Source organism: Oncorhynchus tshawytscha, unplaced genomic scaffold (assembly GCF_018296145.1).
Source record: "Oncorhynchus tshawytscha isolate Ot180627B unplaced genomic scaffold, Otsh_v2.0 Un_contig_3847_pilon_pilon, whole genome shotgun sequence".
Taxonomy (NCBI): Eukaryota; Metazoa; Chordata; class Actinopteri; order Salmoniformes; family Salmonidae; genus Oncorhynchus; species Oncorhynchus tshawytscha.
In genome coordinates this window covers 65,067-137,155 of record NW_024609697.1, presented here as the reverse complement: position 1 = coordinate 137,155, position 72,089 = coordinate 65,067, and the positions used below count along the sequence as shown (strand labels likewise).

The 72,089-nt window shown below is 45.0% G+C and overlaps 1 protein-coding gene across 1 annotated transcript; it reads left to right on the top strand.

The window, feature by feature from the left end:
- The first annotated feature begins 25,017 nt into the window (after window positions 1–25,017).
- LOC121845510 (D-glucuronyl C5-epimerase B-like) lies at window positions 25,018–57,464 on the top strand. Its single transcript, XM_042317016.1, has 5 exons — window positions 25,018–25,037; window positions 33,339–33,859; window positions 46,850–47,101; window positions 53,471–53,763; window positions 56,574–57,464. Exons 2-5 carry the CDS (start codon window positions 33,352–33,354, stop codon window positions 57,303–57,305), a joined length of 1,785 nt encoding a protein of 594 aa, XP_042172950.1. The 5' UTR covers window positions 25,018–25,037; window positions 33,339–33,351; the 3' UTR covers window positions 57,306–57,464.
- The last annotated feature ends 14,625 nt before the right edge of the window (window positions 57,465–72,089 follow it).

Here is a 72,089-nt window from a genome sequence, read left to right as displayed (position 1 = left end):
GCTAGGCGTCGTAGTGGTGTGTTGGTAAAGTTCTGAGTGTTTCTGCAGGCTAGGCGTCGTAGTGGTGCGTTGGTAAAGTTCTGAGTGTTTCTGCTAGGTGTCGTAGTGGTGCGTTGGTAAAGTTCTGAGTGTTTCTGCTAGGTGTGTTGGTAAAGTTCTGAGTGTTTCTGCTAGTTCTGAGTGTTTCTGCAGGCTAGGCGTCGTTGTGGAGTGTTTCTGCAGGCTAGGCGTCGTAGTGGTGCGTTGGTAAAGTTCTGAGTGTTTCTGCTAGGCGTCATAGTGGTGCGTTGGTAAAGTTCTGAGTGTTTCTGCTAGGTGTCGTAGTGGTGCGGTGGTAAAGTTCTGAGAATGTTTGCAGACTAGGTGTCGTAGTGGTGTGGTGGTAAAGTTCTGAGAATGTTTCTGCAGGTTAGGCGTCGTAGCAGCTTTGGCAACAACAACAAGCTTTGGGGTGATTATTGACTCCCAGATTTTCTACTTTTGATCTTCTTCCCCATTAATATTTATAAAGAGGTTTTTAGAAGTCCATATTTAGTTATTCATTTCATGTAATCCTCCGCCCTAAAAGCATTCTGCTGGAGTTTACTGAGCTTTAGAGGCGATATGCCAGAAAATCCAGACCCATGCAATTTCTGGCCTGCTTTCCAGTGGAGGTATTTGGGAGTGTTCTACTCACACCATTTCTGCAATGTATGTGGCATGTGAGAACTTGCCATATGTCATCTCTAATAACAACGTACCTCCTGCTTTATATAATCCCCGTCTGTGGCACTCAGAAAACCTGTGCCAGTCATTTTGAGTCATGGTCACGTGCTACAGTAAATGTGTGCATCTCACCTTTTTGGTGACGTCTATGGTCTTATCTTCCTCCTTTATAAACGTTGCTGATGTCTGTGCATCTGCAGTAGGTCTGTGCATCTGCAGTAGGTCTGTGCATCTGCAGTAAAGAATCAGTGAATCCCTACTTTCTGTAGCGCTCCTAATGTGAGGAGCAGCTGAGTAAATATCATCTCACCTCACCAAGGTCATTTTCCTCATCTCTGCCTCTCCTCATCTCTGCCTCCTCCTCTTTGCCTCTCCTCTTCTCCATTCTGTCTTATTGCCCTCTGACTAGCTAGCCCTGGTAACATTGTACTGCTCCCTTGCCAACCAGCCAGTTCAAACAAAGCCCTGTCAGTGATGACAGATTTGACTCTAATATCCTCAGCTCTCTCCCCTCCCCATCTGGAGGAGGTGTGGAAATGACCTGGCACAGCATCATGTCCAACCCCGTAGGCGCCTGTTTGTAATCTTTTTAAAAACATTTGTCACCAAGTGAAACCACACCGCTTTTGTCATTTTTCAAACGATAGGGTTTACTTTTTAATCATTTGTTCGTTTCACACCATTACCTGCCACCGCACTCCTTTTGAGATAAGAAAATATGATTTTCAGCTGAGAGCTTAGAAATCTGAAAAATTCAGACTGTTGCTTAAGGGTTCGGTGTGTGTCAAGGCAGGTGTTAGCTTTAATGCCAATGTTCTGAGAAGTGAGGGAGCTAAGACTGAGGCTATGTACACAAGGTGAAGTTTGAAGGGGTACATCTCTCAGGTTTTAAATTCCCCCCCAAGGCCTTTCTGTTCTCGCTCACTCAATCTACAGATACATTGAACCGTTTTACTAGCAAGCCTCCATGTGAATACTGACATGTTTGTAGAATTCCTAAGCATGGTGAGATTACGGGCCTTTCATATTGAACTTTGAATGAGCTTTTCTTATGAGCTTGGGTCTACTTAGTTTATTTTGAACTGTGGATAACCTCTCTGAAGTTCCAGGTTAATACCGGATACATGAGAAGTACTAAGTCAGACGGGCTATATATCACATTTTTATTAGTCACATGCGCCGAATACAGTCATTTATCTAAGGTGCTACTAATTATCCAAGTGGGTTAGTCTTATTGAATCAACATGTTTGCGAAGGCCATCACCCAACGGAAACCCTTGGTACCCGTCCCAGTTGTAAACTCTGTTTAAAGGGCCGTGCTCTGCTGCTGTCATCTCTGCTGCCTTGAACATTGTTGATCTAATCATTTCATCAGGCCCCTGACCTTCCAGTTCCCCCAGAGTGAAGAGACATGTCTGTCCTCCTCTCTCTGGCCGATGCCTCTCCGTCCTCCCTTTCACAGGCCAATATCTCTCCATCTCCTCCCTCCTCTCTCTGGCCGACGCCTCTCCCTCCTCCTCTCTCTGGCCCGACGCCTCTCCCTCCTCCTCTCTCTGGCCCGACGCCTCTCCCTCCTCCTCTCTCTGGCCCGACGCCTCTCCCTCCTCCTCTCTCTGGCCCGACGCCTCTCCCTCCCTCCTCCTCTCTCTGGCCCGACGCCTCTCCCTCCTCCTCTCTCTGGCCCGACGCCTCTCCCTCCTCCTCTCTCTGGCCCGACGCCTCTCCCTCCTCCTCTCTCTGGCCCGACGCCTCTCCCTCCTCCTCTCTCTGGCCCGACGCCTCTCCCTCCTCCTCTCTCTGGCCCGACGCCTCCTCCTCTCTCTGGCCCGACGCCTCTCTCCTCCTCTCTGGCCCGACGCCTCTCCCTCCTCCTCTCTCTGGCCCGACGCCTCTCCCTCCTCCTCTCTCTGGCCCGACGCCTCTCCCTCCTCCTCTCTCTGGCCCGACGCCTCTCCCTCCTCCTCTCTCTGGCCCGACGCCTCTCCCTCCTCCTCTCTCTGGCCCGACGCCTCTCCCTCCTCCTCTCTCTGGCCCGACGCCTCTCCCTCCTCCTCTCTCTGGCCCGACGCCTCTCTCTCTCTTTCTCTGGCCGACGCCTCTCTCCTCTTTCTCTCTCTCGACGCCTCTCTCTCTCCTCTCTCTCTCGACGCCTCTCCCTCCTCCTCTTTCTCTCTCGACGCCTCTCCCTCTCTTTCTCTCTCGACGCCTCTCTCTCTCAAGGTTACGAATATCCCTCCTTGCTTAGTTAGGAATGCAATAAAAGGACAGCTATTTGTGATATTCCTCCATGCCTTGGTAGAAGTAGTGTGTAGCCTACAGTAGTTGAGTCTGATCCTCCTGGGCCCTCAACACACCACGCTGTAGTTGACTCTGATATGGGCCCTCAACGCACCACGCTGTAGTTGACTCTGATCTGGGCCCTCGACGCACCACGCTGTAGTTGACTCTGATATGGGCTCCAACGCACCACGCTGTAGTTGACTCTGATATGGGCCCCACCACGCCTACACCACGCTGTTTGACTCTGATATGGGCCCCAACTCACCACTCTGTAGTTGACTCTGATATGGGCCCCAAGATGCCTCACCACTCTGTAGTTGACTCTATGGGCCCCAACTCACCACTCTGTAGTTGACTCTATGGGCCCCAACTCACCACTCTGTAGTTGAAGACTTGTATTAGGAGGTTACTGTCAGGGATCTATTGAAAGAGAATAATGACCCATGTCCTGAATCCCCTCCTGGTGTCCCACTTCCCTCTCTCTTCCTCTTCCAGTCTGTTTCACTCTCTTCCTCTGGCAGTCTGTTTCACTCTTTCTCCCACCACTTCCCTCTCTCTTCCTCTTCCTCTGGCAGTCTGTTTCACTCTTTCTCCCACCACTTCCCTCTCTCTTTCTCGACGCTCTTCTCTGGCAGTCTGTTTCTCTCTTTCTCCCACCACTTCCCTCTCTCTTCCTCTTCCTCTCGCAGTCTCTTTCACTCTTTCTCCCACCACTTCCCTCTCTCTTCCTCTTCCTCTGGCAGTCTGTTTCTCTCTTTCTCCCACGCACTTCCTCTCTCTTTCTCTCTTCCTCTTCCTCTTTCTCGAGTCTGTTTCACTCTTTCTCCCACCTCTTCCCTCTCTCTTCCTCTTCTCTCTTTCTCTGTTTCACTCTCTTCTCTCTTCCAGTCTGTTTCTCTCTCTTCCTCTGGCAGTCTGTTTCACTCTTTCTCCCACCACTTCCCTTCCTCTTCCTCTGGCTCTGTTTCGACTCTCTTCCTCTTTCTCAGTCTGTTTCACTCTTTTGATCTTCGGCAGTCTGTTTCACTCTCTTCCTCTTCCAGTCTGTTTCCCCACTCTCTTCCTCTTCTCAGTCTGTTTCTCTCTCTTCCTCTTCCAGTCTGTTTCACTCTCTTCCTCTGGCAGTCTGTTTCACTCTCCCTCTTCCAGTCTGTTTCACTCTCTATCCTCTGGCAGTCTGTTTCACTCTCTTCCTCTGGCACAGCTGTTTCACTCTCTTCCTCTGGCAGTCTGTTTCACTCTCTATGGGCCTCTGGCAGCTGTTTGACTCTCTTGGGCCCCTGGCAGCTGTTTCACTCTGATATGGGCCTCTGGCAGTCTGTTTCTCTCTGACCTCTGGCAGCTGTTTCTCTCTCTTCCTCTGGCAGTCTGATTCTCTCTCTTCCTCTGGCAGCTGTTTCTCTCTCTTCCTCTGGCCACTCTGTCTCTTGACTCTGATATGGGCCCCTGTTTCTCCCCAACCACCACAGTCTGTTTCTTGACCTCTGGCATGGGCCCCTTCCTCCACAGTCTAGTTGACTCTGATTCCCCTGGCAGTTGACTGTTTCACTCTTCCTCCTGGCACGTCTGTTTCAGTCTGACTCTGAGTCTGTTTCCCACTCTTCCTCTGGCAGTCTGTTTCTCTGATTCTCTCACCACTTCCCTCTCTCTTCCTCTTCCTCTGGCAGTCTGTTTCACTCTCTTCCTCTGGCAGTCTGTGTTTCTGACTCTGATTCTCCCACCACTTCCCTCTCTCTTCCTCTTCCTCTGGCAGTCTGTGTTTCACTCTTTCTTCCACCACTTCCCTCTGTCTCTCCTCTTCCTCTGGCAGTCTGTGTTTCACTCTTTCTCCCACCACCCTCTTCCTCTTCCTCTGGCAGTCTGTGTTTCCTCTGGCCCTGTTCTCCTCTTCCACTTGTTTCTCTCTTCCCCTTCCTCTGGCAGTCTGTTTGACTCTTTCCCACTCTGTAGTCTTCCTCTCTCTACTTCCTCTTCCTCTGGCAGTCTGTGTTTCATCTTTCTCCCACCACTTCCTCTGGCTCTGTTTCCTCTTTCCTCTGGCAGTCTGTTTCACTCTTTCTCCCACCACTTCCCTCTCTCTTCCTCTTCCTCTGGCAGTCTGTGTTTCACTCTTTCTCCCACCACTTCCCTCCCTTCTCTTCCTCTGGCAGTCTGTGTTTCGCTCTTTCTCCCACCACTTCCCTCTCTCTTCCTCTTCCTATGGCAGTCTGTTTCACTCTTTCTCCCACCACTTCCCTCTCTCTTCCTCTTCCTCTGGCAGTCTGTTTCACTCTTTCTCCCACCACTTCTCTCTCTCTTCCTCTTCCTCTGGCAGTCTGTGTTTCACTCTTTCTCCCACCACTTCCCTCTCTCTTCCTCTTCCTCTGGCAGTCTGTTTCACTCTCTTCCTCTGGCAGTCTGTTTCACTCTCTTCCTCTGGCAGTCTGTTTCACTCTCTTCCTCTGGCAGTCTGTTTCACTCTCTTCCTCTGGCAGTCTGTTTCACTCTCTTCCTCTGGCAGTCTGTTTCACTCTCTTCCTCTGGCAGTCTGTTTCACTCTCTTCCTCTGGCAGTCTGTTTCACTCTCTTCCTCTGGCAGTCTGTTTCACTCTCTTCCTCTGGCAGTCTGTTTCACTCTTTCTCTCACCACTTCCCTCTCTCTTCCTCTTCCTCTGGCAGTCTGTGTTTCACTCTTTCTCCCACCACTTCCCTCTCTCTTCCTCTTCCTCTGGCAGTCTGTTTCACTCTTTCTCCCACCACTTCCCTCTCTCTTCCTCTTCCTCTGGCAGTCTGTTTCACTCTCTTCTTCCTCCTCTGGCAGTCTGTTTCACTCTTTCTCCCACCACTTCCCTCTCTCTTCCTCTGGCAGTCTGTTTCACTCTTCCTCTTCCTCTGGCAGTCTGTTTCACTCTTCCTCTTCCTCTGGCAGTCTGTTTCACTCTTCCTCTTCCTCTGGCAGTCTGTTTCACTCTTCCTCTTCCTCTGGCAGTCTGTTTCACTCTTCCTCTTCCTCTGGCAGTCTGTTTCACTCTCTCCCACCACTTCCTCTTCCTCTGGCAGTCTGTTTCACTCTTCCTCTTCCTCTGGCAGTCTGTTTCACTCTTCCTCTTCCTCTGGCAGTCTGTTTCACTCTTCCTCTTCCTCTGGCAGTCTGTTTCACTCTTCCTCTTCCTCTGGCAGTCTGTTTCACTCTTCCTCTTCCTCTGGCAGTCTGTTTCACTCTTCCTCTTCCTCTGGCAGTCTGTTTCTCTCTTCCTCTTCCTCTGGCAGTCTGTTTCTCTCTCTTCCTCTGGCAGTCTGTTTCTCTCTCTTCCTCTGGCACCTGTTTCACTCTCTTCCTCTGGCAGTCTGTTTCACTCTTTCTCCCACCACTTCCCTCTCTTCCTCTTCCTCTGGCAGTCTCTGTTTCAGTCTTTTCCCACTCCCTCTTCCTCTGGCAGTCTGTTTCACTCTCTTCCTCTTCCTCTGTTTCACTCTTTCTCCCACCACTTCCCTCTCTCTTCCTCTTCCTCTGGCAGTCTGTTTCACTCTTTCTCCCACCACTTCCCTCTCCTCTGGCAGTCTGTTTCTTTCCTCTTCCAGTCTGTTTCACTCTCTTCCTCTGGCAGTCTGTTTCACTCTCTTCCTCTGGCAGTCTGTTTCACTCTCTTCCTCTGGCAGTCTGTTTCACTCTTTCTCCCACCACTTCCCTCTCTCTTCCTCTTCCTCTGGCAGTCTGTTTCACTCTTTCTCCTCCACTTCCAGTCTGGCAGTCTCTTCCTCTTTCCTCTGGCAGTCTGTTTCACTCTTTCCTCTGGCAGTCTGTTTCACTCTCTTCCTCTGGCAGTCTGTTTCACTCTTTCTCTGGCACCACTTTTCCTTCCTCTTCCTCTGGCAGTCTGTTTCACTCTTTCCTCTTCACAGTCTGTTTCACTCTCTTCCTCTGGCAGTCTGTTTCACTCTTTCTCTGGCACCACTTCCCTCTCTCTTCCTCTTCCTCTTCCAGTCTGTTTCACTCTCTTCCTCTGGCTCTCTGTTTCACTCTTTCTCCCACCACTCCCTTCTTCCTCTGGCAGTCTGTTTCACTCTCTTCCTCTGGCAGTCTGTTTCACTCTTTCCTCTGGCAGTCTGTGTTTTGCTCTTTCTCCCACCACTTCCCTCTCTCTTCCTCTTCCTCTGGCAGTCTGTTTTCACTCTTTCTCCCTGTTTCTTTCCTCTTCCTCTGGCAGTCTTTTTCCTCTCTTCCTCTGGCAGTCTGTGTTTCTTCCTCTGGCTCTTTCTCCCACCACTTCCCTCTCTCTTCCTCTTCCTCTGGCAGTCTGTGTTTCACTCTTTCTCCCACCACTTCCCTCTCTCTTCCTCTTCCTCTGGCAGTCTGTGTTTCACTCTTTCTCCCACCACTTCCCTCTCTCTCCTTTCCTCTGGCAGTCTGTGTTTCACTCTTTCTCCCACCACTTCCCTCTCTCTTCCTCTGGCAGTCTCTGTTTCACTCTTTCTCCCACCACTTCCCTCTCTCTTCCTCTTCCTCTGGCAGTCTCTGTTTCAGTCTGTTTCTCTTCTCTCTTCCTCTGGCAGTCTCTTTTCCTCTTTCCTCTGGCACTTCCTCTCTTCCTCTGGCAGTCTCTGTTTCACTCTTTCTCCCACCACTTCCCTCTCTCTTCCTCTGGCAGTCTCTGTTTCACTCTTTCTCTCACCACTTCTCTCTCTCTTCCTCTGGCAGTCTGTTTTCTCTCTCTTCCCTCTGGCAGTCTGTTTCACTCTTTCTCCCACCACTTCTCCCACCTCTTCCTCTCTCTTTTCCTCTTTCCTCTGGCAGTCTGTGTTTCACTCTTTCTCCCACCACTTCCCTCTCTCTTCCTCTTCCTCTGGCAGTCTGTGTTTCACTCTTTCTCCCACCACTTCCCTCTCTCTTCTCTCTTCTCTGGCAGTCTGTGTTTCACTCTTTCTCCCACCACTCTCTCTCTCTCTCTCTCTCTTCTGGCAGTCTCTGTTTCACTCTTTCTCCCACCACTTCCCTCTCTCTCTCTCTTCTTCTGGCAGTCTCTGTTTCTCTCTCGCTCTCTCGCTCTCGCTCTCGCTCTCGCTCTCTCTGAATCAGAACTGTTGGTATTGAAAAGCCAAGCCTTTGATTGAGGAATAATATCATGTGCCAGGATAAGATGGGCAAAGAATGATCCTCCTCCTGTTTTGGGAGCCCTTTCTTCCCTGCTTTTTTAATTGGTTGGCTCTGTCATATCAACAAGCCTTGGAAGAGATGGAGCGATATCACCCAAAAGCTTTTTCAAGCCCTCACTCTCTTTTCAAGTCCTTTTGATTTCCACAGGCTTTACCTGTTTAATATTCCAAACTAGTTGGTGGCCTTTTCAGAAAACCAACAAGGTGCTGAGGATGTGAGCCTTGTCTTTATGCGGAGGCAGCTGGTCTCAGCCTCTCAGACACCGGGGTCGCAATGCTTCTAGAAAGCTCTGTCGCTCTCCTCAGACAGCACCGTGGCCTCACACCCTACAGACGCTCACGTCATTGTCCTCCAGTCTCTTGTCTTGATAAGTGTCCCTAGAAGTGCCCCCCTCTTAGTGCAGGAGGAGGGGTGTCAGTGCAACAAGTTCCCCTAGTCTGACAGGAGGGACACATTTAGCTGAGACTCCGTCGGCCATTGACACTTCGTCTGGATTCAGAGCTGTGAGTGTTTGCAAACAGGTGTGTGTGTGTGTGTGTGGACAGTTTAGGACCTGTATCCTACTTGTTTATCTTCTATTTCAAGATATGTTTTCTGAGTTCATCCAGGATATGAACACTCAGTCTTCAGAGACGACACTCTGGGATGCTCTGCCCTCTAGGGCTGTTTATGCAGCTCTGTCAAACTGTGTCCAGTTTTTATTTACTCTCATCTCAGCCTGCCTGTGCTGCAGCCTGCCCTCCCTGCCTTCCTCTCCTGCTTGTTTGTTTGGCGCCTGAGAGGTACTTACAGAGAAGCTGCAGTCTGGGCTCCCCTGTCGCTCAGCGCTCACTCCCTGCCTCCCACTGCCTCCCTAGAGCCTGTTTTGGTTTTATCGCCTCTGCCTGCCACTTCTCACTGATCGGTCTTTTAACCCCACATTAGCGGGGTTGACATTTTGTGAGTAAATGAGGAAACAGTGAAGGATTCCTACTCTTCTGTCATCGTCTTCACAGTATGGTGGCGGGGGGGGGTTGTTGGTTTGTCTAAAATAGATCAATGACTTGTGATGCTGCCAGCGGGATATTGTGACAGGGACAGGATGTACTACTCACAGTAAGACACCAGCTGAGAAAGGGATGGAGGAGTAGAGAAGGACAGAGAAGCGGTAGAAAACGACTGCTTCGATCGGGGTGGAATCCACGGAGGAGACGGAGGACCATGGCAGAGCCACATTCGTGGGGAGAGAGGACCACCAAATGATATGCAAAGCCTGGGTAAAAACTCTGAAATATACTGACTATATCCCTGAGAGCTTGTGACAGCCCCAACGCATCTCTCAGCGTGTGACGCAGGGCCCCTGAAACCCTCTTTGTTCACTAAATCCACTGTGAAGATTCCGCTCATGTTTGGAGATTTGAGAATGGGGGGAGCAGGATATTAGGGGTGTGTAGTTCTGCAGTAGCCATCTCAGGATTTAGGGCCTAATTATCCCCATCAGCCAGGGTTATTGTGTTCGCGTGATACTCCCAGTGTGCTTCCAGAGACTGCTGAAGAGAATCCTGTCGGCTGTGATATAAATAGAAGCTGCGTTGCTCTATACAAACCAAATTGGAGACCTGAGTCTTAATAATGTCTCCGTTTCCCACCCATGTGTAGTTGTCTTGCATATTCTAATCTAAATATTGCTTTGTGATGTTGTATTTGCCGGCCCGCATGACGATGTTCTTGGTCCATCCTGATTTTACGAGCAGCATTTCTGACACTGTTATAAATCAGAAATGAGAGAGATTCCATTTCCCTTTCAAGTGTGCATCCATTATTTAACCTGCAATATTTTATGCAGAATGGAAATTAGCCTGGTAAGAGGCACTTTCTTTTCCATCTTCATCGGATGCCAGATTAAATATTGTGTAGTTCAGTGTTCCAGCTCTCTCTCTCTGTGCTCATTTAGAATTCAGCTTTGTTGCCTCAGCCTTTTGAAGTGTTGTCAGGGAAGCAGCTTGTGATCTTCATATACATTAGTGTTGAGTCTGACATGGTGTACAGACTCATGCCTTCCTAGTATTTGTTTACACAAACATACAGGCAGCCACACTGTATTATTCTAATGAATCAAGGAAATCTAAAGGCGTCCGCACGCGTCCCCCAGCCAAAACAGTTGGGGTGAGTTTCAATAGATGATGAGGACATTTTGGGACGTGTTTGTTTTCAACTTCGGTAAGGTTCGCGTTTGGTTGTTCACCTTGTTTTTCTGGAGACGACGACGTTGGTAGCTGAAGTCTACGCCCCTTCGTTGGTGATTGGTCAGCAGTAGGGATTCTTCACTGAAGTCTACGCCCCTTCGTTGGTGATTGGTCAGCAGTAGGGATTCTTCACTGAAGTCTACGCCCCTTCGTTGGTGATTGGTCAGCAGTAGGGATTCTTCACTAAAGTCTTTGTCATTCAATGAGAGATGACTCGTTTTCTTGCAACTTTTTAAAATTGAAATACCGCACCAAACATCTTAATGTACAGTTGCGTGACTAAGATTTCCTCGTCAAAAACATCAATTACAGAGTTCTTGTTGTCTTAGATGAATTCTGACTATTTTGAGGAAGTGTACTCGCTACAGCATCTCAGAATGGCCAAACGGTACCATTTCAGATATTTTTCTTCTTTTTCAGGAGGTCTTTTTAAGGGAGCATGCGAGCACACGTTCGGTGAGCCGCCAGCCGAACTTAAACATGCTGACACCTTAATTGCTTCAAGGTTTTTGCTCTGTCTTTTCTTCCATGATACAGGAAGCAGACCCTGGAATACTTTGCTTTGATTCGTTCTTTCAATGTTCCACAGTAAATGTCATAGATCTGTCTTCTTGCTGGATGTGTAATTTCTCAGCTGTTTTCCTTTTTGTGTTCGCTTTTCTATGAATATGACAGTCAAATCACTTGAAATGGGAAGGTTTGCAATGATGGGAGTGTCCATTCCTTCAGAGTATGTGATGGACTCCTGTCACTGAAGAGTCTACTGACGCTCTAAAACTTCTGTTTAGATCTTCAGCACAACCCACTCAGGGATCTATGTTCTGAATCAGAACTGAGCTGGCTGTGTGCATGCGTGTGCGCGTAATGTCTCAGGAAGCAGATATCTCTGTCATTTTGGTTCTTTGTTTCACTGACTCAGTTTTCCTGGACACTGCTCTGGGTATCAGATGGCCAATGATGCCTGCCACTATTAATGTCCATGGCTTGATTAGTTAATGATTAGCCAGCTATCAAGACCATGAGTGTTATGACTGCAGAGCAGATGGACCATCACAAGCCCACACACACCCTGAGTAGAAGTCCTGATGGATGCTCACTCAGAGCGCCAGGGAAGGACGAGTGTCCGGAATTTACAATGCAGTAACATCATACTTAGACCTGCAGTGTGAACAAGGCTTGAATGCTCAAATTAGTTATGGAATACTGATTGTCCAAAGCGGAAGTTAGAAGTTACCAAATAGGATTTGTATGTGTTCAGACAGCAGTCATTAGCTGACATGGCCAAGTTAGTTGTCACAGTAACGCCGGGTGTGTGTGCAGTGGTGCAGGCTATGAAGATGGCTTGAAATGTGGCTTGAAATATCAGATTCCATGTGCTTTTTTGGCTGTAGGTTCAGACTTGAGGTCGACCGATTTAATCAGAATGGACGATTTTAAATTAGGGCCGATTTTCAAGTTTCCATAACAATCGGAAATCGGTATTTTTGGACGCCGATTTAATTTATTTAAATTTGTTTTTATTTAAATGTATTGTTTTTTTATACCTTTTTATTTAACTAGGCAAGTCAGTTAAAGAACACATTCTTATTTTCAATGACGGCCTAGGAACGGTGGGTTAACTGCCTCGTTCAGGGGCAGAAGGACAGATTTTCACCTTGTCAGCACGAGGGAACCAATCTTGCAACCTTACAGTTAACTAGTCCAACGCAATAACGACCTGCCTCTCTCTTGTTGCACTCCACAAGGAGACTGCCTGTTACGCGAATGCAGTAAGCCAAGGTAAGTTGCTAGCTAGCATTAAACTTATCTCATAAATAACAATCAATCATAATCACTAGTTAACTACACATGGTTGATGATATTACTAGATATTATCTAGCGTGTCCTGCGTTGCATATAATCTGACTGAGCATCCAAGTATCTAAGTATCTGACTGAGCGGTGGTAGGCAGAAGCAGGCGCGTAAACATTCTTTCAAACAGCACTTTCGTGGGTTTTGCCAGAAGCTCTTTGTTGTGCGTCAAGCATTTCACTGTTTATGACTTCAAACCTATCAACTCACGAGATGAGGCTTTGTAACTGAAGTGAAATGGCTAGCTAGTTAGCGCGTGCTAATAGCGTTTCAAACTTCACTTGCTATGAGCCTTCGGGTGGTTGTTTCCCTTGTTCTGCATGGGTAATGCTGCTTCGATTGGTGGCTGTTGTTGCTGGTTCGAGCCCAGGGAGGAGCAAGGAGATAGACTGAAGCTATACTGTTACACTGGCAATACTAAAGTGCCTATAAGAACATCCAATAGTCAAAGGTTAATGAAATACAAATGGTATAGAGGGAAATAGTCCTATAATTCCTATAATAACTACAACCTAAATCATCTTACCTGGGAATATTGAAGACTCATGTTAAAAGGAACCACCAGCTTTCATATGTTCTGAGCAAGGAACTGAAACGTTAGCTTTCTTACATGGCACATATTACACTTACTTTCTTCTCCAATACTTTGTTTTTGCATTATTTAAACCAAATTGAACATGTTTCATTATCTACTTAAGGCTAAATTGATTTTATTGATGTATTATATTAAGTTAAAATAAGTGTTCATTCAGTATGGTTGTAATTGTCATTATTACAAATATATATTTTTTAAATCAGCCGATTTAATCGGATCGGCTTTTTTGGTCCTCCAATAATCGGTATCGTTATCGGCATTGAAAAATCATAATCGGTCGACATCTAGTTCAGACTGCAGGAAAAATAACCGATTTGAATCGGAGATGCAATTTTGGGGGGATTTGAGTCATTTCAAACTGTCAATGTGAACAACACTTAATGTGAGGATCCTTAATGTAATAGACCCCCCCCTCTTTACACCATGTACAAAGTGAAGGGTAGGTTAGAGCCTGGTTGAGTCATTGCATGTGTGCAAGGTGTCAACCCCTGCTTTGCAGTGCCAGATGAAAGGACACTTGAAGGCTATGATAAGTGTCACGGTAAAGATTACAGTCCAGAGATGTGCTAAGCTACCTCTCTGCAGGAACTGAGATCCCTGGATCATGTTGAACAACCATTCTGCTTCTTAAACATTACACATCCCAAGGCTTAGGAATGGTTTGTTACGAAGCCTTGCATGCCTTTTTTTCTCACCTTTGTATGTGTGTGAGGAAGTGGCCGTATGTGGCCTGGCTGGGCCTGGCTGTGTCCAGATGTTCATTCCTGTGGGAAAGACGAGGGACACATCTAGAGGGAGAGTGCCACGTTGGTGCCTGGAGAGAGGGGGAGTGACGCACAACAAACACCCGCTCTCTGCTCAGGGAGTCTGAGCTGCTCTCTGCTCAGGGAGTCGGAAGGCTGAGCTGCTCTCTGCTCAGGGAGGCTGAGCTGCTCTCTGCTCAGGGAGTCGGGGAGTCGGGCTGAGCTGCTCTCTGCTCAGGGAGTCGGAAGGCTGAGCTGCTCTCTGCTCAGGGAGTCGGAAGGCTGAGCTGCTCTCTGCTCAGGGAGTCGGAAGGCTGAGCTGCTCTCTGCTCAGGGAGTCGGAAGGCTGAGCCGCTAGCTGTGTAGTTTACTTTACTCATTTATCTCCTTGCTTCTTGGCTACGATTGCAGCTGTCTAGCCCTGTAGGAGTAGAGATTTCCATATTGCTGTGGAATATTGATTTGACCATCTTGCTTGCCAACATGTTTTCTGAATTCAAAGGGATTTTAAAAAACAATTTTAATCTATTATCCCTATTTATAAAATGGACTACACATGGTTTTAAGGGAATAGCAATGTTAAATTGCCCTCGTTGAGTGCAGAATAGTTTCCCCCTAAAGGTTATTGTAAGTGCATTTTTTCTTATCGTAGCCACTTGGAAGACCACTGCTCTGTTATCCTACTTCATTTCAGGTGACTAGTATCTTGAGGCAGTGTTCAGTTGGCCACTCATACCCTGCCTCTAGTGCCTCCTCTTCAGTCTAACAGGGTTTTGAGGTTCCCTGTTGCAATGTGGGTCATAAAAGATGCATAGTGCTTTATCATGCCTGTCACCTTCAAGGTGGCCATGGGGGGTTGTATTTGATATTAGTAGCGTCTCTAAATGGCCTTCATCACATGACCTGTCAAACCAGGCCTTCATCACATGACCTGTCAAACCAGGCCTTCATCACATGACCTGTCAAACCAGGCCTTCATCACATGACCTGTCAAACCAGGCCTTCACCACCCATGACCTGTCAAACCAGGCCTTCACCACCCATGACCTGTCAAACCAGGCCTTCACCACCCATGACCTGTCAAACCAGGCCTTCACCACCCATGACCTGTCAAACTAGGCCTTCACCACCCATGACCTGTCAAACCAGGCCTTCACCACCCAGACCTGTCAAACCAGGCCTTCACCACATGACTGTGCATGATAGTACAGCATTGTGCTGTTTAATTACCAAGACAGATTTAGCTTCTGTATTAAACCAACACTAAATGCATGGAGATGTAATTCTGAGTCATAGGATTTAGAATCACAAGGTATATTTGCCACAGTCAAGACTTCAACAGCCTCTTGGCCCAGATTTGTTGTGTGTGATTTTGTCTTCCTATAGCCTCCTTGGCGTGTCAGTACTCTGGTCCGATGGCTAGATCAATAGCAATAGATCAAATGCAATTAAATATTATAATTTGGGGGAATTCTACGAAAAATCCTCCCACACAGCTCGGCCCCAATCAAACATCCAGCTTCCTGCTCCACCCCATCTTAGCCTTGACTGAAGATAGTCTCTTTGTTGTTCAAGCATCCGCTCCACTATGTAACACCGTGCCCACAACAGGGCTTGTATGTTACCAGCTGTTATAAACGTTCTAATACCTGATTTGAGTGCTTTGTCGATAAGCCCGTTTTGATAAAAGATTGATCGTCTCTCTTTGTGTGGTGATTTACCACCGTCTTCTATTTAACAGCCCTTAACCCCCTCCGCTGTAGCAACGTTATAGGGGTGCAGTTAATTGCAGGGTGAAGTATCCCTGTCACTTTCTACACTTTGCTCATGATGGATTGGCAGTACATTAATGACCTAGTGGTTGAGACGCCTGTAAATTCATCATGGTTGCAATTACAAATATGTGTTTCCTCAGCATCATTTATGGGTCATTCAGAGCCTTAAGTCATTGGCTATTGATGTAAGACCATTTACCCCTGGTCAAAAAGCATTACGTCAATCATTTTTGCTTTGCCTCAAACCGTGTGACTGAAAAGGCTGTGGAAGACCGATCAATCGTAATTTACTTCAAGAAACATTACATTACGCCTGTTTAAAGGAATGTGCCTTGAAACCTCCAACAAAGGGAAAGTGCAGCGTGATCTGATTACTGCCATGATCAATTCTCCTGTAAAAAAGGCCAACGTTAACGTCATTCACCCTGCAAATCTTGAAGTGTGGTGTTGAACCTTGTAACAAACCCTGTTGTGAACAATTAGATATTATCGTCTGATTTGACAAATTACAATTAATATAGGCTAAATGCCCGGGCACGGTTAATAGTACTGATTTCAGTAAGAAGGAAGATGGACGTCAATACGTATTGGATTAGGAGGATAGCCTCAGCATGAGGATCATGTTATAAATATCCAGCTAAATTCTCATGCTCTGGTGAAAGCTGATCTCGCTAAGATTACCCATAGCCTATTATTCCAGAGATTGTGTAGCCTGAACGTCTTAATCGCAGCATGTTTATGACCTACAATTTGCATACAATTTGTATCAGTGCCACTGGTTGCTGCAGTGAACCAACATCCTGCCAATTTTGGCTCTGTAATCTTGTCCACCAAACGGTACAGGATTAGCCAAAGAGGGTGTGTTTAGTGATTTACAATGAATCATTTGTATTTGATGTTTTGGGCACATTTGACCTTTGACGAATAGGCCTCTGAATAGAGGAAAACATGGAGCTTCAGTAGTCCAGATTATATTTAACCAGTGAATTCCACCTCCATGGAGTCTGCCTTTCATGTTGAACTTTCATGGTATGGATACATATGTCGGAGTGACCTTTATGTTCTCTCCAAATATATCTGATTCTGTCTGTATTTCTAAGCCTTTTTGTCCAATGAACATCAGACGCCAGAGGATGAGACTTGGCCGTTTGATTGGCCTAATTTGATTGCAGAGATATAATCCCTGCATGTTTCTTTTAAGTGCTCATTTCTACAACTCATCACAGCCTTTCATCCCTATCAGCAGGGTACTAGAAGACTCTTCCTTCCCACAGACACATTTCTCTCTGGCCATGTTTGCCCAGGAGTTGTCTGATCTCCTGATGTAGGCCTGATGATGGCAGACACTGATAGAGCCCGGTCTTGGTCTGGGAACTCTTGATGTTCCCTGTCAGTGGTCTAAATCCAAAATGGCTGCCGCTCAGTCAGCTTGTCTCCGTCCAGCAAACACACAACATTATCTGCCCTTACAGGCCTTGTTGTTGTCTCCCTTGGTTGTTAGGTCATTATGCTTTCATGTTTTTAGGGACAATTTTTTTGAAACAATCAAAGATGTCTGCCTGGTAACTCATCCAAAATGTTAACCTTATTAGAATGTGATCATATGTAACTTCTTTCCTGGAGTTTTAGGCCTATATTTAGTAAGTAGTCACTGTTAGCGATGTGACAAACAAACATTTTCTTAATGTTGAAAAAACAAAAAACATCTGCTTTCTGTTAAAACTATAAGCTACCGAGTGGCGCAGCGGTCTAAGGCGCTGCATCTCAGTGCATGAAGCGTCAATATAGTACCTGGTTCGAATCCAGGCTGTATCACATCTGGCTGTGATTGGGAGTTCCATAGGGCGCCGCACAATTGGCCCAGCGTCGTCGGGGTTTGGCCGGAGTAGTCCGTCATTGTAAATAATAATTTGTTTACTGACTTGCCTAGTTAAATCAAGGTTAAATAAAAATGTGATAAAATTCACAATGCAGCTGCGCTGTTGCCAGGAATGGTTTGTGTCTCCAGGTGCGGTCCTTTTCAGATGGTTAAGCACTGCGCTGTTACCAGGAATGGTTTGTGTCTCCGGGTGCGGTCCTTTTCAGATGGTTAAGCATTGTAAATAATACTTATACTACCATTACTGTACTTCAATTCCACCTCACATAATTAGCATTTCCTTCTCAACTACACTACCGTTCTCAAGTTTGGGGTCACTTAGAAATGTCCTTGTGCTTTTCTTTCAAAATCATTTTTTTTGTCCATTTAAAATAACATTAAATTGATCAGAAATACAGTGTGGACATTGTTAAAGTTGTAAATGACTATTGGAGCTGGAAACGGCAGATTTTCTATGGAATATCTACATAGGTGTACGGAGGCCATTTATCAGCAACCATCACTCCTGTGTTCCAATGGCATGTTGTGTTACCTAATCCAAGTGTATCATTTTAAAAGGCTAATGGATCATTAGAAAACCCTTTTGCAATCATGTTAGCACTGCTGAAAACTGTTGTTCTGATTAAAGAAGCAATAAAACGGGACTTCTGTAGACTAGTTGAGAATCTGGAGCGTCAGCATTTGAAGAAGTTGAGCCTCGCGCTTCAACACTCTTAGTTCTTGTGGAAATTGACCCACTGCTGTTTACTTTCTGCGTACTGGGATTTGTCCTAATGTTACGGTTCCCAATTTCATTTAAAAGTGAACATTATAAGTGTTCACACTGCTCGTCAATGTAATGGAATGTGATGTTTTTGTTGCAGGTGGTGAGGAGTCGGCCAGATGAACTAGATCCAGGGGAACCCGTAGCCGGGGACATGACTGATCCGTTGGCTGTTTTCTGGTGAATGGATTAGGTGAGTACCTACAGTGCCTTCTTAAAGTATTCATACCCCTTGTCTTATTCCACATGTTGTTACAGCCTGATTTCAAAATGTATTTTTCTCCTCACCCATCTACACACACTACCCCATAATGACAAAGAGCAAACATGATTTTAGAAAATTACAGAAATAGCTCATTTACATAAGTATTCACACCCCTGAGTCAATACATGTCAGAATCCCCTTTGGCAGCGACTACAGCTCTGAGTCTTTCTGGGTAAGTCTATAAGAGCTTTCCACACGTGGATTGTGCAACATTTGCCTATTTTTATTTTTTATAATTCTCTAAGTTCTGTCAAATAAGTTGTTCATTATTACTAGACAACCATTTTTAGGTCTTGATATATACAGTGAGGGAAACAAGTATTTGATCCCCTGCTGATTTTGTATGTTTGCCCACTGACAAAGAAATGATCAGTCTATATAATTTTAATGGTTTATTTGAACAGTGATGGACAGAATAACAAAAAAATTGAGAAAAACGCATGTCAAAAATGTTAGAAATTGATTTGCATTTTAATGAGGGAAATAAGTATTTGACCCCTTTGCAAAACATGACTTAGTACTTGGTGGCAAAACCCTTGGCAATCAGAGGTCAGATGTTTTTTGTAGTTGGCCACCAGGTTTGCACACATCTCAGGAGGGATTTTGTCCCACTCCTCTTGGCAGATCTTCTCCAAGTCATTAAGGCTTCGAGGCTGACGTTTGGCAACTCGAACCTTCAGCTCCCTCCACAGATTTTCTATGGAATTAAGGTCTGGAGACTGGCTAGGCCACTCCAGGACCTTAATGTGCTTCTTCTTGAGCCACTCCTTTGTTGCCTTGGCCGTGTGTTTTGGGTTATTGTCATGCTGGAATACCCATCCACAACCCATTTTCAATGCCCTGGCTGAGGGAAGGAGGTTCTCACCCAAGATTTGACCGTACATGGCCCTGTCCATCGTCCCTTTTGATGCAGTGAAGTTGTCCTGTCCCCTTAGCAGAAAAACACCCCCAAAGCATAATGTTTCCACCTCCATGTTTGGCGGTGGGGATGGTGTTCTTGGGGTCACAGGCATTTCCTCTGAATCATTCAGATGTTCATTGGTAAACTTCAGACGGGCATGTATATGTGCTTTCTTGAGCAGGGGGACCTTGCGGGCGCTGCAGGATTTCAGTCCTTCACGGGATAGTGTGTTACCAATTGTTTTCTTGGTGACTATGGTCCCAGCTGCCTTGAGATCATTGACAAGATACTCCTGTGTAGTTCTGGGCTGATTCCTCACCGTTCTCATGATCATTGCAACTCCACGAGGTGAGATCTTGCGTGGAGCCCCAGGCCGAGGGAGATTGACAGTTCTTTTGTTTTTCTTCCATTTGCGAATAATCGCACCAACTGTTGTCCCCTTCTCACCAAGCTGCTTGGCGATGGTCTTGCAGCCCATTCCAGCCTTGTGTAGGTCTACAATCTTGTCCCTGACATCCTTGTAGAGCTCTTTGGTCTTGGCCATGGTGGAGAGTTTGGAATCTGATTGATTGATTGCTTCTGTGGACAGGGGTCTTTTATACAGGTAACAAACTGAGATTAGGAGCACTCCCTTTAAGAGTGTGCTCCTAATCTCAGCTCGTTACCTTAGAAAATACACCTGGGAGCCAGAAATCTTTCTGATTGAGAGGCGGTCAAATATTTATTTCCCTCATTAAAATGCAAATCAATTGATAACATTTTTGACATGCGTTTTTCTGGATTTTTTTGTTGTTATTCTGTCTCTCACTGTTCAAATAAACCTACCATTAAAATTATAGACTGATCATTTCTTTTTCAGTGGGCAAATGTACAAAATCAGCAGGGGATCAAATACTTTTTTCCCTCACTGTATATTTTCATGCAGATTTAAGTCAAAACTGTCACTCAGCCAACACCCAGTGTAGATTTGGCCTGGTATTTGAGGTTATTGTCCTGCTGAAAGGTTAATTCATTTCCCAGTGTCTGGTGGAAAGCAGAACCAGGTTTTCCTCTAGGATTCTGCCTGTGCTTAGCTTTATTCCATTTTAAAAAAATAAACTCCCAAGTCCTTGCCAATGACCAGCATACCTATGATGCAGGCACCACCTGCTTGAAAATAGGAAGAGTGGTACTCAGTAATGTGGGTTTGCTCCAAACATAACGCTTTCTATTCAGGAAAGCAAGTTCATTTCTTTTCCACATTTTTAGCAGTTTTACTTTAGTGCCTTGTTGGAAACAGGATGCATGTTTTGGAATATTTTTATTCTGTACTGGCTTCCTTTTCACTCTGTCAATTAGGTTAGTATTGTGGAGGAACTACAATGTTGATCCATCCTCAGTTTTCTTCTATCACAGCCATTAAACTCTGTAGCTGTTTTAAAGTCACCATTGCCCTCATGGTGAAATCCCTGAATAGTTTCCTTCCTCTCCGACAACTGAGTTTGGAAGGGAGTCTGTATCTTTGTAGTGACTGGGTGCATTGATACACCATCCAAGTGTAATTAACAACTTCTCCATTCTCAAAGGGATATATTCAATGCCCTTCTTGGTCAGGCATTGGAAAACCTCCCTGGTCTTTGTGGTTGAATTTGTGTTAGAAATTCACTTCTCGACTGAGGGACCTTACAATTATCTGTATGTGTGGGGTACGGAGATGAGGTAGTCATTAAACAATCATGTTAGACACTATTATTGCAACTTATGTGACTTATTAAGCAAGTGTTTACTCCTGAACTGATTCATGCTTGCCATAACAAAGGGGATGAATACTTATTGACTCAAGACATTTCAGCTTTTCATTTTGTATTAATTTGTAAACATTTCTAAAAACCTACTTCCACATTATAGGGTATTGTATGTCGGCCAGCGACAGTCTAATTTTGAATCCATTTTAAATTCAGGCTCTACCACCAATGTGGACCAAGTCCAGGGGTGTGAAATACTTCCTGAAGGCCCTATACCTGTCATTTTCCAACAGTAACTTACTTTGGAACCATAGAACTGCATTAATGCTGACCCAATCTGACCTGATCTTAATTGAGTAAGCAGAGCTGTGGCGGATTTCCCTAAACCCAAACCGTATCAAGTTGATAGCAAAAGGAAAGGAGAAGTCTTTGAACGTGCTCTGGATTCATTAGCCTGTATCAGGCTGGTAATTGGAAGTCTGCATGGAGCGAGAGGACAGGACTTGGGTATATTCACAGACGCTGATCAAAGCTGTGTCCCCTACAGCCCCATGGGCTGCTTTTTTTATGCCACCTCTTCCTGCAAAAGATTCGCCCGGAGGGGATATGTCACATGTTCAAGGTCCCAATACCTGTAACCCTGCTATGTCATGAGGTTTTAACCATGTAAGCCTTACTGTGGAAGGATCCCATGTCCTGTTCCGTCCCTGAATCATATTCTGTTATGCTGCTGCAGAGGCTACATGTACGCCTTACTGTGGAAGGATCCCATGTCCTGCTCCGTCCCTGAATCATATTCTGTTATGCTGCTGCAAGGCTACATGTACGCCTTACTGTGGAAGGATACCATGTCCTGCTCCGTCCCTGAATCATATTCTGTTATGCTGCTGCAGAGGCTACATGTACGCCTTACTGTGGAAGGATCCCATGTCCTGCTCCGTCCCTGAATCATATTCTGTTATGCTGCTGCAAGGCTACATGTACGCCTTACTGTGGAAGGATACCATGTCCTGCTCCGTCCCTGAATCATATTCTGTTATGCTGCTGCAGAGGCTACATGTAAGACTTACTGTGGAAGGATCCCATGTCCTGCTCCGTCCCTGAATCATATTCTGTTATGCTGCTGCAAGGCTACATGTACGCCTTACTGTGGAAGGATCCCATGTCCTGTTCCGTCCCTGAATCATATTCTGTTATGCTGCTGCAAGGCTACATGAATCATATCATCTGTTATGCTGCTGCAAGGCTACATGTACGCCTTACTGTGGAAGGATCCCATGTCCTGCTCCGTCCCTGAATCATATTCTGTTATGCTGCTCCAAGGCTACATGTACGCCTTACTGTGGAAGGATACCATGTCCTGCTCCGTCCCTGAATCATATTCTGTTATGCTGCTGCAGAGGCTACATGTACGCCTTACTGTGGAAGGATCCCATGTCCTGCTCCGTCCCTGAATCATATTCTGTTATGCTGCTGCAGAGGCTACTTGTTGTTGTGCACTGCTTATAAATGATGTGCAAAGGTCACAGTAATGGTATTGAAGAGTGGTTATTTTTCTGTCTCTTCTCCAGTTGATTAGGAGCGTGTTTAATCCCCCTGTAGGTCTCTAATATTGTACGCTTTTTGGTAATAACCTGCCTAATCCCTGGACTAGCGACGAGTTGGACCGAGACATTCACTTCAAAGCAATTTCCTCCATTCTCTGCCTGCTCTGAGAGATATAAACAATGTTTCATTGTGCAGCACTAATGTGAAATTACTTCTTTGTTGGCCACATCGAAGTCAATTTGTTAGCTCAGTGTGTTTGCTATGGTGATTCAACAAACGGAATGTAATAGAGAGAAGAAGCCCAGTGGAATGCAGGGCCAATGCCAGGTAAGAAAGACCTGGTGCTTAAGTCTTGTGTTATCAGGGCACAGACGGTGAACACCGGCTGGCTGGTGCAGACCTTCCTCAGCTAAAATCAGCAGAACATGTCTTTACTCAATTATATAGGCCCAGCTTTAGAGGATAAATCCTACATGTATATTTCTCAGCCTTACCTGGCCTTGAAACGGGCATCATTTTTTCAATAATTAAAAAAAGGACCTTTTTAATTTTCTACATTTGTAAACGCCCATATGACACTCTGGGCCGTTAGAGGTCTGAAGAATATCGTCTTGGAGTTCTCACACAGTAAACTCCTTTTAAACCCTGTAGTAATCCAAATACACATTCTCACAGGGTTAGACTAGACTAGCCTATAAGCTATTCTGTTTTCCACTGCAAACATCTGGATAGGAGTTTTGATTGATTTGAAGAAGACTCTTACTGTAGTCCAATGTGAGGTCTGCTGGGCACTATTGGAGTGGCGAGGGCATCCACACCCATGCATGATTAACAAGGCTGGAGTCCAGCAGGGTATCGAGCTGCTGGATGTCCTGCTACTCCCCTGAGAGGCCTGGTGAGATGGTAACTGGAGACACGCACTACTCTGGAAAAACGGGTTGGCCTTGAGGTTGGACCCTTAAAAACATTTTATTTTTTTAAATGGAGCTTCTGCTTTGAGAAATCTCTTTTCTGAACTTCTTGAAATATTTGTTAAAATATGATGACTAACATGTTAGAATGGTGAACGTAGCTCACCACTGACTCTGTTGGTGAATCCCTTTGCACTCTGATTCATTAATATCATTATTTCACAAGGTGTAGTTGCAAGATGATCTATATCCAGTCAGTGTCAGAGACACAACCTTTCCACCCAGAGGACTGGCATCCTTTAGTGAAGATCGCTCCAGATTTGCTTTCGTGTGCCAACGTCTGATTGGGAGACACCTGCCTCTGTGACTGGCAGGTGACGGAGCAGGTGTTTTGGGCAGAATGTGAACTCATTGCTAACAGAAGAAGTGTTTTAATATGTGATGAAGGGCTAGCTCTCTCCCCCTGTCCCCCTCTCCTTCTCTACTCCTCTCCTCTGAGATACAACTCGCTGTGACGGTGTGTTCTTACGCCCAGGCAGCAGCAGGCATCTGAAGACTTGAAAGGGCAATGTGTAGGGGTGTTACCACGATTACAGAACAGACATTTGAATATGTTGTGGATGGTACATGCACTGTGCTGCATATTAATACTCTGTCATCAGTGTGACTTATTCAAGCTGAGCTGCGGTCGCTTCCCTTGTGTTGAGGCACCACCAAGGGAGAATTTGGCCTCAACCTTGGTAGTGATGCTGTCAACGCCTAAATGTTACTGAGTGAGCCATGCATTAACTGATGAAGAGGAGTGAGACGACCTACAGTGGAGCACATTTTATGGGAGGCGTGTTTGTCTTTTCTAACGAGCTGCCACACACACACACACACACACGGACACCCTTCTCGTCTCCGACACAGTAGGAGTTAACAGGCCCCTGAGCTCCAGTCAGCCAGAGCTTATTTACAGCAGTCTGAGCCCCTGCCTGAATTCACCCAGAGACCACTGAAAATGTCATGAGTGTGTAGTTGGGGCAGGAACACCTGGTTGCACAAACACGGGGACTTCTGCTCCGATACCTCCCCAAGGGCAGCTCACCAGCGCTGGGGCGTTATTGCAATGATGGCTGTTACATTTTTTTCCCCACCAGAAAACAGCAGAGGGATAAAAACAACAGCCTGCCCAACCCAGGGCTCTGCTGCTACAGTGGTCTGCTCTGCTCCTACAGTGGTCTGCTCTGCTGCTACAGTGGTCTGCCCAACCCAGGGCTCTGCTGCTACAGTGGTCTGCTCTGCTGCTACAGTGGTCTGCTCTGCTGCTACAGTGGTCTGCCCAACCCAGGGCTCTGCTGCTACAGTGGTCTGCTCAACCCAGGGCTCTGCTGCTATAGTGGTCTGCCCATCCCAGGGCTCTGCTGCTCAGTGGTCTGCTCTGCTGCTACAGTGGTCTGCTCTGCTGCTACAGTGGTCTGCTCTGCTGCTACAGTGGTCTGCTCTGCTGCTACAGTGGTCTGCTCTGCTGCTACAGTGGTCTGCCCAACCCAGGGCTCTGCAGCTACAGTGGTCTGCCCAACCCAGGGCTCTGGTGCTACAGTGGTCTGCTCTGCTGCTACAGTGGTCTGCTCAACCCAGGGCTCTGCTGCAACAGTGGGCTGTCATGAAGGGTTTATTCTGCTCTGGAACCAGCCGGGAGATAAGCCGGTAGCTAGAGAAAGTCCAGAACTTCCAGAGGACTGCCATTAACAAGGTCTGCTGGCATGAATATTGTTTTTCCACCCTCTTGGTATTCACACATCACTTGATATAGCCTAAGCATACCAATGAAAACATACTTTCAGGTGCTTGTGAGATGGGCTTCCAATAATCTTGGTGCTGAATAATCATCACTAGCACCCTTTGTGTACTGCAGATGGGGGTTTTGGTATGGAGGCAAAGGTCGTAGGACATGAATGCTTTTGCCTAAACGGGGAAAAAGATAATGACAGGAAAATGAACTTAAATACTGCAGGATGTGCTTCCTCATCCCTCCCTATGTTATCAGTAAAACAACACAAACCCTCTGCTCACATTTGAAGATCAATGTTAGGCCCACTTGTTTTGCTCTTTCCGCAGTCTCGTCATTATAAACAGAACTTGTAGTAGATTGGCCTTAGCAGGCGTACTGTAACTAAGTAGCCAATCCAACCACCCCCTTTTCTGTCTTCTTGCTGTTGAGTGAAGGGTTAAAGTATCCCCCCCTTATTATACATGCACATTAAACTAACTTGCCAGCTGGTATGTTGGCAGTCTGTTGACGTTCCAAGGCAGAATGAGATACTCTTGAGCACGGTGTATCCTGGGTAGTTGTGAAGCAGCTGTTATTGCATCCAGAGATTTCTGACACGTTAACAATGCAGCGCAGCTGCTGCCAGCATTCAGCCTGTCATCGGAGCTGACCTATGAGAGATGTCAGAGATGACCGGAGAAGCTGCGGAGCAATTGGAACTCGGAGACCTCCCTCCTCATGGCTTCTGTGTTTACAGTCCCGAGACCTCTGATCACAAAGATACTTCTCAACACGTAAACCCCTTCAACACATCGATTGACCTCTGCTCCAACCAGCCAAGGTTCAACATGGACGGTTGGAGCAGAGGTCAATTGACATGTTAAAGGGGTCTAACCTTGGATGGTTGGAGCAGAAGTCAATCAATATTTATTTTACCTTTTATTTAACTAGGCAAGTCAGTTAAGAACAAATTCTTATTTTCAATGATGGCCTATGAACAGCGGGTTAACTGCCTCCTTGTTCAGGGGCAGAATGACAGATTTGTACCTTGGGGATTTGAACTTGCAACCTTTCGGTTAGACATGGCTACGCTGCTGACCCTTTTTCAAGGTTAGACATGGACCCCTTCAACATCTCGATTGACCTCTGCTCCAACCGTCCAAGGTTAGACATACTATTATGTCTCTGTTGGTCTTCAAGGACTGTTTGTAAGTTTTGACAAAGCTCATGTTGCCTAGAAGAAATGCGTTGTATTTCAACCAGCTTTTTGACTGAGATGATTTTCAAGTCTTGGCAAGCCTGGCATACACCTGCCACTGCTCTATTCCTGGGACTTAAATGGCCTGAAGAGTTGGACGGTATATCTGATGACCGTTCTGTCAAGCTCGCCGTAGTCGTCTAACCCCACCTGGCTGGGCAGGTTGGGACCAATATGGCATGTCGTCCCAACCCCTTGGAAGCCAACACAACACCACATGTAGTCCTACATCATCAGCATGCTAGCAGCAGCAGCTGCCCTCTTCATTTAGTCTCATCATTGATGCCCAGTCAGTGTTATAAAAAACTCTGAGTGGAAGAGTTCTGACAACCATAAGGTGACCGGAGCCAAACCATCCAATCAGAGCAGAGGCCACTAAACCTGAAAGCAGTCCTTTCAGACTCCACAGTCCCTAGTGCCAGGGCCAGCCTTCCTCCTCCCACCCCTGATGGCCATTATCGGGACAGCATCTAAAGACAATGTAGCCCCTATGCTCCCAGGGGCCAGGTTGCCAAGGCTGGGGTGGAGGCCAAGGGCAGTCGATGTTCTCACATTACTGAGAACCCCCAACCCTTATCAAGGCTAAAGGCTGGGCTGTTTTAAGCTCAGTGGATAACCCCCCCCATATGCACATTTATCAAGGCTAAAGGCTAGGCTGTTTTAAGCTCAGCAGTATGCTTAGCAGCATTTCAATGGAGTCCTTAATTTCCTCCTGTGTCTCATCCCTCCCCTTGGCCCCCTGGGAAGGCCATGCATCACCAGGATGAGGACGGGTAGTGGGTGTGAACTCTGGCCAGAGCGCCATGGCGATAGATGAACTCGAAGCATACTGAGAGGGCATTTGGTCATGTGTGCTGGCCACAGATTGATGCGCTCATTTTAAACGCAGGTCCCATGCCGCTGTGTCAAATTTTTAAGTATCTTTCAATTCTCCGAAGCAGGACGTTGGCTCATTTAAGCTGAAAAGCTCCACTCCCCCCCCACAATCTGTCAGGCATGGAGGGTTTTTATCCTCAACAGCCTTGTACTCCCTATCCGGGTTGTTGTCTGTTGTTTTGAAGTACTTCCCCTCTAAGTCTGTAGTTCAAATCGTGGCTATTACCAGAGGGATTACATCTGTGCAACACATCCGTAGTCAAGCTGATTTCCCTTGGATTACACAGAGGCCCATCCATATCTCATGCACTTAAGTGGATTTGGGCCGAATTGATCCATGAAAACACTGCTACTGTCCAGTCCACTAGATAGAGCCTAGTGGTGTTGTCTGAACTGTAGTTAAGTCGTACATAATAAATAGGTTACATTCACAAGTGAATTGAAAGATGCTACAGGTTTTTATTGATATGGCTCTTTTTCCAGAACCTTGAGGAGATCCGTTTTAACAGTCTGATCATATGAATCACAAGAGATGTGGATTCATGAAAGGTGGTGAGAGAGAATGTGAATGAATAACAAGCAATGCGATATAAGTTCTAGATTTATCCTTGCCCACTTGTCTAGTCACTATGGTCTTGTCCTGGTTTAGGCAGGCTGTGATTGGCTGGTCTCAGTGAAGCCTAGTGGTATAGCCAGTAGCCATGCCACTGACTGAGCTCTGCCGGCAGCACACCACCTAATAAGATCCAATTATTTATAGTCAGGCCCTGACAAGATGGAGACAGTCTGCTTATCTTTCACTGTGCAGTCCCCAGGCTTCCTCCCAGAGTTCTCATCATTGTCAGAGCTCCCAGCAGCCCAATCATTCATCTCTCCACTATGCTGACTTTTCTCCAAATATCAATGATACTTTTATTCACACAGCAATATTTTACATATGCAGAGGTCTGCCAAAGCAGATGTTTCACATGACATGACACTTAAAGTTGGTAACTGCAAGTGCAGAGTTCACTTTCACCCTCCAGCAGTTGATACTTGGAGAGAACCATGTGTAGACCTATTTCCAAATGGAAGTGCTCGCTATTATTGGAAAGTGTGTTTCTAACCCACCCCATACAGCTCATGTATTTGCAGCAGCTATTGTTAGAACACGATCATTAACACATGATCTTCAGGGTTTATATTGTGAGCTGGGTTACTAACACCAGGCTGAATGTATACAGTACCAGTCAAATGTTTGGGCACACCTACTCAAGGGTTTTGCTTTATTTTTTTACTATTTTCTACGTTGTAGAAATAATAGTGAAGACATCAAAACTATGAAATAACACATACGGAATCATGGAGTAACCAAAAGAGTGTTCAACAGATCAAAATATATTTGAGATAGCCACTCTTTACCTTGATGACAGTTTTGCACACTCTTGGCATTCTCTCAACCAGCTTCACCTGGAATGCTTTTCCAACAATCTTGAAGGAGTTCCCACATGCTGAGCACTTGTTGGCTGCAGGCCAGGTTATCTGGTGCAGCACTCCATCAATCTTCTTGGTCAAATAGCCCTTACACAATCTGGAGGTGTATTTTGGTTCATGGTCCTGTTGAAAAACAAACGATAGTCCCACTAAGCGCAAACCAAATGGGATGGCGTATCGCTGCAGAATGCTGTGGTAGCCATGCTGGTTAAGTGTGCCTTGAATTGTAAATAAATCATTGACAGTGTCACAGCAAAGCACCCCAAACCATCACACCACCACCACGGAGATCATCCGTTTACCTACTCTACATCTCACGAAGACATGGCGATTTGGAAGGAAAAATATTGTTTTCTTGGCCCAAGAAAGTCTCTTCTTATTGGTGTCCTTTTAGTAGTGGTTTCTTTTGCAGCATTTTTACCATGAAGGCCTGATTCACGCAGTCATGTTGAGATGTCTGTTACTTGAACTCTGAAGCATTTATTTGGGCTGCAATTTCTGAAGCCGGTAACTAATGAATTTATCCTCTGCAGCAGAGGTAACTCTGGGTCTTTCTTTCCTGTGGCCAGATGGTTTTTGCGACTGCACTTGAAGAAACTTTCAAAGTTCTTAATGTTCCGTATTGACTGACCTTCATGTCTTAAAGTGATGATGGACTGTAGTTTCCCTTTGCCAAGAACATTTCAAATAAGCATAGTATAGACTTGGTCTTTTACCAAATAGGGCTATCTTCTGTATACCACACCTACCTTATCGCGACACAGCTGATTGGCTCAAACGCATTAAGAAGGAAAGAAATCCCACAAATTAACTTTGAACAAGGCACACCTGTTAATTGAAATGCATTCCAGGTGACTACCTCATGAAGCTGGTTGAGAGAATGCCAAGTGTGCAAAGCTGTCAAGGCAAAGGGTGGCTACTTTGAAGAATCTCAAATATAACACATTTTTTTTTTTTTGGCTACTACATGTGTTATTTCATAGTTTTGATATCTTCACTATTATTCTACAATGTAGGGGGAAAAGAACAAAAAAATAAAAACCCTGTGTCCAAACTTTTGACTGGTTCTGTATGTTTTCCTTTATTTCCGAGTAACCCTACCACCCCTCCCCTAATTGGAGTAAACGACTCGACAACAACACTTAGGCTTATACTTCCAGCTTATACATCTTTCAGCTCCCCTCCACCCCTCCCATCTAGTTCTGAACACCATCCAGTTTTGGTTTCTATTTGGTATATATTTTTCAGCTGTGATGTTTTATAAAAGTTGTGAGCCTTTCTATTCTCATAGTGTCTACAGATTGTAAATAAAATAAACATTTTTTGCTAAGAGCATTATTATATTATTGATCATTTGACTGACATTTTAAGTCACCCAGCACTCAAGGCTGTTCTTAAGAGAGTAGCCTATCCTGCCTCATATCCTGTATCATATCATGCCTTTACTCTACACGCTTATTAGAGAGAACTGGAACCTCCTAACTCCTGTTGTCCTTGTCTGGCTACATGCTTGTCCTTGGTGTATAACTTTGTTGGAAACCAGAGACCATTATCGTTGTAATTTGACTCGGCGTTGCTAGGGCAGATAGATTGCTCCCATTGTGGAATTAATGCGCATTCATTGTGTTGACCTTTAGCTGTGGCTGGATTAAGCTGAAGCATTGAGATGCTGTTGGAAGTAATGATTTTCTACCCTCTCTCTCTCTCCTCCTGTATTGTGGGAAGGCCGAGTCTTTGTCGTTGCTGCATCTGCAACTCCTAGCGCCGTAAGCTGTAATTAGTGAGGGGGTTTGCCTATTGATTTCTCTCAGGACGATGAAAATGCCAGAAACAACATGGCAGACGACGTGAGTCTCGGACCCGCGCTGATTGGCACTGTTAATCGGGTGAATGAATTGACGCGTCTCGTTGGCCTGGTAGACGCCGACTCCAGCCTTTATCTAGTTTTGACCCTCACCTCAAAGCGGTTCATGTTCTTAATACCGTTCTCGTAGACACAAGTGTTTACCCACAACCAAAGAGGGACTGTCTGTGATCCACTATTTGGAAAACACTATTCTAGCTATTTACTCCTTGTTCACTCTCCACCCCTGTGCTCATTTAAAACTTGCCAATGCTGACATGCGTTATGTGAATTGGTCTATGCAAGCCTCTGAAGTGGTAGTTGAATGTTTTCCATTCCCAACCCTCAAGCGGAAGCAGCTGCAAAAGGCGTACACAAACAACTAATTGCAAATGCTGCTCGTCATCACATTTACCATAATGCTGGTTCCTTTCCTCAAGTTAATCTGCATTCGATTCTCATCAACTCATCTGCAGACGCTCCTCAATCACCTTGCATCTTCTTAAGCGGTTTAGTCTACTTTGTGTATTCCTTAATTGTGGAGCCCAGACCTGTCAGCTCTATTTAGAACCGGGAGCTGTGGAGCCCAGGCCTGTCGGCTCTGTCTAGAACCGGGAGCTGTGGAACCCAAGCCTGTCGGCTCTGTCTAGAACCGGGAGCTGTGGAGCCCAAGCCTGTCGGCTCTGTCTAGAACCGGGAGCTGTGGAACCCAAGCCTGTCAGCTCTGTCTAGAACCGGGAGCTGTGGAACCCAAGCCTGTCGGCTCTGTCTAGAACCGGGAGCCCGGGAGCTGTGGAACCCAAGCCTGTCGGCTCTGTCTAGAACCGGGAGCTGTGGAACCCAAGCCTGTCCGGGAGCTGTGGAACCCAAGCCTGTCGGCTCTGTCTAGAACCGGGAGCTGTGGAACCCAAGCCTGTCGGCTCTGTCTAGAACCGGGAGCTGTGGAACCCAAGGGAGCTGTGGAACCCAAGCCTGTCGGCTCTGTCTAGAACCGGGAGCTGTGGAACCCAAGCCTGTCGGCTCTGTCTAGCCTGTCGGCTCTGTCTAGAACCGGGAGCTGTGGAAGAACCCAAGCCTAGAACGGCTCTGTCTAGAACCGGGAGCTGTGGAGCCCAAGCCTGTCGGCTCTGGAACTCCTGTCCCAAGCCTGTCGGCTCTGTCTAGAACCGGGAGCTGTGGAGCCCAGACCTGTCGGTGTAGAGCAGTAGGCTAGTGTTGGAGTGACTATCTGTGCTGTTTTTCCCCACATCCCAACACCTCTCTTGTTTGTATCAATGAAGCTCCCAGATAACACGTTGCATGTGTTTTTGTTGAAGATGTTGAGGGCCACACATATGGTGACAGTAGTAGTGGTACAGCAGAAGTACACAGAGTATACAAAATATTAAGAACACCTTCATAATATTGAGCCCCCTTCCCACAGAACATCTTCAATTTGTCAGGGCATGGACTCTACAAGGTGTTGAAAGCGTTCCACAGGGATGCTGGACCATATTGACGCCAATGCTTTCTTTGCTTGTGTGGTATCCAGATAGTCATTCCAACCTTGCGTCATACGGGGATATTCAGTAATATCGGCACTGATCCCAAGGGCCGTGGATTTCAAACCCCATTTATACTCTGCAATCTGAGGATTAGCAATGCTAACAAGTACATGTAAAATCCCATAGAGAATGCTAATGATCGCGTTGTGAATATTTTTGTACAGTTTCTTACTGAACTAAGTAACTCAATGCTACACAGTTTGCTGCACAAAACAAATATTAGCCAGCGAGGCTCTTGATCCAGGAGTCACTCTAGAGTAGAGAGGGAGGAAAGGGGGAAAGGTATTTATGGGGTTATAAACCTCACCTACAGGCCAACGTCTTGGCAGAGATTAGACTTTCTGGGTAAGTCTCTTAAGAACATTCCACACCTGGATTGTGCAAGATTTGCCCATTATTAAAAAAATATATAATCTTCAAGCTCTGTCAAATTTGGTTGTTGATCATTGCTAGTCCACCATTTTTCAGGTCTTGCGATGGATTTTCCAAGTAAATTTAAGTCTCAACTATAACTCAGGAACATTCACTGTCTTCTTGGTGAGTAACTCAGTGTAAATGTGGCTTTGTTTTAGGTTATTGTCCTGCTGAAATGTTCATTCATTTCCCAGTGTCTGGTGGAAAGCAGACTGAACAAGGTTTTCCTCTAGGATTTTGCCTGTGCTTAGCTCCATTCATTAGATTTTTTTTTATCCTGAAAATCTCCCTTGTCCTTAACAATTACAGCATACCCATAACATGATGAAAATACGGAGAGTGGCGCTCAGTAATGTGTTGTATTTTCCACAAACATAACACTTTGTATTTCGGACAGTTAATGGCTTTGCCACATTTTTGGGGGGCAGTATTACTTTAGTGCCTTGTTGCAAACAGGATGCATATTTTGGATTATTTGTATTCTGTACCAACTTCCTCCTTTATGTTGATCCATCCTCCGTATTCTCCTATCACAGCCATTAAACTCCTTCCACTGTGGGAAATGAAGTAGGAAGGCTGCCTGTATCTACAGTGCCTTCGGAACGTTTTCAGACCCATCCACAATACTTATGTAAATCTGATATTGCAGTTTTTTTTATTTGTAATACATTTGCAAAAATGTATAAAACCCTGTTTTTGCTTTGTCATTATGGGGTGTAGATTGAGGGGAGGAGGCAATGACGATTTAATTCATTTTAGAATAAGGCAGTAACGTAACAATGTGGAAAAAGTTATTTCCGAAGGCACTGTATGTGTCTTATATACTTAATGTTGTCAAAGGATACTATTAATAAGTCTCTGTTTCCCCTGTGCAGGTGTGCTGTGACCATGCGTTGCCTGGCGGCCCGGGTCAACTACAAGACCCTGATCGTCATCTGCGCACTCTTCACCCTCCTCACCATGCTTCTGTGGAACCGCTGCTCCAGCGACACCGCCCTGCGCTTCCTCCCGCGGGCCCCGCCGCCACCCCCCAGCGCCAAGGTGGGCGACGCCAGCATTAGCAGCCAGCAGCAGCCCCCGGAGCCGCCGCCCATAGTAGGCGGAGCTGCCGGCATCAAGTACGAAGAGATGGACTGCCTGATTAACGACGACGTCACGATAAAGGGTCGGCGGGACGGTGCTGAAGTGTACTTTCCTTTCAGCTGGCTGGAGAAGTACTTTGAGGTGTACGGCAAGGTGGTGCAGTACGACGGTTACGAGCGATTTGAGTTCCAGCACAGCTACTCCAAGGTGTACGCGCAGCGCGAGCCCTACCACCCGGACGGCGTCTTCATGTCCTTCGAGGCATACAACGTGGAGGTGCGCGACCGCGTCAAGTGCATCAGTGGAGTGGAAGGTGAGTCGAATCCCTTGAGGCGCCAACATTGATCCGTGACACCGTCCACGAGAAAAGGCATTTTATTGCAGCCAACCACATTACAACCGTTATTTTGATTCACCTGACGCACAGGAAATCAGAGCTAGTCTATCAATCCTTTAATCGCCTTAATTACTACTTATTGATCAATACCATCACGAATGTATGGCCTTCTAAAATCTTATTTGTTTTTCTCCAAATGTAGTTTTCTTTTGTTTTTGTTTTTTCAAGGTTTCTGTAATTCCCAAACTTAAAAAATATAGAAGAATAACAAAATTTGATCTTTTTTTTTGATTTTGGGTTGTAGTATGAACCAATAAGAGACTGTTTGGTTAGCGATGTTTGTGTAGCGCTCTTGTGGTTGGAGAGTTTGCAGAGCAAATGGCCACTGGATTGATGCAAATGGTCATGATCTCATTCTGCCAGGTAGCCATAGGCTACTTTGGTAGACATTTTAAATGGGAAGGTTTTTGGGAAAGCCTTTCCATCTAACAGAAGATAGTTATAATTAGCATCATCGCTAACGGCTACACAATGTGCAGACATACACTCGCGCCGCAGACACGGGCATTCCTCGCGCCGCAGACACGGGCATTCCTCGCGCCGCAGACACGGGCATTCCTCGCGCCGCAGACACGGGCATTCCTCACCGCTTCATAAAGTTGCAGGAAAATACGAATCACTGATGCATTCTGTTCTAGTCTTGTCTTTGGCAAATTAATGTGTTTTCTACTAAGTTCAATACATTTTTGAATATTGTTGAATTCCATTTTAATATCTGGATTCCGTGATTCCGTCCTCATTCTCCGCAATGTGGATTTCATAGGGCCCTGTGAATGGTCCCACCACAAGACCAGGATTGGAAAAATTCTGTGAATAGTCAAATGTTAAAAAAAAAAAAAAAAAAGTAAAGTAGCCCAACATTCATTGCCTTTGTCCTCAACTCCATAAACAGGGACCAGGAAAGGAACCACTAAGCTCTATCACACACTAGTTTATACATGGCATGTCAGGACCAGCACTTAGTGGTTGTGTGCAAAGCAGTCTGAACGGACCCGTCTTAAAGGACAGTGTCCGTACGAGTTTAAGAGCCATTTAGCTGCACCGTCCGTAGGAGAATTTCCAGGAAACCAGGCTTGAGTAATCCACCTCTGGCCCCTTGTGAATAATGCACCATCAATTGAGTTGCATTAAGCAAATGAAACTGGGATTTGATCGGGCAGATCACGAAAAACCTGATTGTGGCAACTTAATGGAGCACTATTTTGTGCTTGTACCGATACGCCGGGGTCTCCTGTTTCACAACGTGGAGATGGACTATTGGTAGACATTGGAGTGTGAGGGTCTCCATGTGTGGGTACCCGTGGTTTTAATCTCTGATCAGATATCTGTGTGGTGAGGATGTTGCTTATTTTCTGTGTGAGTGTTTGACACCTACAGCACCCGATGTCACAAGAAGGCCAAAAAGATCATCGACATCAACCACCCGAGCCACGGCCTATTCACCCTACTATCATCCAGAAAGAGATGTCAGTACAGGTGCCTCAAAGCTTGGACCGAGAGACTGGAAAAACAGCTTCTATCTCAAGGCCATCAGACTGTTAAATAGCCATCACAAGCCGGCCTCCACCCAGTACCCTGCCCTGAACTAACTCACTAGCCGGCTACCACCCGGTTACTCAAACCTACACCTTAGAGACTGCTGCCCTATGTACATAGACATGGAATCACTGGTCACTTTAATAATGTTTACATACTGTTTTACCCATTTCATAAGTTTATACTGTATTCTAGTCAATACCATCTATTCTACTGTTGCTGTATATATAACATCCTGGAGTCGCCTCTTCACTGTTGACGTCGAGACTGGTGTTTTGTTGAGGACTTGTGAGGCTTCGGTTTCTCAAACTAGACACTAATGTACTCTTGCTCAGTTGTACACCGGGGCCTCCCACTCCTCTTTCTATTCTGGTTAGAGTTTGCGCTGTTCTGTGAAGGGAGTAGTACACAGCGTTGTATGGGATCTTCAGTTTCTTGGCAATTTCTCGCATGGAATAGCCTTCATTTCTCAGAACAAGAATAGACTGACGAGTTTCAGAAGAATGATCTTTTTCTGGCCATTTTGAGCCTGTAATCGAACCCACAAATGCTGATTCTCCAGATTCTCAGCTAGTCTGAAGAAGGCCAGTTTTATTGCTTCTTTAATCAACAAAACAGTTTTCAGTGGTGCTAACATAATTGCAAAAGGGTTTTCTAATTATCAATTAGCCTTTTTTTAAATGATCAAGTTGGATTAGCTAACACAACATGCCACAATGTCTACACTGTATTTCTGATCAATTCGATGGTATTTTAATGGACAAAAGTACATTTTTTTCTTTCAAAAACAAGGACATTTCTAAGTTCAAAATCAACATTCGGTATCTGGTGTGGCCACCAGCTGCATTAAGTACTGCAGTGCATCTCCTCCCCATGGACTGAACCAGATTTGCAAGTTCTTGTTGTGAGATGTTACCCCACTCTTGCACCAAGGCACTTGCAAGTTCCCGGACATTTCTGGGGGGGAATGGCCATAGACCTCACCTGCAGATCCAACAGGTCCCAGACGTGCTCAATGGGATTGAGATCCGGGCTCTAAACTGGCCATGGCTGGACACTGACATTCCTGTCTTGCAGGAAATCACACACATAACGAGCAGTATTGTCGTGCTTGAGGTTAATGTCAGGATGAGCCTGCAGGAAGGGTACCACATGAGGAAGAAGGATGTCTTCCTTGTAACGCACAGCGTTGATTTCCTGCAATGACAGCAAGCTCAGTCCGATGATGCTGTGACACACCGCCCCAGACCATGACGGACCCTCCACCTCCAAATCGATCCCGCTCCTCGGTGTAACGCTCATTCCTTTGTTGATAAACGCAAATCCGACCATCGCTCCTGGTGAGACAAAACAGCGACTTGTCAGTGAAGAGCACTTTTTGCCAGTCCTGTCTGGTCCAGCGACGGTGGGTTTGTACCCATATGCGACGTTGTTGCCGGTAATGTCTGGTGAGGACCTTCCTTACAACAGGCCTACAGGCCCTCAGTCCAGCCTCTCTCAGCCTATTGCGGACAGTCTGAGCACTGATGGAGGGATTGTGCGTTCCTGGTGTAACTCGGGCAGTTGTTGCCATCATGTACCTGTCCCATGTTACATGTGGTCTGCCACTGCGAGGACGATCAGCTGTCAGTCCTGTCTCTCTGTTGCGCTGTCTTAGGCGTCTCACAGTACGGACATTGCAATTTATTTCCCTGGCCACATCTGAAGTCCTCATGCCTCCTTGCAGCATGCCTAAGGCCCTGGGCATCTTTCTTTGTGTTTTTCCAGAGTCAGTAGAAAGGCCTCTTTAGTGTCCTAAGTTTTCATAACTGTGACATTAATTGCCTACCGTCAGTAAGCTGTTAGTGTCTTAACGACCGTTCTACAGGTGCATGTTCATTAATTGTTTATGGTTGATTTGAACAAGCATGGGTAAGTGTTTATACCCTTTACAATTGTTAGATTTGTTGCTTTCCAATCATCATTGGCTCATTGGTGAAATTAGCATTTTGACTATCTTTAAATAATTAAAAAATCTTTAGTAATGCAATTGCAGACAGAAGTTGACAAACAGCACCATAGCACGAATGTTGCTGAGTAAATTCTGCGTCAAACACAAGATTACAAGGTATTTTATTAAACCGAAGCCCCGCCTTAGTGATGTCACTGACTACGTCATTACCTTTTTACTCCTGAGACCAAAACCCTGCTTCCATAGCTATACACACAGAGTTTCAGTGTTTATCTAAAAGCCCCCCTCCCCAAAGCTGATTTATTGTGGAATGTCTGCTGAGTAGTCTCTTATCTTCCACACTCCCTGCAGAGTTCTGTCTCAGTCACACATTATAAGAGAGAGAAAGCGCACACAACTGTGGAACAATTTTAAATCTATAAAGAATATATATTTTGTTAATCTGTAGTCTAGGACCCTATAAAGGTAAGAAGGGAGGGGTCTTATAACCCCTCTTCTATTAATATAACATGAGCATAATCAATTATTCTAATACATCAAACATTTGTAAAGTCCCAAATCATGACCCCTAGGTGGATCCGGACACATGAAGATCTGGGAAGTTATTTTTACGAATTATCTTTGAAAGGCAGGGTTCTGAAAATGGGACGTTTCTTTTTTTGCTGAGTTTGTGTGTGTGTCTCTCACACGCACTCTGACATTGCTCGTCCTAATGTTTATATATTTCTTAATTCCATTCTTTTACTTTTAGAGCTGTGTATATTTTTGTGAATTGTTAGATATTAATGCACTGCTGTACCTAGGAACACAAACCTTTCACTACACCCGCAATAACATCTGGTAAATATGTGTATGTGACCAATAACATTTTGATTTGTGTGTTTTATTTGTCTATCTTGTGGGTTGTGAAGTATGCTTCGTGTTGGTGTGTGGGTGTGAATATGTCGGCTATAACACACGACTTAAAAGAGCAGTCTCTCAGAAGCTCACACACATTGTCTGCCTTTGTCCTCGAGTGCTCCACTTACTGAGCCGGAGTGTAACCAAGCGTCTTTCTACCTCTGTGTGTTGGTCCCTGTCCTTACTGCTCTGCCAGTCCACTTTCATTTATCTTCTCTGTTTAAACAAGAAATTCTCCCCAAGGATGGCCTTGGGTTTTTGTTCTGCCGTGACTACAGCACAATGGCGTGAGCAGTTCCCCCCCCTCATCTAGCAGTACGTCTCCTCTGCATCTCTCACTCTCTCGTTCTCTCTCTCGTTCTTGTGCTGTCTCTTGTTCTCACTCTCTCCTTACTGGAAGTCACAGCGAATACTGCTAAGTGTGGAAGGAGAGAACATCTCTCATGTTCCTTCCATTTCTCTCCTTGTTATTACTCTCCTTTCTGATGCCTCTCACTCTCCTCTCTCGCTCTCTCTCTCTCGCTCTCTTGCTCTCTAGGTGTTCATTTCATCATATGCCACTTCTACTTTCTTGGCTTAGTCAAATTCTGACCGTAAATGCATATTACAGGCAGGCGTCATGCTATGAGTCATATTATTCTACATGGTATTTATGGTCATTGCATGGTAGCTGCCATGTTGTTGCCTAACAAGTACTATTTAGTGCTCTATGGATGTTGTACCATTTTAGTACCCTGTAACATGAATGAAACAGAAGGTGGATTTGACTAGAACAGAAAATCATGATGAAGAGCCATTGAGATGAATCCGGTATAAACACAGACAGTTTTCTGCCCTTCCACAATGTTTTAACTCAGGCAAGGCTTGATAACAACTGGCTTTTCTTAGGGAAATCAGGAGAATCCAGTGAAGTGTGTGTGTGTGTTATGGCTAAATATTTTTTTTATTTGTTCTGTGCTGATGTGATTTCAGGCTTGATTAACAAGACAGATCCCATTTACCAACGGCATGTAAGACGTGCATCACCTGCCCCTCCACCTAAATGCATTTTATTTTTTTACTGCAAACATAATCATACTTGATTTTGTTTGTAAAGCCAATTAAGAAGGCATTGGAACTCTAGCTTGGAGGCCTTGTTAGCATTGCAATCAACAACGAATGATGCTAGCTTTAAGAGAATGAGAGCTGGGCCAGCTAGTCTTCTATAATGAGAACTGGGCCAGCTAGTCTTCTATAATGAGAACTGGGCCAGCTAGTCTTCTATATAATGAGCCAGCTAGTCTTCTATAATGAGAGCTGGGCCAGCTAGTCTTCTATAATGAGAACTGGGCCAGCTAGTCTTCTATAATGAGAACTGGGCCAGCTAGTCTTCTATAATGAGAACTGGGCCAGCTAACCTGCTATAATGAGAACTGGGCCAGCTATCCTGCTATAATGAGAGTCCGGCCTTAACTAAAGTCATTATTGATAGGCACCTCTTGTTAAAAGGAAAGCCCCCAGAAATCAATAGCCCATTTCAGAAAGCTCTGGCTCCAAACCACATTATCATCATGCTGGACCCTTCCCAATGCTAGTTGGTAAAGTGGCCTTGTATACTTGAGGGGGAGTTGTCTAATAGATATTCATTATCTTTTGACAGCCCATCGTCAACATGTAGGGTCTTACTGGCATCCTAATGCAGCCGAGATGTAGCCTTTCTGTACTTTCTTAGTTATTTAATTGAACCTCTTATTTAACCAGGCAAGTCAGTTAAGAACAAATTCTTATTTACAATGACGGCCTACCCATCAAACCCGGACGACGCTGGGCCAATTGTGCGCCGCCCTATGGGAGTCCCAATCACGTCCGGATGTGATGGAGCCTGGAACACAGCAACAAGGCCTGCTTTAAAGGTGATGCACACATCACTGTGACTAAACAAGCAATGTGTAGGGAATCATTGTACCATCTAATCCACTTTGAAATATATTTTCAATAACCAAAAATATAGTATTTTCAGCTGTTTGAAGCCTGTGTACAAAACCCAAAGTAAAAGGTGGAGAAACTTGAACTTAAGCTTGTTAAACTTTCAATGAGAATGACAGATCTATAACTCTGTCAACCAAAAAGTTAACACTACAGTAACAAGACTGATTGTGTTAGAGCCAGACAGAGCGGGGGGGGGGTGTATACATGTGCCTGAAGTGATAAACATTTGTGGTGTGCTCTCACTACCTGCTGACCATTGTGTAATTATTCAAATGACCAACATTAAAATGTGAAACCTTGTAACTTCTTTTGAATGATAAAAATAAGCCACTGACCGGAAACAATCATCTCAGGAACAGTCATAGGAATTTACTGTAGCAGTTTGTAAATGAAAAAAGTCAATCCCCTGCAGATTTATTCGTTGCTGCGTCACTCTAGATTTGTTGCGTGGCTGAACTGCACCCTGTTGTTGGGTCCAGCTGGGTAGTAAATGCTGCTACCTTCACCCAACAGTGTTCTGCACCACAGGTGTGGAGGGCTGCATTTCACTGGGGCGGAAAATGGGTCAGTCAGGAGCTGAGCAGAATCCATTTGTGGTACTGTATGAAGCTGGAGGGAGCTAACTTATTCTCTCTCACCCATTTCCTGTAGACGAGGAGAGACGGGCACTCTCTCACACCTCAACTGCAACTTTGCATCTTATAAAGGGGTGAATATATCACTCCATTAATTAGGTCGTCACAGCTAGAGGGACCCGAGGGCTCAGCCGTAAGGTTTTGGGAGCGTTTCTACCCGATGCGCCCTGGTATCCATGGAGAAGTTATTTAGCGAAGGCCCCTTGGAGCATAATGCATTAAACATGGGTCTCCTTTCATCTCTGTCCCTACTTTAACCCTGCCTAATCACTCTGGGACCAACTCAAAGCTTTCCCCATCCACTGAGAGACTCCTCCACAACAGACTTGGTCAGAGTGGAGATGTCAAGTGGACTCATTTGTTTACATTTCGTGTTCAAAAGGCAACTCTTTGACGTATAAATGCAATTCACGGAACAATAAGTGGTTTATTTTGACGTGATGTCATGTCCTCTTTATGCGTTGCGTTTCTATATTAGAAGGGAGGCGTAGGCATACAGTTTTTTACTTATTAGAATGTATATCAGCAGTGTTTTCTGTCAGTACATGGAAAAAGTAGCCAGCCAGAGAGTTCCAGTCTGGGGGGGGGCATACCCCCCAGGTATTTTTGTTTTGCAGAACAAGCTCTATTTTGGTGGCCCCTGGTACATTCTGTCTATATTCCATCTGAAATACACAGCTAAATGATTGAATACGGTAATGACTTTACCTCCCAGATTGGTCAAATTAGTTGTTGTATTAAGCAGAGACGCATGACTTAACAATGAACATTTCTTAAAATGGATGAATTCAGCGTGCTAGTAGTTTTGGATTTTGCCATAGGGTGGATTTTGCCATAGGGTGGATTTTGCCATAGGGTGGATTTTGCCATAGGGTGGATTTTGCCATAGGGTGTCTGCAAATGTTTGCAGTTTTATATGATAACTGATGATCAATGGGCCACACCCCGGGCAGTAATTCGACCATGCTAGTTAGTCTAGCGGCCAGCATTTCGATATTGCGCCTATTTTTCAATGTTTCTTGTGTGAAATTGGTCCGTGGGTCTAGAAAAGGGGGGTGGCCCGCAGGAATGTTTTTAACATTAAGTAGGTCTTGAGGTTAGTCATATTTAGTTTTACTGCAACATGAATTGTCACAATGATGTTTGTTCTTCAAGTAATGTATTTGATTGGCTCTGCTGCTTTGGACACTTTTAGGGTAAGGAAACCAATGTAATTTTGTATTTTGGGTGAACTATCCCTTTAACAGGTATGTCAAACTCGTTCCGGTTTTTTTGCTCCTCCCTTGAGCTTGATTGATGAATTAAGGTCACTAATTTAGTAAGGAACTCCTCACAGCTGGTTGTCTAGGGCTTAATTGAAAGCAAAAAGCAACAACCTGCAGACACAAGGCCCTCCATGGAATGAGTTTGACACCCCTGCTTTAACAGTTTGGCCTGTCAATCAATCACTGTGGGTGGGATTGTCAAGGGAGGGGGCAGGATGTTTGAGTCAGTTCATAGGGTTTCAGACCTGTCAATCAATCTCGGTGGGTAGGACTTTGAGGGAAAGCGGTAGATTAGTCATCTTGTCAGAAACGAGTGTAGTCTACTCTTTTAATTTAGTTTTATTGTGGAAAAAACAAGAGAAAAATGATGTCATGTGAACATGGATTCCTGTTGAGAAACAATATAGAATTGCAGGGAAAATGGGTTTAAAATAACATTTAAAAACATAAGGGGAGGACACCCAGACTCCCCGCCAGTTTGTGCACCCCCCACTTTTATACAAAGTCAGGTGCTTATGAAAAGACCTACAAGTGTGATTTGAAGAATGTGAAGCAGGTGTTTAACATGTGCTTTGATACACAGAAAGCCGCAGTTGACGACTCGATTGTGGACACTAATCAAATCAGTAGGCCTATATCAATATTTTGAATAACACCATACCAAGTACCATGACATTAGCTTTTATAACCTTCAATCTGTTTTATTAGATCATATTTATCATATATATTTATTGTTCCTGCAGTGAGGATTCAACATCTTCACTGAATGTTTTCATCATTTATCTGCAGTAGTAGCCTACCAGTATTCAAATTAGAGAGCTGGTTTACTTGTCCCGATTCGATACCATGGAATTATAAATATCAAAGTATGGTTTATAAATGGCAAAGGGATCTAGAAGATTGACTTTATTCAATCAGTTCGACACCTTTTATAAACTGTTCAATACTTGCTGTTTGGTCGTCAATCCAAGCACAGTAAGTAGTCTATGGGCCGGGACTCTATGGCTGGCTATAGTAGGCCTATGGAACACGCAGAAGAAAATAAATGAATATGCCACAAAACAATAATTAAGTGGATTTGAACTCATCGTTACCACTTCCATTAATGTACATTGGAAGTGTAAATTCACTCACAGGAGACGTTGAAGAGTACCTCGCTACTGTAGCCAACCAGAGCGCACAAAGATCACACGGGTACTGAGTGGTGGGACAGACAGCAGACTGACATTCCAGCAGTGTCCCTGTCATCTCTGGCTTTGTGACTGACAGGCGCCTGTCCTATAAATAGATCACTAGAAGATTCATGTCGTTCATTCGAGTGAGAGAAGGCTCTACTGACTTTTCTGACTAGCGAATTTAAACTTTTAAATGAAAAGAAGCCTAGTTAATTAATGAAGTGGAAAAAGTAGCCGGCTGACAAAGCAGTTTATCGGCTATTTCTCCGATGGTCGGAGCTTATGGAAAACTCTTATCAGGTGACGGAGTTGCTGCTGAAGTTGAGTCTTTAGGAATGAAGTTCTAGCAGGGTGCATGTCATTACTGGAGAGAGAAGCTTCTCTCCTCAACCCATAGAGCTTTTCTTTATCACTTTCTAGTCTCTTGTGTTCTCACGGTCTTTCTCTTCCCCCAGTGTCACTCTCTCACTCTCTCACTCTCTCACTCTCTCACTCTCTCACTCTCTCACTCACTCACTCACTCACTCACTCACTCACTCACTCACTCACTCACTCCACTCACTCACTCACTCACTCACTCACTCACTCACTCACTCACTCACTCACTCCACTCACTCACCACTCACTCCCTCACTCACTCACTCACCTCTAATGATGTCTATGAATCTCTTCATCCAGAGGAGAGGAGTGAGTGTGTGGGAGGGCTCAGGACTCTCTGAATAGAATCTAGGCCAGACACTGTCGCCAAACCTAAGACTTAATTTAACTCCTGCAGTGTGTAGAAATCCCATGCCATGGTGCTTAGAGCTGCTGCTGCCACGCGGCCCAAGTGTAAATGAAGTTTTAAGTGAGAATGGCTTGCGTCATCTTTAAAGTCAACATAGCTCAGGAAGATCTAAGCAATAGTCAAACCATTATAAGCCATTTTCACACCAAAAATGATCTATTTTCTTTGGAGAGTCTTCATGCGCCAGGTATCCTTTCAACATCAGACATGTCTCTTCTTTACTCAGCAGCCCCTGAGAAATAATGGATGTGCACGCTGAGTGTTTGTGTGAGATAGGTGGAGGGCGACCTGGCAACTGACTAGGTTTTGTATGGAGAACTGAAGGCAGACTAATGAATACTGAACACTATGCTCCCAAATTCATGAAACGTCACAACCTCAACTATTCCATTATTAATAATCCTGAACTCTGCCGTCCTTTTGTCTGGTCTTGCCGGTTTATACTTGATACTTAACGGTCTTTCTCTCCTCATCTCTTGTCCTTAATCTGCTCTGAGGACAGCGGAAGGCAATATGGTGGATCCCTCTTTTTTTTTTTTACATTGGGTGCAGATGAAGGAAAGGAGATATGAGGAAGCTTCTTTAAACTTTTGACACCCATTGGTCCAGTGTTTGTTGCACAGGAAAAAACAATGCAAACTGATTCACACCCCCCCATTGCTTAATGCAGAATAATCACCCCCACCACCACCAAAACACTATGGGCTAGCCTAACGCTAGCCGCAAATGTGATTGTCATGCTGTCTCTGTCATGAGCTCTTTAGGTAAACTATCTATTCATCAGGGTGCCACCCGCCAGGCAGCCCAGGCTATTTCTAGTGGGACGAGGAGGCTAGCCCCTGGGTACCTGACGTTGGAAATAGATTAGCTTGAATCTTGTCTGTCTCTCTGATCACTTAATGTGGCCATTTTTCTTTCTCTCTGTGTGCTTGCCGATTTCTCCATCTTTGTTTCTAAAATAGGCCGCGTCTTGCTTCACTTTGTCCCCCCCCTCCCTCTCTGCATTGCTCTCCCTTCTCTTTATAGGACTCTCTCCTTTTCTATCTTTGTCCTTCCAGCTATGTAGCTCAGCTCTGTCTGCCGCCGCGCCCCGTCTGCCGCCGCGCCCCGTCTGCCGCCACAACTCGGTGAAACATAAGATATTACAGTTCTTAACTTCATTGGGACAAGGGGAAGTATTTTCACGTCCGGATGAAAAGCGGGCCCAAAGTAAACCGCCTGTTTCTCAGGCCCAGAAGCTAGGATATGTATATAATTGGTAGATTTAGATAAACATTCTAAAGTTTCTAAAACGTTAAAATGATGTCTGTGAGTATAACAGAACTTATTTGGCAGGTGAAACCCGAGGACAAACCATCCAGAAAAGAAAATTGTGGTCACTGTTTTCAATTAGTTTTCTATGGGGAACTATATTTATGAGGAACCTGGTTGCAGTTCCTATGGCTTCCACTAGATGTCAACAGTCTTTAGAAATTGGTTGATGTTTTTCTTTTGAGAAATGAAGAAGTAGGGCTGTTATTTGAGTGTCAAGCCAAGTGGACTCTTCTGTTTAGTGCACGTGACCAGGAGTTCGTTCCACGTTTTTATCCGCTATTGAACACAGTATATTCCGTCTATTTTATCGACTATTTACGTTTTAGGATATCTAAGGTTGGATTAGGAACATTGTTTGGACCAAGTTTACAGGTAACTTATTAGATACTTTGTAGTCATGTTGGGCGAGTTGGAACCGGTGTATTTCTGAATCAAACGCACCAAATAAATGGACATAAAAAGGAGGGGATATAAATAAGTACCATTTGTGATGTTTCTGGGACCCTTTGGAGTGCCAACAGAAGAAGATCTTCAAAGGTAAGGCATTTTCTATATCGCTATTTCTGACTTTTGTGTCGCACCTGCCTGGTTGAAATATGTTTTTCATTTGTTGTATGCGGGGCGCTGTCGTCAGATAATCGCATGGTTTGCTTTCGCCGTAAAGCCTTTTTGAAATCTGACATGGTGGCTGGATTAACAACAAGTTAAGCTTTATTTTGATGTATTACACTTGTGATTTTATGAAAGTTAAATAATTATAGTAATTAGAATTTTGCGCTAGCGTCCCACTGATCCGAAAGAAGTTCATGTACCATTGGTAGGATAATCATAATCGTAGGTTTTATTTTCCAATGATTGCATGTTAGCTAGTAGAATTGATGGCAGTGGGCGTTTACTCTCTCGCCTACGGATTCTCAGAAGGCAGCCTGATCTGCGTCCTTTCCCTCTGTCTTTTCTTCACCCAAATGACTGGGATCTGGGCCTGTTCCCGGAGAGCAGTATATCTTTCTCGTCTTACTCTTTTAAAGAAAAGATTATTCCAGTTCGTGGTGTGTAATCCCAGTTCTGATGTCCAGAAGTAATTTTTGGTCATAAGAGACGGTAGCAGCAACATTATGTACAAAATAAGTTACAAACAACGCAAAAAAACTAACAAAATAGCACAACAGCAACTAATTGCAACTGATATCGAAATGATATCACACAGTGTATCAAGAATGAAGTGTCTCTGAAAACAAGACAGTAATTATTCAGTGGCGTCCTGGGTACTTTAAAAACAGGTGATGTCACTGCTTTGTGATGCTAGTGCCTCAACTGACCATGTTTTCATGTGTAATCACTGTTTCATTATGTAACCTCTCTCCCTGTCCCCCAGGCGTGCCCCTCTCCACCCAGTGGGGTCCCCAGGGTTACTTCTATGCCATCCAGATCGCCCAGTACGGCCTGAGCCACTACAGCAAGAACCTGACGGAGCGGCCACCCCATGTGGAGCTGTACGACGCGGCTGAGGAAAGGACAACCGCGCGGCCTCACCCAGCGGGCCTGGGCCCGGTCCCCAAGGGCTGCAGCCTCACACGGCTCCACGACAAGGGCCGTGCCACCGCTGTGCGCCAGTTCAGTGCCCCAGGTAGGAGGGCAGCAGCACATGTATTTCTGCCGTACGGGGAGGTAGATGGAAATAGAAACACACAAGAATATTATTCTATCTTTGTGGTGGACAGAATGCAGTGGTTGAAAATGAGGCTGGAATGTTCTGCTCTATTCAGTTCTGTCCTCACCTCAATCTCTGTAGAGCTTTCTTAGACCTTGATCATTATAACATCATCAACCTCTCCTTGATCGCTCTTTTGTCTTTCTCTTTCTCGCTCTCACCTTTGTCTGGCCATTTTTCTTCTCTGCTCCATCTTTTTTGAAGGCTCTCTCTACTCATCTTTCTTAGTCCCCATAGAATTGCGCAGGTTAATGTTTTTTTCCTCATGAATCTTGCTATTGAGGCAGCTCTGCACAGCCACAAAGTCATTATTTGAACCTTAACCCACTGCTAACCCAATTTTGACTTTTCAGCTGGCCAATCTAAAGGGAAGTTGCTCAGTTCTGCCTCCAGGACAAGACTCGTGACGTCAACCTACTAGAATGAACTCCCACAATCCCTCTCGCTCGCTTGCTCTCTCTCTCCCTCTCTCTCTCGCTCTCTCTCTTCCCCCCCCTTGGGTATCTGACAAGCGGATCAATGAGTTTCATTTGATTGGAAGCTTGTGGCCTACATATCCCATACAGAGCAGATTGTGGTCACTACTGTATGTCTCAGTCGTCAATGGCAGGGAGCGCCTGGATTCTGGGCGCTGATGCCCGTTCTTTTGTTGATCATCCTGTAATGCAGTTTTCCCCCTGCAGCAGATCGAACCCCATTAACATTAGCAGGGCCATTCTATAAGGAGACAGTGGGGTAATTGTTGTCACTAGCTAAGCTCCATATGGCTAGAGCTGTGGTCTATGAATGTGTGAGTGCTTGTGTGTTTCGATAGGCCTAAATAAGTGTGTGTGTGTTTTTGAGAGACTAAACAAGTCTGTGTGAGAGCACAATTGAGAACTTGGGTTTGTATTTGTGTGTGTGTTGTCATGAACCGACTCAAAGTGCGTAACAAAAAAGGAGACAACGTCGAGATAAGGAATAACAAAATATATTTATTTAACTAAAGTAAACTAAATATAATTAACAATGGTGTGTGTAGTCAGTAATCAGTAGTGTGAGTGGTTCAGTGCATAAATGTGATAATGAGGGGTGTTGAAAGGTGCCAACGCAAACAATCAAAAACAGCCACACTACTGATTACAAAATCTGTGTCTGCATGGAGAGAGTCTCCCCAATGAATGGGGAAGAGGTGCATTTATCCTATTTCACTGACGACCCTCCCGGCTCCGCCCACCGACATCCTATTAAGGAATAAAAGAGCAAAGTGAAATAAATCGGCAGACCGAGTGGGAGGGTCGTCAGTGTGTCACAATACCTGCATTTTAATTTGGATACCAGATTTAGTATCACAATGCTCGATACCAAAACGATACCACAGCAAAAACAGAAGGCATATTAGCCAAAGCCACAGAATTGCACTTGATCCAGACAGATGAACTCAGGTATTGCTCTGTTCAATTGCCGGGCATCTTTTGAGTTAAATACATTTGAAATGTTTTACGTCAGACTTCTTCAGATACAGCCAAGTATGAACCAGTTAAACAATCTAACTACATAACAACATCATGGTAATACCTTTTTTGAATGCTAAATCTCTATTGAAAAACTGGGTAAATCAAGATATAGCCTAGGCCTATGCACAATACAGGTGAATGCATATTCAATAGGAGTGTGTGCATGCGTTGAGTTATTCAGCTTGTTTTGGCTGATTTCATGGGGTACAGATGACAATCTGTTTCCCTTCCATGTGACACGTATGTTACTGTACTGATGAACAACATTTGCATAGAAGTAGCTTCTTTTATAACATTGCCACTGTCTCTTTAACTAGTAATGAAGTCGTTCACGAACCAAGAGGGGTCCGGCCTGTCGGAGCCCTCAATTCTCTGAGGCAATAAATCTTTGACAGAGAGAGAGACATGAGGGAAACCGATAAAGTGAATTAATTATGTTTTTGGTGGAAAGTTGGCCTACAAAGCTGGGAGCTACCGGTATCTTCTTGCATTGTAAAGTATTTTAGCCTGTATGGACATTGTTTTGCGAACAGTAATTAACAGTTTCAACTTTTCTACATGCCGTGTCACATTATTCAAATGTTAACTTCTGTGCAGCATGAGTGAGGAGCTAAAATAATGCAGCCCAGACTCCCAGTGAAGGCTAACAGTGAGTATGTGGAGCTAACATGATGCACCCCAGACTCCCAGTGCAGGCTAACAGTGAGTATGTGGAGCTAACATGATGCACCCCAGACTCCCAGTGCAGGCTAACAGTGAGTATGTGCAGCTAACATGATGCAGCCCAGACTCCCAGTGACTAACAGTGAGTATGTGGAGCTAACATGATGCACCCAGACTCCCAGTGCAGGCTAACAGTGAGTGAGTAACATGATGCACCCCAGACTAGTGAAGGCTATGAGTATGTGGAGCTAACATGATGCACCCCAGACTCCCAGTGCAGGCTAACAGTGAGTATGTGCAGCTAACATGATGCAGCCCAGACTCCCAGTGCAGGCTAACAGTGAGTAAGTATGTGGAGCTAACATGATGCAGCCCAGACTCCCAGTGCAGGCTAACAGTGAGTATGTGGAGCTAACATGATGCACCCCAGACTCCCAGTGCAGGCTAACAGTGAGTATGTGGAGCTAACATGATGCACCCCAGACTCTCAGTGCAGGCTAACAGTGAGTATGTGGAGCTAACATGATGCACCCCAGACTCTCAGTGAAGGCTAACAGTGAGTATGTGCAGCTAACATGATGCACCCCAGACTCCCAGTGCAGGCTAACAGTGAGTATGTGGAGCTAACATGATGCACCCCAGACTCTCAGTGCAGGCTAACAGTGAGTAAGTATGTGGAGCTAACATGATGCAGCCCAGACTCCCAGTGCAGGCTAACAGTGAGTATGTGGAGCTAACATGATGCAGCCCAGACTGCCAGTGCAGGCTAACTCCCAGTGCAGTATGTGGAGCTAACATGATGCACCCCAGACTCCCAGTGCAGGCTAACAGTGAGTATGTGGAGCTAACATGATGCACCCCAGACTCCCAGTGCAGGCTAACAGTGAGTATGTGGAGCTAACATGATGCAGCCCAGACTCCCAGTGCAGGCTAACAGTAACATGATGCAGCCCAGACTCCCAGTGCAGGCTAACAGTGAGTATGTGGAGCTAACATGATGCACCCCAGACTCCCAGTGCAGGCTAACAGTGAGTATGTGGAGCTAACATGATGCAGCCCAGACTCCCAGTGCAGGCTAACAGTGAGTATGTGGAGCTAACATGATGCAGCCCAGACTCCCAGTGCAGGCTAACAGTGAGTATGTGGAGCTAACATGATCTTCTGCTCTTCAAATTAAATTATTAACACACCCATAGTATAAAACAGCCTTTATTCTTGATGTCTTTGCTTGTTTAGTACATGGCCTCGCATGTGAATCCTTAAGGAGCTGGTGGGACTAAAGCTTAAAGTGTGAACGATGCTGAATGGGTGTAGACAAAAAGAGCTCTCCAGGAGGTGTACCAAAACATTCAAGACATTTTGTCAAAAGTGAGGTTACACGTTTATCAATTTTCAAAACAGAATTACTTTCCCATTGTTCTGTAGTGTATGATAATACCATTTTGTAGCTCTGAGTCTCTACTTTTATCCAATGTAATATATATATATATATATATATAGATCTCTCTCTCTGTGCAGAATACTTATTGACGAAATTACAACTTTTTATTAATTTGTAAATATTTCTAAAAACATAATTCCACTGACATTATGGGGTGCTGTGTGTAGATCCGTGACACACATTCTCAATTGAATCCATTTTAAAATCAGTCTAACTCAACATAATGTGGAAAAAGTCCAGGTGTGTGAATGAAGGCAATGTATGGATTAGTGCACCTGTGCTGCAGACAACCTAGCATAGTATCTCTCTCACCCCCGGTGATCAGCAGCATCAGACAACCTATAGCATAGTGTCTCTCTCACCCCCGGTGATCAGCAGCATCAGACAACCTAGCATAGTGTCTCTCTCACCCCCGGTGATCAGCAGCATCAGACAACCTAGCATAGTGTCTCTCTCACCCCCGGTGATCAGCAGCATCAGACAACCTAGCATAGTGTCTCTCTCACCCCCGGTGATCAGCAGCATCAGACAACCTAGCATAGTGTCTCTCTCAACCACGGTGATGAGCAGCAGCATCAGAGAGGAGATGGGATCTCGTCTGTATTCCCAGCCCATCATTTATTGATGGCAGAGTAATCACAGGGCCACAGTACAAATCCACTTACTCTCTGGGTTGCCTTAAGTAATGGATTTATGAGTGCATTAAAGAGCTGTAGAAACCTGGGGCCCTGCCTGCCAGCCTGACTGTCTCTCGGGTCTGTGCCTGCCTGACTGTCTCTTGGTCTGTGCCTCTCTGTTGGTCTGTGCCTGTCTCTGTCTTACTCTTGTTTTCTCTGACTGAGGGAGCCATCACTCTGCCTCTCCTTTTATCTCTTTCTTGTGTGTGCACACTCTCTCTTTCTGAAAGTTTAACAGTGCCTCCTCCTCTGAGTGTTTTCAGAGTGCTGTGGGGTGCAGACTTAGTAGGAGGGAGGGAGCCAGGCTTAGCCGCTGACAAGGGGCCTGAACAGTTTGGGATAAGTTCAGAAGATGATCTCTGTTTGGAAGGAAGTGGGTGTGTCTCTACATATACAGTACCAGTCAAAAGTTTGGACACCTACTTATTCCAGGGTTTTTATTTTTTACTATTCTTACTATTCTACATTGTAGAGTAATTGTGAAGACATCAGAACTATGAAATAACACATGGAGTCATGTAGTAACCAAAAAAGTGTTAAAACAAATCTAAATCTATTTTATATTTGAGATTCTTCAAAGCAGCCACCCTTTGCTGTGATGACAGCTTTGCACACTCTTGTGTGCAAAACCCTTAAATGAGTAGGTGTGTCAACTTTTGACTGGTACTGTACGTGTGTGTGTGTGTGAGGGATTCAACATTTCCTAGTAGTATTGTCAAACTGTGTGTTCCATGCTGGGCTGCTGCCTAAGGAAGTGTTGCAGTGCGAGATGTGGACTGAATCCAGACAATAAAACAGAGTTCAACAATATTCAAAAAATGTATTGAACTTATCAGTAGGGAACCAACTAAATGTATAAAAGTATGCATTCATTTGCCCAAGTTTATCATGAAATGAACAGAGTGATTCTTATTTCCTGCAACTTTCTGATGAGGCAAGGAGAATTCCTCCGTCTCAATGCTGTATGGACGGTGTGCGCCGCTATCACTGTGTAGCCGTTAGCTATGATGCTAATAAAAAATCTCCCGATAGATGGAAAGGCCGTCTCAAAAACATTCTGAATTAAATGTTAACTACAAAGTAGCCTCTGTTTACCTGACAGAATCATTTTTATTTACATCAATCCAGTGGGTATTAGTATTGTAAACTACCCACGTGTGACAATGCAAATGTGTGCTACAAAAACCTAGCTAAACAGCCTCTTGCTAGGTGCACACTGGAATTAAAGGGTGACTACACACTCACATTTAAAACATTTTCCCAGACCTCAAAAGTGGTCTTCTGATGTGGTTTAGTATGGTTGTTGACTTAGAATATCCCATTTTTAGATTGTTTTAATAAGTGTGATTTTTGAGAGCGAAAAACCTGAAAAACAATTAAGTGAAAAACAGAACCAATTACTGAATTTAGATTTTTTTTTTTACATATTTCTTTTTAGGGGTGTAATTAGGATATGGGCCAAGCAGCACCTTGGTCTATTTTCATTCTCTCCCCACTATGTCTCTCTTTCTCTCCCTACTATCTCTCTTCTCCTGTTCTCTTCCTTCTCTTCCCCCTCCCTCTCTTCCCCCCAAGTCACTTTCTCACATACATACTAACCAGGATCCCATAGGGGGGACTTTCTCTCAGAACCCATACATCTGTTGGAGGGGGGGGACGACTTTCTCTCAGAACCCATACATCTGTTGGAGGGGGGCCTTCTCAACGTTCTATTACAATGCAAGCCTACAGAAAGCTGTCCTTAGAATGACACGCTAGCTCTTTATGATGCCGCATGTTTAAGACAAACTGTCTTGGGTGTGATGGGCCTTTTTCTAAATGCAGCGCTTTGTTACAAAATAAATCCAACGTAACAATCTCCCTCACCCTGTTCTTAACCTTGAGAACAAACCCAAATACACACATTCTCATTAGTTCAGAGAACGATGGACCCTAGTGACTACCAGCACTGTGAAGAACTGTGAAACCATTAAACCCACCATGTTGTTTCTCCCTCCTGTCACTACAGAGAACTCTGAAGGTGTCTCCCTCCCCCTGGGCAACTCCAAGGACTTTATCATCTCCTTCGACCTCAAGTTCACCTCCAACGGAAGCGTGTCTGTGGTGCTGGAGACCACGGAGAAGGGCGCGCCCTTCATCATCCACTATGTCACCTCCGCTCAGCTCATCGCCTTCAGCGGCCGCGACATCACCTACGGCATCGGGCCCCGTGCCGCCTGGTCCACGGTCACCCGGGACCTGCTGACAGACCTGAGGAAGGGCGTGGGCCTGTCCAACACCAAGGCCGTCAAGGCCACCAAGGTTAGCACCTTCAGTTTTAATTGTGTTAGAGCAGGGCTCTCCAATCCCCAGTTGATTCAGTTTGTCAACCAGCTAATTATTAGAATCGGCTGCAGTAGATTAGGGGTGTAGTGAAAAATCCTACAGGAGGGTGGTTCTCCAGGAACAGGGTTGTCGTGAAAAACCTACATGATGGTGACTCTCCAGGAACAGGGTTGGAGTTAACCTACAGGAGGGTGGCTCTATAGGAACAGGGTTGGAGTTAAAACCTACAGCAGGGTAACTCTCCAGGAACAGGGTTGGCGTTAACCTACAGGAGGGTAGATCTCCAGGAACAGGGTTGGAGTTAAAACCTACAGGGGTAACTCTCCAGGAACAGGGTTGGCCTACAGGAGGGTAGATCTCCAGGAACAGGGTTGGCGTGAAAAACCTACAGGATGGTTCTCCAGGAACAGGGTTGGAGTTAACCTACAGGAGGGTAGCTCTCCAGGAACAGGGTTGGAGTTAAAACCTACAGCAGGGTAGCTCTCCAGGAACAGGGTTGGAGTTAAAACCTACAGGAGGGTAGATCTCCAGGAACAGGGTTGGAGTTAACCTCAGGAGGGTAACTTCAGGAACAGGGTTGGAGTTAAAGGAACAGGAGTTAAAACCTACAGGAGGGTAGATCTCCAGGAACAGGGTTGGCGTTAACCTACAGGAGGGTAGATCTCCAGGAACAGGGTTGGAGTTAACCTACAGGAGGGTAACTCTCCAGGAACAGGGTTGGAGTTAAAACCTACAGGAGGGTAGATCTCCAGGAACAGGGTTGGCGTTAACCTACAGGAGGGTAGATTTCCAGGAACAGGGTTGGAAAAACCTAGGAGGGTAGATCTCCAGGAACAGGGTTGGCTACAGGAGGGTAGATCTCCAGGAACAGGGTTGGAGTTAACCTACAGGAGGGTAACTTGGGTTGGAGTTAACCTGATCTCCAGGGTTGGAAAAACCTACAGGGGTAACTCTCCAGGAACAGGGTTGGAGTTAAAACCTACAGGAGGGTAGATCTCCAGGAACAGGGTTGGAGTTAAAACCTACAGGAGGGTAGATCTCCAGGGGGTTGGAGTTAACCTACAGGAGGGTAGACTCTCCAGGAACAGGGTTGGAGTTAAAACCTACAGCAGGGTAACTCTCCAGGAACAGGGTTGGAGTTAAAACCTACAGCAGGGTAACTCTCCAGGAACAGGGTTGGCGTTAAAACCTACAGGAGGGTAGATTTCCAGGAACAGGGTTGGAGTTAAAACCTACAGGAGGGTAGATCTCCAGGAACAGGGTTGGAGTTAACCTACAGGAGGGTAGATCTCCAGGAACAGGGTTGGAGTTAACCTAAGGAGGGTAACTCTCCAGGAACAGGGTAGTTAACAGGGTAACTCTCCAGGAACAGGGTTGGAGTTAACCTACAGGGGGTAACTCTCCAGGAACAGGGTTGGAGTTAAAACCTACAGCAGGGTAGATCTCCAGGAACAGGGTTGGAGTTAAAACCTACAGGAGGGTAGATCTCCAGGAACAGGGTTGGAGTTAAAACCTACAGGAGGGTAGATCTCCAGGAACAGGGTTGGAGTTAAAACCTACAGGAGGGTAGATCTCCAGGAACAGGGTTGGAGTTAAAACCTACAGGAGGGTAGATCTCCAGGAACAGGGTTGGAGTTAAAACCTACAGGAGGGTAGATCTCCAGGAACAGGGTTGGAGTTAAAACCTACAGGAGGGTAGATCTCCAGGAACAGGGTTGGAGTTAAAACCTACAGGAACAGGGTTGAGTCCTCCAGGGAACAGGGTTGGAGTTAAAACCTACAGCAGGGTAGATCTCCAGGAACAGGGTTGGAGTTAACTACAGGAGGGTAGATCTCCAGGAACAGGGTTGGAGTTAAAACCTACAGGAGGGTAGATCTCCAGGAACAGGGTTGGTTAACCTACAGGAGGGTAGATCTCCAGGAACAGGGTTGGAGTTAAAACTCCAGGAACAGGGTTGGAGTTAAAACCTACAGCAGGGTAGATCTCCAGGAACAGGGTTGGAGTTAAAACCTACAGCAGGGTAGATCTCCAGGAACAGGGTTGGAGTTAACCTACAGCAGGGTAGATCTCCAGGAACAGGGTTGGATTTAACCTACAGGGGTAGGTCTCCAGGAACAGGGTTGGAGTTAAAACCTACAGCAGGGTAGATCTCCAGGAACAGGGTTGGAGTTAGATCTCTCAGGAACAGGGTTGGAGTTAAAACCTACAGGAGGGTAGATCTCCAGGAACAGGGTTGGAGTTAAAACCTACAGGAGGGTAGATCTCCAGGAACAGGGTTGGAGTTAAAACCTACAGGAGGGTAGATCTCCAGGAACAGGGTTGGAGTTAAAACCTGGAGGAACAGGGTTAAAACCTACAGGAGGGTAGATCTCCAGGAACAGGGTTGGAGTTAAAACCTACAGGAGGGTAGATCTCCAGGAACAGGGTTGGAGTTAAAACCTACAGCAGGTAGATCTCCAGGAACAGGGTTGGAGTTAAAACCTACAGCAGGGTAGATCTCCAGGAACAGGGTTGGAGTTAAAACCTACAGCAGGGTAGATCTCCAGGAACAGGGTTGGAGTTAACCTACAGCAGGGTAGATCTCCAGGAACAGGGTTGGAGTTAAAACCTACAGGAGGGTAGATCTCCAGGAACATTTTTAAGTGTTAGTTACCAAATCAGCATATAACCCATAAGGTTCTAAAGTACCAGAAACGTAGAAGTTGTGTGAATCTTGGTAGGAAGAGTTAATGTTCCTATCATGTTAAACATGGCTTCAGTGAAACCAACCCCCCCCTGTTTCCAGGTGATGCCGCGGCGGGTTGTGCGACTGATAGTCCGTGGGCGCGGTGCCATCGACAACGTCACCATCTCCACCACGGCGCACACGGCTGCTTTCTTCGCCGCCAGTGACTGGCTGCTGCGCAACCAGGACGAGCGTGGCGGATGGCCCATCATGGTCACACGCAAGCTGGGCGAGGGCTTCCGCCCGCTGGAGCCTGGCTGGTACTCCGCCATGGCGCAGGGCCAGGCCATGTCGACTCTGGTCCGCGCCTACCTGCTCACCAAGGACCAGACGTACCTGAACGCTGCGCTGCGTGCCACCGGCCCCTACAAGCTGCACTCTGAACAGCACGGCGTCAAGGCTGTCTTCATGAACAAGTACGACTGGTACGAGGAGTACCCCACTACACCAGGCTCCTTCGTGCTCAACGGCTTCATATACTCGCTGCTCGGTCTCCACGATCTGGCCGAGACGGCGGGCGAGAAACTAGGCCGGGAGTCTGGCCTGTTGTTCTCCAGGGGCATGGAGTCCCTCAAGGCCATGCTGCCACTGTATGACACGGGCTCGGGCAGCATCTACGACCTGCGGCACTACATGCTGGGCACAGCCCCCAACCTGGCACGCTGGGACTACCACACCACGCACATCAACCAGCTGCAGCTGCTGGCGTCCATCGATAACGCGCCCATCTTCCGGGATGTGGTGAAGCGCTGGAAGAGCTACCTGAAGGGGGGGCGGGCCAAACACAACTAGGAGCCGGTCCTGGAGGGGGGGCGGGCCAAGCACAACTAGGAGCCGGTCCTGGACCAGGAACTCTATGGGGAGGTGTGGGAGGGAAGCGGGTGGAATGTGTGTGTGCACATCTCTGTGTGTGTGTAGCCTACGTAGCTACGTGTGCACATCTGTGTGTGTGTAGCCTACATAGCTACGTGTGTGTGCACATCTCACTCTGTGTGTGTAGCCTACGTAGCTACGTGTGTGTACACATCTCTGTGTGTACACATCTCTGTGTGTGTAGCCTACGAAGCTACGTGTGTGTAGCCTACGTAGCTGTGTGTGTAGCCTACGTAGCTGTGTGTGTAGCCTACGTAGCTACGTGTGTGTGTGGCCTACGTAGCTACGTGTGTGTGTAGCCTACGTAGCTACGTGTGTGTGTAGCCTACGTAGCTACGTGTGTGTGTGTGTGTAGCCTACGTAGCTACGTGTGTGTGTGTGCCCTACGTAGCTACGTGTGTGTGTGTGTGTAGCCTACGTAGCTACGTGTGTGTGTAGCTACGTGTGTGTGTGTGTAGCCTACGTAGCTACGTGTGTGTGATCTGGTTACAGAGAAGGTGAAAGGTGTGTTCAGTCTAAAAGCGCTAAATGTTTGCGGTGCCGTTCGTCCCGGGTCTTATTTTTGCCACTGTAATTGCAGCTGTGGTCTATTCCGAGCTAGCTGTTGTAATTATGTGCAAACGTAGCTTCAGGGAGTGTGTCTGTGTGTATGGGAGAAAAGGGTGCCCCCCCATTTGTCTCTTCACTCATCAGGATGCTACAGAAGAAGAACGTCTTGAGTGGGTTGATTGAATAGCTTTGTTCCAACACTTCATTCCTTCACTAGTCTCCCCTCTAATGCTCACCTGTGTTTTGGGATGGCTGAAGAACTAGCTGACTGAAACCATACTGTAAATACTCGATGGAGTATGATATGAGTCTAATTTATAAAGACTCTTTTTGGAGGAGAGTCTTTATAAATTCTGAATGTTGGATCAGGTTTTCCCCCGACCGACCAGTTTCCCAACAACATTGATAATAGTTGTTTTGAACGTACCAAATGTTATTTGTTGTTCTATGAAAGTAAAGAGTCCACCGATTGGTGTTCAGAGTAGAAAGATAAGGAGCTACTATTGTCATTCACTAACAATAGCTCCCATGGATTATCATGAGTAACCCCAGATTTAGAATCCGTTTATTCTAACCCAATCCCAACCTAAAACATCAGTGCCCAATAAATAGATCTGACTTGCGATCAGCTTTTAGGGGCAGCAACATCTCACCCCCTCCAGAAAACATCACATTCCCATAGGCCTCATAACCACCTCACCGCAATCTCATTTTGGGGGGCGAAGATTGAACCCTGCGGAGCCCCGTAGTCCTAATCTGTTCAGGGGCGGTGTCCGTGTAGCTGCTCTCAGGTCAGTTTGATTGCTCTGGGACACGGGTTGTATTTCAGCCCAGCAATGGGAGGCAGCATCCCTGATCCCCGGCCACAACTAGCTCCCATTACAGCTCCCTGGGGTCGGCCCATCATCCTTCACATACTGGAGCCAGAGGCATTCGCTATAGTCGTTACATTACATCCTATCTTTTCCCATTGCCAGGAAATGGCCGCCCTCCCCTCAGTCTGAGACTGGAGCTCTGTTCATGTCCATTATAAATCCATCTTGAATTCTTCCTTAGTGATTTCACTCATTTTAATTTCACCATGGGTTGATTTTCGTGAACCCTCTCCAGTTGTGAGTGTCTGATCAGCAAATGAAATGTAGATGAATGTAATTTCTCATTGAATATTGTTATTGTTTCAGTAACACTAACATCATATCCTATTTCACATTCATTGTCAGAAATACTGGCTACTACACTACATTTGAATTACTCTATCAATCATCTGGAAATTATATCAATCATTTGCTAATCAATACACTACAATTCTGGAAACGCGTGTGTGTGTCTGCGTGTGTGTGTCTGCGTGTGTGTGTCTGCGTGTGTGTGTCTGCGTGTGTGTGTCTGCGTGTGTGTGTCTGCGTGTGTGTGTCTGCGTGTGTGTGTCTGCGTGTGTGTGTCTGCGTGTGTGTGTGTGTGTCTGCGTGTGTGTGTCTGCGTGTGTGTGCGTGTGTGTGTCTGCGTGTGTGTGTCTGCGCGTGTGTGTCTGCGCGTGTGTGTCTGCGCGTGTGTGTCTGCGCGTGTGTGTCTGCGCGTGTGTGTGCTGCGCGTGTGTGTCTGCTGCGCGTGTGTGTCTGCGCGCGTGTGTGTCTGCGCGTGTGTGTCGTGTGTGTCTGCGCGTGTGTGTCTGCGTGTGTGTCTGCGCGCGTGTGTGTCTGTCGCGCGTGTGTGTCTGCGCGCGTGTGTGTCTGCGCGTGTGTGTCTGCGCGTGCGCGTGTGTGTCTGCGCGTGTGTGTCTGCGCGCGTGTGTGTGCTGTGTGTGTCTGCGCGTGTGTGTGTCTGCGCGTGTGTGTGTCTGCGCGCGTGTGTGTCTGCGCGCGTGTGTGTCTGCGCGTGTGTGTGCGCGTGTGTGTGTGCGCGTGTGTGTCTGCGCGTGTGTGTCTGCGCGCGTGTGTGTGCGCGCGTGTGTGTCTGCGCGCGTGTGTGTCTGCGCGTGTGTGTCTGCGCGCGTGTGTGTCTGCGCGCGCGTGTGTGTCTGCGCGTGTGTGTGCGCGTCTGCGCGTGTGTGTGCTGCGCGTGTGTGTGTGTGTGTGTCTGCGCGTGTGTGTGTCTGCGCGTGTGTGTCTGCGCGCGTGTGTGTGTCTGCGTGTGTGAGAGAGTGGGCAGATTGAGGTGTCATGTTGTTGGAGGAACACTGTCAACATCTGTAGTTTCTCAACAAGAACATCGCCGGCGGCTGACATTGTTTTGAACGCTGCCCTAATTCTTGGCACACGGAGACGAGCGGAAAGCAAGCTAATGACAGTCGGTCTTTCTCCCATCCGTTAGCATGCGTGGGCTCAGGCCTGTTCAATCTCCCTGCCTGGCCTATTGACAGGTGGATGTGAGTGAAGAGGGCTGCAGAGCCACCTCTAATTCAGACGGTTAATAGGCTTGAGTCTTGAGAGCCTGTCGGTGGTGCAGCCGCGGCAGCAGGGAATGATTCAGCTTTTAACTGACTGGTAAACAATGGCTGGCCAAGACGAAGGAGACGGTTTCACTTCTGACTGATATGGTGTCAGATCAAAGATTGTTTATGAGAAGGATGTTCTGCGGCTGTGGTTCAGACGGATCGGGTTTCACCGTCTCCGACCGGCTAAAGGAATTGTAAAGTGCGTAAGAGGATTGAAATGTTTTTTTTGTTCAAAGGACCATTTCTCCCATTTTCCTAAATCACTTTTGAACTTGATAAAGGACAGAATCTGACGCCTTCAGCCCTCGCTCTTTGAGGTGACGCCAATGACGTGTATAAAATAATGAAAGGAAAAGCTACTGCTGGTGTGAGTCGGGTGCTGCTGTCAGAGAGGAGACCGTAAGAAGAGTGTGAGCTCCATGTTTTCATTAGAACATGCAGAGGAAATGGTTTAGTCAATGGGGTTAACCTTCATTTACTCTCAGTGAAATTCACTGTCAGTCCAGGTGCAGTAGTTCTCAAACTCAAAGCCCCAATCTTGTGTTTCCTAGCCTGGTCCCAGATCTGTTTTAGCACGACAATGACCATAGGGTTTCACAAGACAGCACAAACGCATCTGAGACCAGGTAGTGTGTGTGTGTGTGTGTGTGTGTGTGTGTGTGTGTGTGTGTGTGTGTGTGTGTGTGTGTGTGTGTCTACCTGCTCCATCTGATCTCCCAGGTTCCATGTCAGTCACAGGGTTCAGATGGTCACCTCTTCACCCTCTGTGACCCTTGCCCTCTTGTGCCCTGCTCTGATTTCATTCTGGAGGCCAAGTCATCGTTTGCTGAGAAATTGCACTCTGAACCTGTCATAACTTGAGATCCCCTGATTTGGATATTCAATGGATATTGTTTGATTCTCTTAGTCATTGGTTGATCATGTCTATTCAATCTCATTTCTTCACATGAATACCACTATGCATATTTCATACTTTGACGGGACTAAGAATGAAGTCCATTCTTTAAAGGGATATTGGGACAGTCAGGCGTACCAATAGGGCCTGTGTTTATTGAGCGCTTCATTTTGTTCATACCAAAGTCTTTAAAAGTCCAGGTTGTTTGAGGTGTTTTAATTTTTTTGCTTCTGCAGATTTTCCATGAAGCATTTTGTTTGTCAGTATCAAGTCTGAGATATCACAAGATGACAAACGATAATGCTTAAACAAGAGTTTCTGCCTTCCCTCCTCAGAGACAACGGGGGGGAAATCGACTGCCTTTTGGGAAAATGTAGTTTTTGAAATGTAGATTCTAATAGAGTAGTGTCGGAAGTTGTAGTTAACAGAAGATGTGTAAAACTGGCCTGTCTAATGGGATGTGTGCATCCGTACATCTAGTGTTAGTGCTCGGTCACATTTCAAAGGGAAAAATGGGTTCCTAACTGCAGATTCTCCTGGAGGGGGTTGTAGTTTACCAGCTTGTTTTGTTTAGCGTTGGTTTACATGGTGGAAGGATTTGCTTTAGGATCAGCTGTTCTGTTTTTTGTTGTTGAGTAAAGCACAATCACAGGTTCCATTAGTTGGTCTATTTTTCTGTTGGATTTAGTTTCTTCTGGACAATGTGCAACGCCTTCCTTTTGAAAGCTGCTATTGTTTTTCACTGTGTAAAGGAATCTTTCTAGTCGTTATTTTCTCTCCTTTTCAACTCGATTCTTTCCACTATCCTGTAAATTGACATGTGCGGATCACATGTGACTTATGCAATAAAATGTAGACTGGGTCCCAGCTGCCGAGGGGCGCCCAGAGAGCGGTTGTACAGACAAGCACAATGTGCACATGCTACCATTTTTTTATGCAGAGAAAAAGTGTTTATATATAAGAGTGAATCTTTGTGCTTAAAAAGTTGCTTTTTAAAGTTGTAAAATAAATACATTTTTCTTAATGTTGACGTCCAATGATCTTTCTTCAAATATGCAACCCTGTTCCTGTTTAATACTCTTTAATTGCTTAGAAGATTAATCAATCAAGGTGTATCAAAATGCATCGTCGTTTCGGACGAGACGATTGAGTTTCAATCCGATAGTCTACTTTCATTAACTGATCAGTCCTCTACACAAACCTGAGCAGGGACCTAATGGATGGAGCCCGGGTGAGTTTAAGCACATTGAATTGAAAACTCATTGAGGAACGCTCGACCTGAGCTCAGCAGAGCTCCCCTCTCCTGACATTTATAGACTTCAGCCCTTCTCTCTCTCTCTCTCCACAAACCCTAATGATATTACCTTTCCTCCTGACAGCCAGTTTGTCTCCCAGCCCTTTAATTAGGCCTTTCCCAGACTCCAGGCTTTGTCTCTTTATTGGCCCCATTGGCCCTCCCTCCACAGGACCATCCACATCCTTCACCTACTCTAGTGCCATTCAGATGGCTCTGATAGCATTAGAGGAGTTCATGGTGCTTTGAGAGTCCAGAGACCCAGGAGAGGAGCACTGCAGCTGGGTTCATTTCACTGTCTGTCTGATCAGATTAGCTCCAGGGTGACCCTACGCTCATTGGGTTTGGGTCCGTGTGAGGCTTTTTGTAGATGGGAGAGGGAGAGGAGGGGGGGGGCGTTTCAGTAGAGCAGATTAAAGCAGGGAAGGTAAGAGTTGAGTGAGTGAAAGAGGGAGGTAGAGGGAGAGAAGGGAAGGTAGAGGAAGCCTCGAGGCATCACTTCATTGTGTAAGACAGAGCTTATGAAGTTACAAGTCTTAGAGGTAGCTGGAACTCTCTCATTACATTATTTGATTTTCTTTTTCTAATCTTTGCTTGGTTTATAATCCCCCTCTGACCTATTTTGAACACCGATGCTCATCTAATTCAGAAGCAGAATAAACATTATCGACTGCAGATAGTTTCAGCAATATCTATTTCAGACGATGGAACAGCAGAGATAATCATTAACCTAAGACCATGTGATCATTCCCTGATTGCTGCCGTTGATTTACCAAACCAGCTAATTACAGTGTTTTGCTTGGTGCTTTGTCTCGCGGCTCTCCTCTTATAGGCATTGTACTGAATAATATAGTGCATTATGCCACTAACTGGCAGCTGTGTCAGAGCCGGAGGTGACCTCGGTGGCGAGGCTGCCATAACCGTGCCCCAACCAGAGAGAGGGAGCGACCTGAGCTGCTTACCCACCATTAATTATGAATCCGGTCGGGCAGACTGGGCCAGGGAGTGTCTGTCTGCCAGAGACCCGACCTCGCCAACAGACTCCAGAACACCACAACCAAGCAGACGACCCAATCCAACCTACCTGCTACCGACCTCCAGCCACACTGGCAGCACACACACTAGGACCTACTGTATTGTAATGAATGTGCTGCAAGATGCCACCTAGTTTATGCTGATGTTACACTAAAGCCCTGTTTCCATTGGCGCTTTGAAATTAGGGCCAAATTAGGCCATCACTGGGGGCTCTGTTTTGTCTCCAGAAGAGGAAGGTGTTTAGCCTCAAGTAGATTTCCCTCAACAGTCAATAGTGGTTGTTACGCACCAAGGGCTTCTGTCCACTGCATGTGGTGGAAACCAAATGCTGGGTTCAGGTTGCAACCTACTGGGTTGTGGCCAGAACCATTGGTCTTTGTTTGGGTTGGTCACAGGGGGATTCTTCATTGTAAAAGCTATAGGTGGGTCAGGGCCTCTGGTAGATTTGGTCTATTAAGTCCCATCTGTTGCTATTAGAAGTCGTATCAGAAACTGTAGGAAATATCAATCACTGAGGATTCCCTCTCTATTTCACTACAGTGGAGCTACTGTTGCTATGCATCGTTGGTACAGAAGATATGCAGAAAGATTACTGCTTGTCAGAGGACACAACGAACTCAAAGACTGGATCATGGTGCAAGTTAAAGACGCTAGTAGCAACTGATTTCTTAGTAGCCTGGCGATGTAGGTTGAAAAATACTAACGCCATGTTACCACAGCAATATGTATTTTTATATGGCTTCTGGGGTGTTCAGGTGATCAACAACGTTGATGTTTTTTATTGGTCATTATAAGCCGTCACTGTAGTTGAATGAACACATTTGACCAAAACAATCCAGACTTACTCAAAACCATGATGCTAATACCGATTATTAGGCATTAGGATTCCCCAACCTGTGTGGTAAGGTAGGCCTCTGAGCTGTTCACCTTGAGGACCTTTCAGAACTCTACCCTGTAATGTTTCCATATGAAAAGACTGACATCTTGTGGTAAAGTGAGATATTGCAGACGTGGCAGTGATCTCGCGTTTTAGTCACCTGTCACATGTATTATAGTAGGGAAGAGGGTTGAACTCTCCTGAAAGACTGTCTGGAATTCAACAAACTACCATTCATTTTTTTTTTTTTATGTTTGATTACTAATTATTTGCATCAAGAATATGACATTTCCATTATGAGGTCAAATAATCTCATAACAGTGATGTTTCTAAAACATCCAGAGATCAGATCAAATCAAATTTATTGGTCTATTGGTCAAATCAAATTTATTGGTGTACGCATTCCTAGCATGATTTGATATCACTGTCATTACATCACTACATTGAACTAGACTACATTGAACTAGACTACATTGAACTAGGCTACATTGAACTAGGCTACATTGAACTAGGCTACATTGAACTAGGCTACATTGAACTAGGCTACATTGAACTAGGCTACATTGAACTAGGCTACATTGAACTAGGCTACATTGAACTAGGCTACATTGAACTAGGCTACATTGAACTAGGCTACATTGAACTAGGCTTGAACTAGGCTACATTGAACTAGGCTACATTGAACTAGGCTACATTGAACTAGGCTACATTGAACTAGGCTACATTGAACTAGGCTACATTGAACTAGGCTACATTGAACTAGGCTACATTGAACTAGGCTACATTGAACTGCCTAATGGTTCATGTTTACTTGCCGTCACCTGGTTACAAGTCCCAGTGAAGATGTTTTCTACAATCCCAGACGGCAGATACTCCACACTACCAGGTAACAACAACACACTGGTGTCTTGGGAGGAAATACAATGATAAAGAATACCTCAGGGGCTAAATCTGTATAGCTCACAAGAGATTCTTCTGTTTGCACCTCAGTTTTCAATCACTTTGTCTTTGTGTTCAGTCATCACAACTAGCCAATCACCAAGTAATGGGCTTCCAGTTTTGTTTTAAAAGTCATTCAAAGGAATTGAATCAATCACCAAGTCATCACACATAGCATATTGAATCAATCAATCATCACAACAAGTCATCACAACATCAGCATATTGAATCAATCACCAAGTCATCACAACTAGCATATTGAATCAATCACCAAGTCATCACAATATTGAATCAATAGCATATTGAATCAATCACCAAGTCATCACAACTAGCATATTGAATCAATCAGTCATCATAGCATATTGAATCAATCACCAAGTCATCACAACTAGCATATTGAATCAATCACCAAGTCATCACAACTAGCATATTGAATCAATCACCAAGTCATCACAACTAGCATATTGAATCAATCACCAAGTCATCACAACTAGCATATTGAATCAATCACCAAGTCATCACAAGTCATAGCATATTGAATCAATCACCAAGTCATCACAACTAGCATATTGAATCAATCACAAGTCATCACAACTAGCATATTGAATCAATCACCAATCAATCATATTGAATCAATCAAGTCATCACAACTAGCATATTGAATCAATCACCAAGTCATCACAACTAGCATATTGAATCAATCACCAAGTCATCACAACTAGCATATTGAATCAATCACCAAGTCATCACAACATAGCATATTGAATCAATCACCAAGTCATCACAACTAGCATATTGAATCAATCACCAAGTCATCACAACTAGCATATTGAATCAATCACCAAGTCATCACAACTAGCATATTGAATCAATCATATTGAATCAATCACCAAGTCATCACAACTAGCATATTGAATCAATCACCAAGTCATCACAACTAGCATATTGAATCAATCATCATCACAACTAGCATATTGAATCAATCACCAAGTCAGCATATTGAATCAATCACCAAGTCATCACAACTAGCATATCAATCAATCAATCACCAAGTCATCACAACTAGCATATTGAATCAATCACCAAGTCATCACAACTAGCATATTGAATCAATCACCAAGTCATCACAACTAGCATATTGAATCAATCACCAAGTCATCACAAATAGCATATTGAATCAATCACCAAGTCATCACAACTAGCATATTGCATATTGAATCAATCACCAAGTCATCACAACTAGCATATTGAATCAATCACCAAGTCATCACAAATAGCATATTGAATCAATCACCAAGTCATCACAACTAGCATATTGAATCAATCATCATGAATCAATCACCAAGTCAATCACAAGTCATCACAAATAGCATATTGAATCAATCACCAAGTCATCACAACTAGCATATTGAATCAATCACCAAGTCATCACAACTAGCATATTGAATCAATCACCAAGTCATCACAACTAGCATATTGAATCAATCACCAAGTCATCACACATAGCATATTGAATCAATCACCAAGTCATCACAACTAGCATATTGAATCAATCACCAAGTCATCACAACTAGCATATTGAATCAATCACCAAGTCATCACAACTAGCATATTGAATCAATCACCAAGTCATCACAACTAGCATATTGAATCAATCACCAAGTCATCACAACTAGCATATTGAATCAATCACCAAGTCATCACAACTAGCATATTGAATCAATCACCAAGTCATCACAACTAGCATATTGAATCAATCACCAAGTCATCACAACTAGCATATTGAATCAATCACCAAGTCATCACAATTGAATCAATCTAGCATATTGAATCAATCACCAAGTCATCACAACATATTGAATCAATCATATTGAATCAATCATCACAAGTCATCACAAGTCATAGCATATTGAATCAATCACCAAGTCATCACAACTAGCATATTGAATCAATCACCAAGTCATCACAACATAGCATATTGAATCAATCACCAAGTCATCACAACTAGCATATTGAATCAATCACCAAGTCATCACAACTAGCATATTGAATCAATCACCAAGTCATCACAACTAGCATATTGAATCAATCACCAAGTCATCACAAGTCATCACAACTAGCATATTGAATCAATCACCAAGTCAAGTGAATCAATCACAAGTCATCACAACTAGCATATTGAATCAATAGCATATTGAATCAATCACCAAGTCATCACAACTAGCATATTGAATCAAGTCACCAAGCATATTGAATCAATCAAGTCATCACAACTAGCATATTGAATCAATCAAGTCCAAGTCATCACAACTAGCATATTGAATCAATCACCAAGTCATCACAACTAGCATATTGAATCAATCACCAAGTCATCACAACTAGCATATTGAATCAATCAAGTCATCACAGTAGCATATTGAATCAATCACAAGTCATCAGCATATTGAATCAATCACCAAGTCATCACAACTAGCATATTGAATCAATCATTGCATATTGAATCAATCACCAAGTCATCACAACATAGCATATTGAATCAATCACCAAGTCATCACAAAGCATAGCATATTGAATCAATCACCAAGTCATCACAAATAGCATATTGAATCAATCACCAAGTCATCACAAATAGCATATTGAATCAATCATCACAAGCATATTGAATGAATCATCACACAATAGCATATTGAATCAATCACCAAGTCATCACAATATAGCATATTGAATCAATCACCAAGTCATCACAAATAGCATATTGAATCAATCACCAAGTCATCACAAATAGCATATTGAATGCATCACCAAGTCATCACAAATATTGAATCATATTGAATTGAATCAATCACCAAGTCATCACAAATAGCATATTGAATGCACAACATGCATTTGAATTCACAAGTCATTATATTGAAAGATGTAAAATATTGAATCAATGTCATCACAACTAGCATATTGTAGTCAACAAGTCATCATATTGAATCAATCACCAAGTCATCACATAGCATTATTGAATCAATCTTTACTATTGAATCAATTTCCAACTCTTTGAATCTAATCACAAGTCATCACAACTAGCATATTGAATCAATCACCAAGTCATGGGGAATCAATCACCAAGTCATCACAACTAGCATATTGAATCAATCACCAAGTCATCATCACAACTAGGACATGTCATCACAACTAGCATATTGAATGAATCTGCCGGGTCTGGGGAATCATGTCATCACAACTAGCATATTGAATCAATCACCAAGTCTGGGGACAATGTCACACAACTAGCATATTGAATCAATCACCAAGTCTGGGGAATCAATGTCATCACAATAGCATATTGAATCAATCACCAAGTCATCACAACTGGGGACATGTCATCACAACTAGGTGAATCAATCACCAAGTCATCACAACTGGGGAATCATCACCAAGTCACACAACTAGCATATTGAATCAATCACCAAGTCAATCACGTAAGTCATATTGAATCAATCACCAAGTCATCACAACTAGCAATCACCAAGTCATCACAACTGGGGACATGTCACTGGTGGAATCAATCCTGACAGGCCTATTGAATCAATCACCAAGTCATCACTGGTATTGAATCAATCACTGCCACAACTGGGGAATCATGTCATCACAACTGGCATATTGAATCAACCTGTCATCACAACTGGGGAATCAATCACCAAGTCATCACAACTAGCAGTTGGTGAACCTGCCGGGTCTGGGGACATGTCACTGGCATATTGAATCAATCACCAAGTCATCAACCTGAATCAATCACCAAGTCTGGGGACATGTCATCACAAATAGCATATTGGTCATCACAACTAGCATATTCAACCTCACAACGGGTCTATTGAATCATGTCACTCTGGTTGGAATCAATCAACCTGCCGGGTCTATTGAATCATGTCACTGGCATATTGAATAACCTGCCGGGTCTGGGGACATGTCACTCATCACAACTGGCATATTGAACCTGCCGGGTCTGGGGACATGTCACTGGTTATTGAATCAATCACCAAGTTAACCTGCCGGGTCTGGGGACATGTCACTCTGGTTGGAATCAACCTGCCGGGTCTATTGACATGTCACTGGCATATTGGTCATCAACCTGCAATCGGGTCTGGGGACATGTCACTCAACTGGCATATTGAACCTCACCGGGTCTGGGGGACATCACCAAGTCACTGGTAGGAATCAATCACCAAGTCATCCTGCATATTGAATCTGGGGACATGTCACTGGAATCAATCACCAAGTCATCAACCTGAATCAATCGGGTCTGGGGACATGTCACTCATATTGAATCAATCACCAAGGTTAACCTATTGAATCAATCACCAAGTCTGGGGACATGTCACTGGAATCAATCACCAAGTCATCAACCTGCAATCGGGTCTGGGGACATGTCACTCTGGCATATTGAATCAATCACCAAGTGAACCTGCCGGGTCTGGGGACATGTCACTGGTCAATCACCAAGTTAACCTGCCGGGTCTGGGGACATGTCACTCTGGTTGGAATGAACCTGCCGGGTCTGGGGACATGTCACTGGTATTGGTTAACCTGCATATTGGCCTGGGAATGACATGTCACTCTGGTTGGTTAACCTGCCGGGTCTGGGGACATGTCACTGGTTGGTTAACCTGCCGGGTCTGGGGACATGTCACTGGTTGGTTAACCTGCCGGGTCTGGGGAGATATCTGGATAGACCTGAAAATAGCTTTGCAGCAACTCTCCCCATCTAACCTGACAGAGCTTGAGAGAATCTGCAGAGAAGAATGGGATAAACTCCCCAAATACAGCTGTGCCAAGCTTGAGCATCATACCCAAGAAGGCTTGAGGCTGTGATCTATTATTATGAGCCTTCCTCCCATCCACAGCCTCCAATGCACTGACCCTTAACCCCAACCCTCACTTAACCTGACCCTACTCATAACCCTATCAAATTGTTGAGTATCTTCAGATAAAATGTGACATTAATTTGTAATGGTACTGCAGGTAAAAGATCAGGCTCTTCTGTGATCTGTAGGACCATCATGTCTGTGCTGATATAGGCCTAGCCATGTAGTTGTTCCTCAGTTTACACGCTTGGTTAATTTTTACACGTTCTAGTTGCTGAGATTTGAGATTAACTGTCCTCAAGTGAACCAAACCTTAGATCTACAGTAGTTAGCAATGTCCAGTCAAAGCAATACAACATCATTTGTAACTCTATTCCAACAAACAAAGCAATAAAATAAAGACAACATTTATTTACACATGACAGAAAATGACTAAGAAAAGGCCACACTTAATGTTCAGACACTGTTTCCACTTACTACGTCTGTAACAAAAGTGAATTATGTTTTCATTCTTTGTGTTCAGATTTTGAACAACATAACAATGGAAGAATGTTGATTTAAGCTTTCAGTCATCTCTGGGTGTGACACTGTTCTGTGGGCAGATCACATGACTCTTTCTAACATGGAAGAATGTTGATTTAAGCTTTCAGTCATCTCTGGGTGTGACACTGTTCTGTGGGCAGATCACATGACTCTTTCTAACATGGAAGAATGTTGATTTAAGCTTTCAGTCATCTCTGGGTGTGACACTGTTCTGTGGGCAGATCACATGACTCTTTCTAACATGGAAGAATGTTGATTTAAGCTTTCAGTCATCTCTGGGTGTGACACTGTTCTGTGGGCAGATCACATGACTCTTTCTAACATGGAAGAATGTTGATTTAAGCTTTCAGTCATCTCTGGGTGTGACACTGTTCTGTGGGCAGATCACATGACTCTTTCTAACATGGAAGAATGTTGATTTAAGCTTTCAGTCATCTCTGGGTGTGACACTGTTCTGTGGGCAGATCACATGACTCTTTCTAACATGGAAGAATGTTGATTTAAGCTTTCAGTCATCTCTGGGTGTGACACTGTTCTGTGGGCAGATCACATGACTCTTTCTAACATGGAAGAATGTTGATTTAAGCTTTCAGTCATCTCTGGGTGTGACACTGTTCTGTGGGCAGATCACATGACTCTTTCTAACATGGAAGAATGTTGATTTAAGCTTTCAGTCATCTCTGGGTGTGACACTGTTCTGTGGGCAGATCACATGCGTACATGCCTCTTTCTAACATGGAAGGAATGAGTGAAAGAGATGTTTCTTTCTGCCACTTACACCCTTCATTCATTGGCAGCCTTTATCTGGTGTGACTGAAACTCAGTTTGCATATTTGGCAGAGTTCAATATAGCCTGGTCCCAGATTTGTTTGTGCTGTTACCCAATGACCATACAGATCTTAATTTGATCTTTTTGTTGCTGAGAATTTTCCTGCCGAGCAGGAAATGCAAACTTGAAGTGTATTTAAGGTTTTAAAAGTATTCTAAAGTTTATCATTTCCACTTTAAAATGTCACTTGATTTGCTCTAATGAAAAATGTATCAACCCCGACAAAAATGTCCATTAATTATAATCCACATAATAATTCACATTTCCTGTTGCTACAGGACTATTTTCCTCCTGTAGCAAACTGACTCAAATTAAGATCCTACATCTGTAGGAGTTGGAAAGACAGCACAAACAGATCTGGGACCAGGCTAAATTCACTGCTAATCTCCAGACATCTTCACTTAGGTGTCTCTTAATGGAAAATGGCCACCCAATGGCCACCCATTCTAAAGTGATTC

Excerpts from the sequence above, each read along its gene's own strand:
- LOC121845510 (XM_042317016.1), top strand. The coding sequence starts at position 33,352 with ATGCGTTGCCTGGCGGCCCGGGTCAACTACAAGACCCTGATCGTCATC. Across the intron at positions 33,860-46,849 it reads GTGCATCAGTGGAGTGGAAG|GCGTGCCCCTCTCCACCCAG; the intron begins GTGAGTCGAATC and ends CCTGTCCCCCAG. Across the intron at positions 53,764-56,573 it reads AGGCCGTCAAGGCCACCAAG|GTGATGCCGCGGCGGGTTGT; the intron begins GTTAGCACCTTC and ends CCCTGTTTCCAG.